A 72,089-nucleotide genomic window follows, 5' to 3' on the forward strand; every position below is an offset into this window, starting at 1 on the left:
TATTAAAAGACAGAGTGAGGGTCTTAATAAACATAGTGACACGGAATTATTGCCAGAAGCGTATCTCCCGATTCTTAACGCTCTCCCGCCTTGCTGATTCCCACCAAGGTTTCGTTCCCCTACCATACGCAGTCCCCTCCACATGTTCCTCTCGATAATGCTCTGACTCTCACATTTGACATCTGACCGAACACAGCCAAACATGGGTCTCTCGAGGAGCGTTTCTACGGTTGAAGGTACTTAAGAATTGAGTGTATACGTTGAATTCAACTTCAAATTAGATATTTCATTTCACTTCTAAGGATAAGGATTTTCAACCTCAGTCCCTCCTTACCAACGCAATGTGTGGACAAATTAGAGACGTATTCTTTCTCGATCGACTCAGGGAAGGCTCGTATTAATAACCAGACACGATGTTACGTCGACGAGCCGTTATCGGACGTGAGACGACAATTGTAAGGACGATGTAAGCGAATGGCGTTTGAATTGTTGTAAGGGGATTTATAATCTGATTTTGTAAGCGAAGGGCGTTTTTATTACTGTAGGGGGGTATGTTTTAAATTTTAACGACTATTTATTTATTACACTGAAGAAGGCCACAGTTATGGCCGAAACGTTTGTGTCATTTTTCGAAATATATATACACGATAGCATAAACATCCTGCTGGTTCGCAAGCCCTTTGTTTGATTATTGTTATTCTAAGCGAACACTATATACTAATTTGTTCATACTTTATAATTTGAACTGAAAATAATATAATCATATATGAACTTATATAGTCATATAAGATTATATATGATCAGATTAGAATATTGCATCTCAAAGTATCCGATAGATGGCATTCGATGGGATCTGTTTCTCGTACTTAAAATTTGACAAACAGTGTTATAAGAACGGTATCAAAAGACACGACACTGTCTTGCACTATGGAGCGGTACAATTTTTTTATCAGTTGTATCGTGGAGTCCACTCTTATAATAAAGTGGCACACTTAAAAAATAACATTTGAAAATATATAACAATTTTATGAAACTTATTTAACCCTCAGGGTACGGACTATAAAAAAGTTACGTTCCGTACGGACATGGGTTAGCCTAACCCGGCGACTTTGATTGACTGTATATCGGGCTGTAATTTGTCAATTGAAACAATTTTTTTTTTGATCGGAAATTTTCTCAAAAATACAATGGCGTTGATAGATTTATTACATTATTTGTTTAAACAAAGATACATTTGAAAATCCACCATTCACTTCTTTTGAAATGGCGCTACTTTCAAAATTCGCTCGGGTTACGCTAACCCAGTCCGTACCCTGAGGGTTAAATATATATGTCCTTATCTTATATAATCATATATGACAATATAAGCTCTTATCAGGCCAAAATTCATATATGAGCATATAAATCGGTTCTTATATGAGCATGTAAGACATTATAAGGAATATTTTTTATATGTTCTTATATAATCTTACATAATCATATATGACCATATAAGTTCTTATCAGGCCAAAATTCATATATGAGCATATAAGATCGCTTCTTATATGAGCATATAAGACATTATAAGAGATTTTTTTCCCGGGAATTTAGAAACTATTGTCATTCCGGTACTCGTCGGTTTTGCGAACAGTGTACAAATAAATAAAGTGCATAATAATTTCAAATAATTTCTATCGAAGTTGAGTAAAGTATGGAAGAGCCGTTTCCACATGCGACGTACCTGAGCGCGCAAAATATCTACAAGCAAATTGAAACTTTAAATCTTTCCCGTTCAAACACAGTAGCAACCGCGACATTTTGTCATTAGGATTTTTGTCTCTAAATGATCTCAGGAATGTGCCATTAACAGGTAATACGGTAAGTCTAGTACAACTGTATAGAAATCTTACAAAATATGCAAGATATAATATTGGCAAACTATTTCATCAGAAATGTATTGCTGTTGTGTTAGTTTACGGGAAATGAAAAAATATGACGGATTAATGCAAAAGTCAATGTCCACTTTAGATTGCATATAGATTGCATCTATATGCGACCTGCTTTAGAAAGATAAAGAAAGCGAGAAAGAGAGAAAAAGAAAAAGATATACAAGCAAATAAGCATAAAACGAGTGCATTCGTAGCAGGTGTCAAGTTTTTTGCTCCACCATAAAGTTATAACTTGCTTTTTTCAAAATGACTGATTTCTGAGTTATTGAAATGTAAACTATTAAAATCTATATTTCAGTACAAGAAATTTAAAACACACAAATCATAATTTAGAATTGCACCTATATAACCGACACTGAAATATAGGTACTTTACTTTTTTTCTTGAATATCATTCGGAAATAAGTAATTTTGACCCGGTAGATTTAGGTATAGGTTAATCTTCGGTAGCTCTAGTGTTAAAAAATCGAATTTAAATCATTCAAGGAATCTACAAATAAAATATAATTTGCTAAATTATGATATTAAATTAAATTACAACCTGTATGGATAATTAATTGCAAGTTGCATCTTGATTCTTGTCTTATACTGTTTATTGATTTTGGTGAAGTCGATTAAGTATTGATTGAGTTTGTTCTCAATATACTGAACATCAAGATACTCAAAGGGACCATCCAACCAAATTTTATGATCTCTCTGCCATTGATAGCCGCGATAAATGAGGATGTAAAATGGTAAGATATGTTCTCTCAATTCCTTGATACGCGGATATAAGGTTAGTGGAAACTGAAACAGTGTTTCTTCGGCATTTATCCACTTGGCTTTTTCTCCCATCCATTCTAATTGTCGAATCATCTTCCGCATATCCTCTATGTATTCCTTTATACGCTTGGCATCATCCATGTCGTTCATTATAATTAATCTAAAAATTATTATAGCTTGGTCAAGCAATTTGTTCATTTTTATATATAAACATATTCTTATAATAAAAAAAAACTTTTTCAACCAAATATTCATATAATTAATATTTCTGTATATTAATCATTTCTATTCAAAATTACTTCTAAATAGTAATTTAATAAATAAAAATGGTAAATCTGAAGAATAGTGGCCTCCTCACCGATTTCGTTGAACTTAGGCTTAATCGACGCGTTTTTGCACAAAACGACCGAATCTGGCAGAAAAAAGTGTCGCTCTGCCCCGCGAAGCGAGATATTAACAGTTAAAGTTGACAGGAATCAGGTTATGATTCCTGTCATACCGACGAGCTGTAGCGACTACGAACATGCCCTGCAGCCATATGCGCATGCTCAGTGGCCGCACGCGCATGCAGGCCATGCAGCAGATCACGTGACAACTGTTTGGTTGGTAAGTCAGAAGTGTGACATAATTCAAAATGATATTCTTTTGTTTTATCTTAAGTTATCGTGTCAAAATGCAGCTGCACGAGTTTTTGGCAGTGACTCACGATAAAGACAAATTAATAAATTATTTAATAGAACATAATGTGATAAGCAACGAAATATATTCGTTTGCTTCGTCTATTTCGACGATTATATTGGGCCCTCCAAGTTTCGTTGAGTTCTTTTCGGCCCAATATATGCAAACCTATTATAACAAATCAACATAACAAATTCTATAAATATATATCTATTGAACATATATTCATTGTATTAAGTATATTAAATTATACTTACTTCTCGGCAAAAAGAAATCCAGTCAACAACCGAGTGCTGAGAAAGTTGTAACTCTGTGCACATAAACATAAGTCTCGGAGGTCTTAACATAATAAAATATGCAGTCATCCTGCATATTGTTTCCAGGCTTAATTTAGATTTGCTGAACCATGTATCAAATCTAACACTTCCTCTAAATGTGCATTGTTTCTTCACATATTTTTTATGTTTATTTTTCTCATATAATACTTTCCGACAACGAAATGAGAAATTATCTCTGTTTAACTTTAATTTATTATTGCACTTCGGATAATGTATTTTGTTACTTATCACATTATGTTCTATTAAATAATTTATTAATTTGTCTATCATAAATTATGTTAATATTATTGCATCCCTACTCGTCAATATATCCTATATAATATATCAAAGTATATGCGTGGGCGGATGGGCTTCGCCTCCCTGGACCCCCCCCCCCCCATGATCGGTGTGAGTAAACCTAGAAGTGTGAGCGGGGGGGGGGGGGGCTTGGCCTCCTCACTGATTTTAGGACACGCCTTCGGTGTATAGATTAGTGACGCGCTTTAAAAGTATTTAAGTGTTTAAAGCGCGTCACTAACCTAAGCAGGGCACACATGTGTGTGCCCTGCTTTAACGAAAATCACAACTTCTATAAAGCAGAGCATACACACGTGTGTGTGTGCCCTGCTTTAACGGAAATCACAACTTCTATAAAGCAGGGCATACACACGTGTGTGTGTGCCCTGCTTTAACGAAAATCACAACTTCTATAAAGCAGGGCATACACACGTGTGTGTGTGCCTTGCTTTAACGAAAATCACAACTTCTATAAAGCAGGGCATACACACGTGTGTGTGTGTGTGTGTGTGCCCAGTACATGCGTGGGCGGGGAAATTTTGCTCCCCTGCACTCCCCTCCCCATGCATGTACTTTATAATTTCGCTTTACAACTTAGCATGTACTTTAAGTTGTAAAGCGAGTTCCACGCTTTCAACCACGGGGGGTGCGGGGGGGGCCGAAGGCCCCCCCTCGCACCGCCTCGCCTGTGTGTGTGTGTGTGTGTCCACGCGAAACGAGGTGCCACATGGGTTCATGACGCGCTTTACAACTTAAAGTACATGCTAAGTTGTAAAGCGAAATTATAAAGTACATGCATGGAAAGGGGGGTGCAGGGGAGCAAAATCCCTTCGTCCACGCATGTACTTAAACGAGCTTGTAAAGCGCGTCATGAACCCATGTGGCACCTCGTTTCGCGTGGACACACACACACACACACACACACACACAGACGAGGCGGTGCGAGGGGGGGGGGCCTTCGGCCCCCTCCGCACCCCCCCGTGGATGAAAGCGTGGAACTCGCTTTACAACTTAAAGTACATGCTAAGTTGTAAAGCGAAATTATAAAGTACATGCATGGAGAGGGGGATTAAACAGTTAAATACTTTTAAAGCGCGTCAACTAACCTATGTAGGTTAGTGACGCGCTTTAAAAGTATTTAACTGTTTAAACACTTAAGGTGGAGCCCCCCCCCCCGCCTATTTATGTACTGTTTATACACATGTGTATAATAGTTTATAAAACTAAACAAACTCCCAGCGTGATACCTAACTGCTTGAATTAAGACGCTTGATTATTCCGCATGATTGACCACTCATCATATTTAAAATTGGCGCAGTTTTGCATGCGCGTGCGGCCACTGAGCATGCGCATATGGCTGCAGGGCATGTTCGTAGTCGCTACAGCTCGTCGGTATGACAGGAATCATAACCTGATTCCTGTCAACTTTAACTGTTAATATCTCGCTTCGCGGGGCAGAGCGACACTTTTTTCTGCCAGATTCGGTCGTTTTGTGCAAAAACGCGTCGATTAAGCCTAAGTTCAACGAAATCGGTGAGGAGGCCACTATTCTTCAGATTTACCATAAAAATTAATATTTGCTCATTTAATAAACAGATTTCTTTATTTATACCAAATAAATTAGTAATTTATATTAAATTAAGTAATTTATCTATTCTTTTATAATTTTTGCTTTCTCACAGAAGAAGCTTTGTTTTCGTGAAAAAAATTTTTTTTAGTTTGCCAATGTGTTCAGAATGTTCTAAAACGTCGAAAAATCACATTCTTACAAAATGTCCGTGTGTGCGTGTGCGTGTGCGTGTGCGTGTGCGTGTGCGTGTGCGTGTGCGTGTGCGTGTGCGTGTGCGTGTGCGTGTGCGTGTGCGTGTGCGTGTGCGTGTGCGTGTGCGTGTGCGTGTGCGTGTGCGTGTGCGTGTGCGTGTGCGTGTGCGTGTGCGTGTGCGTGTGCGTGTGCGTGTGCGTGTGCGTGTGCGTGCGTGTGCGTGTGCGCGCGCGCGCGGATTTAATGTCCGTGGTTGCTGTAACTTCCGCAAATTTTGAGACATCGGGCTAAATTTTTTTTTAATTGATAGAGTATGATTAAAGGAAGGTTGGTGTTGAATTTGACTATGATCGGTAAAGGGGTTCTTTCTTTATAAAATTTTAAATTTTTTGAGAAATGTCCGTGGTTGCTCTAACTTCCGCCAATTTTATCGGGCTATTTATAATTCTATTATATTCTTCAGTATTTTTTACCCCTATTTTATATATAATTCTGTAAGATTTGGTAAATTAGACCCAGCTTTATATGCAATTAAAGGTCCATATGCAAAGTCCACATATTGACCATGTAGCCTGAACTCCCAAAGTCAACATCAATTTGCGTCGATTGTAAAACCCCACTTGTGCTACTAACAATAAGCTAACTCTCTATCAATTCATAAAAAGATTAAATTAAAAATTAAAAAAAAGTGTGCAAATTAGAAACTTGCACATTGCTTCTTCATTATTACAGATCGCTAACGTTGCTCCTATTTTATTTCGCTTATAAAGCTTCCTCTATGAGGAAGCCAAACTAATAAATACTAATAATTAGGCAATAATAAAGTACAAGCTTCCTCAGAAAAGGAGCTTTGTGAACGAAATAAAAGAGGAGCAATGGTAGCGATCTGTAATAATGAGGAAAAAATGTGCAAGTTTTAGCGACATCATCATCATCCCCGGGAAAAAAAGATTATATATAATTTATGACGGCGACGATGTCCCCTCGGTCTCGCCGGCCGAGAAGGAGCGCGCCGTCAATTCACTAAATATTTTAGAAAATCGGTAATAGTATTATTGAAACAGACTGGTAGCTCGACCAGGCATGTCCTTAAGCTTATGGGCGCCAGGCGCGAATGCTCGCACCACGTTACACTAAATCCGAACGCTAAATATCTCAGGCGTGAATTCCTTGTGACTTTAGATCGCTGTTAGATCTCGGAGGGGTGGAAGAGGGGGCGCAGCGCAATTAGCACACACAAATAATAAGAATAACAAATATAATGTATTTGAAAGAAAAGGTTACTTCAGAATAAATCGGTAGAGTAAGTTACTTCAGAATGAATTGGTGAATTACAAGTCGCCTCTCAAATATAATAATTGATTGCCGCGAATTACACGGACCCAATGTACCAGACGCGATTACACGAACGCAACACACAAGACCTACGCGCGACGACTTCCCAACAGCCATACGTTCCCAGTTGGTAGTCCCGAAATGACTATCCGCAACGTCTCGCAAATGGTCCCGTAATGGCTAGACGCGGCGTCCCGCGAAAAGCCCCGTAATAACCCCCGTTCTGCGACAATACTGCCCGTTAGCGCGAAGGACGCAATTACACACAACGCGATTACACAAAACGCTATTACACCAAACGCGATCACGCGAAACGCTAATACACGAACAAATACTACAACGGATTACGCGGTGACTGTCGGCCGCGTGCGATTCTTCGGACAGGGCGATCACGTATTACTCTGCCGGCCGGGCCCTCCGCCAGTATTCCACTCGATAATTACTTACTCGGTAACATGCTTCCCGCGACTCTACGCGACTCTCGGAAGGGCCCCGGCCGCCAGAAGTATCTTACTTGTACCCAGACGTTGCTAACGAGATGCTCGAGTGGCCTTACAAATTCCGCAAGCTCGGCAGCCGGTCCTCCCGGGATGTCGTCTCTCGCCACGCCGACACGACAGTGACGATCCTCTGGCCCGGCGCCGCGGCGGGACCACGCTGGGCCCGCGCGCCTGCGCGCCGTGCTTGCAAGCCCGACCGCCGGTATGCCCTCTGCGAGGGCAGCGCTCGACTTTCCGCCCCTGTCGGCGCCCTTCTTGATTGCTTCGCCCGCCGGCGGTATTTTCGAAGATGTCGGGTCCGGCTGTCCAGGCCGCGACTTCCGAGCCGGTGTCGACTGCCAGGCTGGCCAGGCCAAGGCAAATCGACCGGCGGCAATGCCCCGTGGCGAGTTCCTCTGGTGGGCTTATCCCGGCGTCGTTGGCTGATGCGTCCGCCCCGCGAAACGCTCCAAGCCGAATCGCCAAAGGGCTCAAACGTGACCCGCCCGCCGGCCAACTCCTCCGAAGAACGCCTCCTGTAATTCCCGCGGCGCGACTAAAGTCGTTACAATCTTTCCCGGCCATCTACTCGGCATCTGAAATTCTCGTAAAAGAAATATAATTTCTACCGAATTCTGACGCTGTCGCCCCGTCCCGCTCCGGCGGAGGCGACATCCCGGACGTTCCCCTCGGTCGAGCTACCGTCTGGACAGGGGACGTGACTATGTCACGTCACAAATTATATATAAATATATATGATTATATATGAATTTTGTCTCTATATGATTATATATAATTATATATGAACATATATAATATATAATATATAATGAATATATATTATATAATCATATAGGGTTACATATACTTCCATATAAATCTTATATGGATCCATATATGGATCCATATATAATTTCATATAAAGGACCAAATTTCATATATAATCATATATAATCATATATATTTATATATAATATATATAATTATATATAATCTTTTTTCCCCGGGTCATCATCATCGGCAGGGCGATGCTACGCGTGTAATGGGTCTTATTTTATATATTCATGCGAAAAGTTTTTAAAACTTCTAATTCAGGAGCGTATTAACGAGGTAAAACGATTAAATTTATGTTTCAACTGTTTAAGGAATAATCATCGTGCAAAAACTTGTAAGGCGGGCTCCTGCAGACTGTGCTCGGGAAGGCATAACACTGTGTCATAAAGAAGGTGAAAAACCTGCTGTTGGAGATACGACCGCGCTTACGCACACGATTGTCTCGAGACATACGCTTGATTCCCTTCGAGCGCTCTCGCCGAGCGTCGGGCCCTGTCGGTTCTCGAGCGGCCGCCGGTTACCGCGCGCACCGCACTCCCCTACCAGCGTTCTACCGTGTACGTGTCGTGAATTTTAGCTCTCGCTGTGACTTCGACGTAATAAACAGACGTTTTTCGAAATTGAGAGGAAAAATTATTTCTCGACCACACCTGCGAAGCAATCGTACCGTGGACAAAGTGGTGGCAACAGCCTAGCGTCACAGGACGCAACAAGCACAAGCAAACATTGGTCCTTCGAGCCGGATTCCGGCAGATTTCCGCCATTACGTCGAGGAACGACCGAGAAGTTGTCGCACAAGGCAAGTCAATCACACGACACGGATAGACGGGGGTGCAGGCTTCCACTGGGGAAGGCTTGCTGCACGATCTGGCACGCCACGAAACCGCGCACAGATACGAGCACGGATTTCGAGCATCCACGAGAGAAACTACGCGAGTCGTCAAGGCATCCACGAGAGAGACGACGCGAGTCGTCAAAGCATCCACGAGAGACGACGCAAGCTGCCGAGACATCCACGAGACGACGCGAGCTGCCGAGGTATCCACGAGAGAGACGACGCGAGCCGCCGAGGTATCCACGAGAGAGACGACGCGACTCGCCGAGGCATCCACGAGAGAGAGACGGAGGCGTAGTGTTACGCAGCGACCCCGCCATTGTTCCCGCGCAACGCCGCGATATATCGGCGTGCATTTGCGAGGTAAGGGAAGCTATTCACTATCGGTGCCAACTAGTCCCTTTTACATTATTTTGTCGCGTCGCATTTAGTAGTACCGCGTCATGTCAAACGAGGATATCGCCGTGCTCAAGAAGCGGCGCTCCACGATTCAAGGTTCGTGCACACGCCTAAAGACGTTCGTCGAGTCAGTTCCCGCCGCCGCCATAACACCGGCCATGACGGCACAGCTTCAAAAGCGCCTAGCTAAGCTCGATCGGTATTGGTCGGATTACGAGTCTGTTCAAACAAGCATAGAATTACTAGACGAGAGCGAATCGAATCATCGCGCGGGATTCGAAGACGCTTACTATTTGCTAGCGGGGCGGATGCGCGAGTTATTAACTATTAATACAACGCGTCAAGCGATTACCCCATCCCCCGCGGGTTCGCGAGCGTCTAATACGTCGGAATCTTCTTCGCAAATACGGTTGCCCAAGATAAATCTGCCTAACTTTTCCGGTAACTACGAGGAATGGTTTCCGTTTTTCGACACATTTCAGTCCCTTATTCGCACGAACGATTTACTAGATGACATACAAAGGCTTCAGTATTTGCGCGCATCTCTATCGGGCGACGCGAAAAATATTATCAGCTCGCTGGAAATTTCCGCGGTTAATTACGGTGTCGCCTGGGGCTTACTTAAGGAGCGCTACGACAATAAACGTGTGATCACTCAGAGCCACATCAAGGCTATTATGGAGTTGCCTTCCATGTCGCGAGAAAGCGCGTGCGAATTAAGACAGATCGCCGATGGCGCGGCTAGACATGTACATGCCCTTCAGGCTTTGAAACGTCCGACTTCTCATTGGGACGACTTACTTGTTCATATTTTGAGCAGCAAACTTGATTCCGTCACAATGCGGGAATGGCAAAACTCACTAACGGCAAACGAGTTGCTGAACTTCAAACAGTTTCTAGACTTTATAATACATCACAGTCAAATGTTAGAATCCACCGGGAAATCAAGCGTCCCATCGTCCAAGAGCAATTCGCGAGTATCTCCTGGCGCGAAACGTCAAGCCGCTTGTGTCGCGTCGGTCAAATTAAAATGCAGCATTGTGGCGAGGAGCATTCAATTTATTATTGCCAAAAATTCCTAGCACTCGCGATTCCACAAAGAATTGCCGAGATTCGCAAGGCCAAGATTTGCATGAATTGTCTACGATCAACCTCTCACATTGCGAGTAAATGCAGTTCCGGAAATTGCAAGGTGTGCAAAATGAAGCATAATACGTTGCTTCATCTCACCGGTGATGCACCACAATCCCAGGCCAAGGAGGAAAAACCGCAACAGACAACAACGTCGCCAAGCTCGCCTGCGACCGTGGTTACACATTCGACTTCACGGAGCGACGAATGCGTTCTACTTGCTACCGCGATCGTGCACGCGTATGATCGCGAAAGTTCGCGCATGCCATGTCGCGTATTGCTCGATTGCGGTTCACAAGCAAACTTCATCTCGAAGAAATTTTTGGACACGCTTAACCTCCAGACGCGGTCATCTAATATCTCGATTTCTGGCATCAATAACACGACCACAAGATCCTCGTTAATAACGCAAGTCCGTTTGCAATCTCGCATTAATACATTCGCTACCACACTCGATTGCATTGTTACTAACAGAGTAACCGACAAACTACCAGCATTCACACTGAAACGAAGTGCCTTCGAGCTTCCCCGCAATATCGTCTTAGCCGACCCTCAGTTCAACACACCAGCTGATGTTGATATATTGATAGGTGCAGAGCTTTTCTGGCAAGTCCTTTGCGTCGGTCAAGTCAAGACGTCGACAAACCACCCAACACTGCAAAAGACCAGATTCGGATAGATCCTCGCGGGACGCCTCGGTCAACCCCCGAAAGCTATCAAGCGTATTCAATCTTTCCACGCGTCAGTAACCAACGCTCAGCTGAACGAGCAGTTGAGTCGCTTCTGGGCTATAGAAACGATCGAGGGCCCAGACAACTTCACCGCAGACGAAGCCCGCTGCGAGCAGCACTTCCAAGATAACACAACACGAACCGCACAAGGCAGATATACCGTAAAGCTCCCGTTCAAGGAACAAGTCATCGAGAAGCTCGGAGACACGAAGGATATAGCGCTGAAAAGATTACGTGGACTAGAAAAAAGGCTTGCGCGTGACCCCAATTTGAGAGCCCAATACAATCAATTTTTGGACGAGTACCTGGCCTTAGGGCATATGAAGCAAGTGGAGGAGACACGGGTCAGGATGACAAAGAATCCTTCTATTTGCCACACCATGCTGTATTCAAGACCACGGCAGGTGTACCCAAAATTCGGGTTGTCTTCGACGCTTCGTGCAAAAGCACCTCTGGTATCTCACTCAACGATGCTCTCCGGACGGGCCCAGTCGTACAGCAAGATCTTCTATCGATACTCACGCGATTTCGAATGTTCCGTTACGTACTCACGGCAGATATAATCAAAATGTATCGCCAAATACGAGTCCATCCTTCTCAAACGCGCTACCAACGAATTATGTGGCGTGACAGTCCAGACACCGAGGTGAAGACGTACGAGCTCACTACCGTCACGTACGGCACGTCATCGGCTTATACTTAGCAACGAGATGCCTTAAGCATTTAGCTGAACTCCGTCATGACAAATATCCAGCGGGTTCGATCAGAGTGCAAAGGGATATTTACATGGACGACCTACTCACAGGGGCGGATTCCATAACCGAAGCCAGAGAGGCACGCGATGAAGTCATTGCATTATTGCGAGAGGGAGGTTTCGAGTTAAGCAAATGGTTGTCCAGTTGCCCGGAACTATTAGATCATATGCTCGATTCAAGCAACGACGTGATGACTATAAACGAAGGCAGAAGTTCTTCCATACTAGGCATTCATTGGAATCAGGCGCAAGATCGATTCTACCTGTCGTACAAACCATTAGAGGCACAAGCCGTTGTCTCCAAACGCACTATTTTATCAGAGATATCAAGTCTCTTCGACCCATTGGGACTTCTTGGACCCATCATCGTGTTAACGAAGCTGATTATGCAAGATCTCTGGCAGTCGGACATCCATTGGGACGAATCAATTCCCCCGGACGTAGACACGCGATGAAAAAAATTTAAGGACCAATTGCCTCTCGTTAACAACCTCAGCGTACCCCGTTGCGTCAAATATAGTACGGATCCCAGATCCGTACAGTTACACGGATTTTGTGACGCGAGCGAACGAGCCTACGGCGCTTGCGTGTACATACGCACGCGAGTGGGAACCAACGAATTCCGCTCTGAACTCTTGTGTTCCAAGTCGCGCGTCGCACCAATTAAGAGCGTCTCACTACCGAGACTCGAGTTGGCGGCAGCCCTTCTGTTGTCACAACTAGTTAGCAAAGTCAAGACGGCAATCGGCTTAACTGACATACCTACCTTTCTGTGGTCCGATTCCACAATAGCTCTCAACTGGATCTCATCACCATCCCGAAGGTGGACCGTTTTCGTAGCCAATCGAGTTGGCGAGATACAACGTACCTCAGATATTGACAGTTGGCGTCACATTTCATCAGCCAGCAATCCAGCTGACATTATCTCAAGAGGGCTCGAACCACACGATCTATTGAACTCATCGTTGTGGTGGCACGGACCCGAGTTATTGGCTTCAAACGAGGAACATTGGCCCAACAGCAGCTTCAAGCATCTAGAAAGCGCCCCAGAACGAAGAGGCCCTACTGCAGCCGTCGCCGCTATAGAAACATCCATTCCCGAGGAACTGATTCTTAGATATTCCGATTTAAATAAAGTCTGCACGGCCTGGATGCTGCTGGAGATTATGTCCATCTTCGATTGTTGTCTCTGCTTATTATCGATGTAACTAAACCCTTTTCAATTTCTGCACCTCTCGTTACGCTATCTATTGTATTCTATATTTTCATTTTATCATGCCGTTGTATTTCATACATTTTAAATGTCTTCTGCATCCTACATTAGGTCTACTGCAATTTTGAGAGATAGTTGATAAAATATTGTATTCCTTTAATTCACGCACAAAATATATATCTTGCGAAATATTATTTACTCTAATAAATGTAGGAATATAAATGAAAAAAAATAAATAAATGTATCTAATAAATGTATTATTCCTACTTGGAATAATACTTTGATTTCACTTTTTTTTCATGCTGTTATATTTATTTTTTGTGTTTTTTAAATAATATTACTTGTTCTAATAAATATACTTGGAATAATACTTTAATTTCACTTTTTTTCATGCCATTATATATATATTTTTTGTGTTTTTTAAGTAAATATTTTCTTTATTTTTCTAATATTCATAAAATTATTTTGCGTGAAACATACTTGGCGTTTTTTTTTACATTTTTAATGTCTTTTTTTAGTGGATTGAATTTTTAACCTCCAAATACGACTCAGAGTGGATTTTGGGGCTCAGTAGAATGTATTTTGGAGTTGCAAATCGTTCGTGGTGCTATAATGAAAATATATTTACCGATCATATGCAAAAAAAACTTAGATAAAATAACCAAAAATCCAGAAATCGACGAAAAATAGGCACTTTTATATAAAAAGTAGGGTTTTCTCGTTGAGTTATGACTGATTTCATGCTCAAAAACATATGAGACGTATCGGAATGTATCAAATATTGACAACATATATCTAAAAGTAATATATTATGTTTATTTTAGAGTCAGTTAAGGCACTATCAATCATTTGAGGACTATAAAAGGCCCAAAAGTGGCTAAAAATAGGGTTTTTCGCATTTTTGAGTACGGCCCACCATTCCGAAAAATCTGAAAAAATTCTAATACATGTAGAACACTAAAATATACAATTTTCTAGAGTAATTAGACCTGCAACTATCAAAGAAATTAGAAAAAAATTGATTCAAATATTTATTTTATTTTTTTAGGTTAGGTATTCAACGCGCCTAAAGCTAAAAAAAATTGTGTGCTAAGTACTTTTTATAAGCTATATTCTCAAATTTTTTCAAAATTTTTAACATAAAGGAACCGGAGAAAAAAAATAATTTTTGAAAAAAGCGGTTTTTTGGTGCCACTAGGAAAAGGAGGGGGGATGAATGGTCGGAAAAATCGTAGAAAATTCTTTTTTTAGTGTAGGGGAGACCGGGGCTAAAAGGTCAACGGGGTTGAAGCGTCAAATCAAATATCTCGGAACCTGTATATTGTGTGAACTCGCTATTAACATTGTAAACGCTGCTTATGGTACCCATGTGACCAACGGAGTTTCGGCAGGTTACCTGCCGTATTATGATTTTTACGAGGACAAACGTGTTTTCGGAAGGTGAAAGTTACATTTTCTGCGCGTGGAAATTTTGTAATATCTGCAATAATATTTGCTCTCCAAATCTCGAGGTACGTGATTATAAAGAGTAATGCATGCTGAACACGAATCCAGTGTAGTTTTTTCATTATCGTTGATGTCTAATATTTCGTGGGCGATCAAACCTGAAACTTGTGTTTGGGGCTAATCGGTCAGTAAGCAGTCCAGATGCATTTCCAAGGCATTTCCAGGCTCATTGCATATGGAATATGGATGAGACGGGAATTACAACCGTTCAGACACCGAATAGAGTCATCGGACGTCGAGGAGTGAAACAAGCCGGGCGAGTGACTTCTGCGGAAAGAGGAACCCTCGTAACTATTTTTTAATAATGTTTCGCATAAAAATTTTAAATAAATTTTTATATTTTTCTCTTAAAAAACAATTATTAAAATGTATCCTATCATTTTTCAGGATTAGATGTACGTATATGTATTGAAAATGCAGTGTGACGTTTAAACCCCGGCATTTTTGAGATTTCAATTTTTCCACCGTTGTCGTTTTTGCTCTATACCGGTTAAACAAAGCGACGTAGACAAAAATTTCCTATATAAATTTTGTAGCTAAAGGTTCACTCTTTACAGTGGTATACCACATTTAACTAAAATTATTTATTTTGTTGTTAAAAATCGGCACCAAAAAAAAACTGACCTTTTAGCCCCGGTCTCCCCTACTTATGCAAATCCAAAGTCATTTTTCCGTTTCAATAACAGTGGCATTTTGCCTATCTTACCGTGGGGTACCCTTTAATTTAAAGGTAGAGTCAATTCAAGAAGGGGTAACGAGAATAAACAATTTCGAGTGCACGGTTAATCAGGGTTGTCGAGTTGTCATTTATTCGCGCGTAACAAGTCATAGTTTGAATCCGTTCTGTTTGATTGTTCCGAAAATTACAAAAGAGTTGCCGTCTGCTCGCATTGATGTTAGCAATCTTTCCATAGCGGATTCATTGAAGTTGGCCGATCCTCGATATTACCAACCCGATCGAATAGACATGCTTCTCGGTAGTGAGTTTTTCTTAAATTTGTTAAAGCCTGCGAAAATTGAAATTGGTCCGAATATGCCGACTTTACAAGACACGAAACTCGGTTGGATAATATCAGGTCCTATTCAATCCCAGTACGTTTCGATTGAACAATTATTCTGTTTGCTTAACAACTCAAGATGCGTTAAGTAATTTAATAGAAAAATTTTGGGAGGTAGAGGAGTATCCTAGTCATAAGATAATAAAATTGTCAAGTGAGGAACAGGCATGTGAAAGAGTATTTAAGGAAACGCGTACTCGAAATGAAACCGGCAGGTTCATAGTCCGATTACCATTCCATGAGAATAAAGAGAAACTCGGTAAATCGCGAGCAATTGCAGAAAAACGATTACTACAATTAGAGCGGAAATTCAAGGGTAATAGATATTTTGAGAAATTATATAAAGAATGTATGCAAAAATACATAGATCTAAAGCACATGACTGTTCTTCCAACGAGCTCGAACGAAGCCGAGAAGGGTGTTTATTTACCGCATCACGGAGTGCTCCGAAAGTCGGCTGTCACGACGAAGTTGCGTGTTGTTTTTAATGCCTCTTCCAAAACAAGTTCGGGTCTATCATTGAATGACAATACCTACGTTAATGGTAGGAGCCACGTCACAACAGTCAATCGTTAACATCGTGATACAGTTTCGGATCCATCCGGTCGTTTTGACGGCCGACTTGAGAAAAATGTATAGACAAATTTCGGTGCACGATGATGATCGACATTATCAGAAAATGTTATGGCGTTCTTCTCCTGACGAGCCATTGCGAGAGTATTAATTGAATACGGTAACTTATGGGCAATCGAGTGCTCCGTTTTTAGCTATAAGAAGTATTGAAGAATTAGCAAATGAGGGAAAGGATCGATTTCCGTGTGCGTCGCAGATCTTACTGCAAGATCGATATGTAGACGATATTTTAACAGAAGTAAAGAATGTCACTGAGGCAAAGATGCTAATTAATGAGTTAACAGAATTATTAAAATTAGGTCAATTTGAGTTGCACAAGTGGCGTTCGAATCATGCGAGCGTATTATTTGGGGCGAATAGCTTAGGCGACTTTCAAACGATTAGCGATGATCGCGATGTTGCGAAAACTCTCGGACTGCGTTGGTTGCCAAAGAGTGACATGTTTCAATTTGAGTTAGAAATCGTGCGTAATTCGAAGACGAAGGGAGAGGTGTTGGCGTCAATTTCTAAGTTATTCGATTCGTTAGGATTAGCGAGTCCGACAGTGATTAGAGCTAAACTTATTATGCAGCGTACATGGCAATTAAAGCTGGGGTTGGACGAGGATCTGCCAACAGATTTGCAACAAGTATGGCTAGAATACATTCAAGACTTAGCAGAAATTCATACTATTCAATTTTCGAGACAGGTGATAGGTTGTCGAGAACCGCGTCTTATTAATTTACATGCATTTTGCGATGCCTCTGAATGGGCTTACGGCGCGTGCGTGTACATACAGGCGGTAGACAATTTAAATAGAGGCGTATCCCGAATTCCGATTGTTATATGCTAAGTCACGTGTGGCTCCGATAAGCGGAGCAACGATCCCTAGATTGGAACTTTGCGGAGCGGTATTGGTTGATTTGATCCGAGATGTTCGCGATTCATTGAGTATCAAAATTAGCAATACATACGCATGGTGCGATGCGAAGATCGTGCTGGCCTGGATTGCGGGTGATGCTAGTCGTCAAAAGACGTTTGTTTCAAACAGAATTAGCAAAATACAATCAATTTTGCCGGGAAATCATTGGAATCATGTTGTAAGTAAGGAGAATCCGGCTGATTTAATTTTGCGGGGTACTAGCTTGACTCTTCTAAAATCGAATTTGTTATGGTGGTCGGGGCCGTCGTGGCTTCCCGGATTTGTCGACACTTCGAGACATCAATCACAGAAGTATAAACTACAATAGATGAACAAGAGATAAAAGTAATGAAATCGGAAGAAAGAGACGAGAGACGACTTTTTATTACCCGAGACGGGTCCGAGTCGGTAATCAACATGATCTTATGCAGGTTTTCATCTATAACAAAAATTGAAAGGGTACTGGCATAGTGTTACCGGTTCATTGAAAATTGTAGACTTAAGTCATCGGATCGGAGCTTGGGGCGAGTATCCGTAAACGAAATACAACTGTCGCGATTGAGATTGATAAAACACGTTCAGAGGAAATTCTTTAAAAAAGAATGGCAGGACATATCTAAGAACGGTCAGGTCGAAGCAAGTAGCGCGTTAGCCAGTATAAGTCCATTCGTAGACTAAGACGGAGTCCTCAGGGTGGGCGGCAGATTGCAAAAATTATTATTGACTTATGCGAAGAAGTACCCTATTTTGCTGCCTGCTAAATGTCGATCCACGATCTATTTATTTGAAAGAGAACATGCTCCCACATGCGGGCCCACAGGCTTTACTTTTTTCAATTCGAGAAAGGTATTGGCCTTTAAATGGTCGCAATATCAGTGGTAGTTCGTGAATGTATCACATGTTTCAAAAACAATCCGAAACCATTGACACAAATGGGATCGTTGTCTTTAGAGAGATTGAAATGCCAACGAGTGTTTTCTGTCATAGGCATCGATTACGCTGGGCCGATTATTGCAAATTAAGATAAGTAGAGGCAGAGGACGAAAGACTGATGAATCTTACATCGCACTATTTATATGTTTCTCGACGAAGGCTATTTAGTACAGGGACATTAGGATTTTTCTGCGGAATAATTCGCATGTAGCTAAATTTTTGCATGGACCTTTATTTCGTCGTTAAAAACAATATGTGAAAAGTCCCCATCGATGTGACCCCTGCTAAAAATTTTACAGAGGGTCAAAGGTAAAAAAAAACAGTTTTTCGCGAATATTTCTTTATTCATTAGTCCTACGGCAAAAACAGTTATCACAAAATTTGTAGCTTTTAAAATTTTCTACAAAAAATGTTCTATAAATTTTTTTTGTACAAACCATACTTTTCACGTAATAAATTTTGCAAGGTATACGCTGCGCGGTAAATTTACGGAGCGCGCTGACAGACGTCAAATAAATTGAAGCGTCGCACGCGCGCACAAAAAATGTCATATTTTTTGAACGAATCATCGTACAGAAATGATCAAAGAATCGTTGAAAAGCAGAAACTTTCAGCTTTTTAATGCAATTTGGTTCGTTATTCTATGATAATTTTTGAAAATTCTACGATGGTTTAAACAAATTGTTACATGCATTTTTTGCCTTTTTTCATAAAATCAGCCACAAGTAGGTTCCAAATTGTTTAAAAAAAAAAAACACCAGCAGGATATTACAGTATATACTTCATACTTTGACCTTACCAGAGGAAAAAAATTATAAAAATTTTTTGCTTTAAAATCAAGCTATTGACATTTTCAGTAATTTTTAAAATTTTTGATGAAACATTAAAATTAAAATCGTCATTACTTGGCGAAAAATTGCGCTAGAAAATTTTTTAAAAAAGCAATTGAAAGCTTGGAATGTTTACTTTTAGGTCCTACATCGCAATAATCCGTCATTTTTTTGAATTTTTATTTATTTATGTAAATATGCGAGTTGTCGTCAAAAATCCTGTTTAAACAAAGGACTATATATTTACTTATAGTAGTTTTGTATAAAAATTTACGTTTCTCAGAGATAATGCACTGTTTTCCACACCACCTCGGAAGTACAGTGCTAAGCGCGTTTTTTTTACGTGATGTCCCCATTAGGTCTAATCCACATTTGAGAGGAATAAAACAAATCAATTTCCATGGTTTCCGCCAAGAAATTTCCGCCAATTCGTCTTCGTAGCTGACATAGCATTTTTCGATTGTATTAGGTGCTGCGTTAAGGCAAGCCTGGCCATGGCAATGTTCACATACTGCTGAACATTTTAAACCCATTTTTCTGCAGCCACAGTTGAATCCGCAATTTTTCGAGCAGTTGAAAAAAATGGAGTTTAACAGAGTGTCCGAAGCAGGTGGTAGCAAAGATGGAATCGACTTTTTTTTTTAACAATTTGGAACCTACTTGTGGCTGATTTTATGAAAAAAGGCAAAAAATGCGTGTAACATTTTGTTTAAACTATTGTAGAATTTTCAAAAATTATCGTAGAATAACGAGCCAAATTGCATTAAAAAGCTGAAAGTTTCAGCTTTTCAACGATTCTTTGATCATTTCTGTACGACAATTCGTTCAAAAGATGTGACATTTTTTGTGCGCGCGTGCGACGCTTCAATTTATTTGACGTCTGTCAGCGCGCTCCGTAAATTTACCGCGCAGCGTATATCTTGCAAAATTTATTACGTGAAAAGTATTCCTTGTACGAAAAAAACTTATAGAACATTTTTTTGTAGAGAATTTTATAAGCTACAAATTTTGTAATAACTATTTTTGCCGTAGGACTAATGAATAAAGAGATATTCGCAAAAAACTGTTTTTCTTTACCTTTGACCCTCTGTAAAATTTTTAGCAGGGGTTACATCGATGGGGACTTTTCACATATTGTTTTTAACGACGAAATAAAGGTCCATGCAAAAATTTAGCTACATGCGAATTATTCCGCAGATTTGACATTTTTTTGTTTATTTTCCCTGTACTAATTCATTTGGAGGCGGTTAGTCAGCTGTCAGCGGACGCCTTCTTAGCTGCGTTGCATCGGTTCGCGGGTGCCCGCAAAAAATTTACAGTGATAACCCGACGAACTTTGTAGGCGCAAAGCAAGAGCTCGCGGAATTGTATAAGGAGATACAAACCACATTTGGTGAATCTATCGACGAATACTGCGCGTCAAATAACATTTAATGGAGTTTTATTCCACCTCATGCTCCCCATAGGGGCGGCCTTTGGGAAGCAGGTGTAAAGTCTTGTAAGTATCACCTAAAGCGAGTAATTGGTGAAACGATGCTTACGTTTGAGGAACTTAACACGGTTCTGATTCAGATTGAAGCATGCCTAAATTCGAGACCGTTGTGTCAGTTGCCATCGGGTCCAAATGAATTGCAACCGTTAACGCCTGCACACTTTTTAATAGGTGAGCCACTTACAAATTTACCGGATGTCGATTTTACCGAGAGTTCTATTAATAGACTAAGCCAATGGCAGCTACTTCAACGTTTAACACAACATTTTTGGAAACGATGGAGTGTTGAATATCTCACATCGCTCCAAGGAAATTGTAAATGGACAGCTAAAAAAAATTGAATGTCAACGACATAGTTCTAATTTGTAACGAAAATGCGCCCCCATTATAATAGAGAACGGGCAAGGTCATTGAGCTGCATCCAGGCGTAGATAATAAGGTGCGCGTCGTAACACTAAAAACACAAAATACTGTAATTAAGCGACCAATCACGAAATTATGTAAATTACCTATGGATGACAGAACCGAAAATTAATTATAATTATCTGTGATTAATTGGCGGGATGTTGGCGAGAATATCGTTAAATTAATTTGTGTATAAGCCCGCCGGTTGACGAGTATATTTATTTCTGTAACCTATCGAATTTGAACTATATCGGTGGAACGAATATGTACCAGACAGTCGTCAGCCTTCGACGTGACAAGATGGCCGAAAGAGAGCGTGATCCTTTGTAATATAATAGATTAAATTATTTGAGTACATTTGAACGAGTTATTACATCAATTCCGTACAATTTGTTTCTTGTCTTTGCAAGGATTTTTATTAATGAAACGAACGAATCCTAGTATATGAGCTTTACCGCTAATGTCAGTGGACTCGTCAATTTGTGAAGCAAAATATCGTTTGGAGAATTTAACGGCAACTGTTTTTTTAATATCATCTGACATATTTTTAATTCTATTTTTTATTTTATCGTTCGAATGAGGAATTTTCATAATTTCCTTTTTTGCTTCATCGCCAAACATAATTTTACTATTTCACAACATGATGGTAATATAAGAGATTCTGCTATAGTATGTGGTTTTAACTTTAGGTACAGCAATTAATTCAGCCTTACATGACGCAAGTTGTGCCTTATATAACAATTTTTAAGGCGGGGCAATAAATTCAGGCAAATCTTTACACTTAAACTACTTTTTGTTGCACGACAATGTTGTACTACAGTATAAGTAAGAACAGTAAGTACACTCTAGAGTCCCTCTAATCAGAGTCTAGCCAATTCAGGAAAGAGGAAGAGAAAGCGATATACATTCATATATACATTCATATCGCTTTCTCTTTCTCTCTTATATCTCTTTCTCTTTCTGTTCTTTGGTTTTGCAAAAAAATGGCGAATCAAAAGTTGCTGACTCTATAGTATACTCCGTCAAGAAGTTGGAAATAAATATGGCGATTTACACAACTAATAACATGGCGATTGTCATGGTAACTGAAGCTGGATGCACAATGAAAAATACAAGCAACAGGAACAGGGAATTATTCCCTTACACTTGACACAAGACACTGCCGTTGTCTCTTAATACATTACCATATGATTGTTATATATAAAATAATTACTATTATATTATTATTGTTGTGTTTGTCTTTAATAATCATCTTTTATAATGATAAAGTACGAAGAAAATATATAGTACCTATATATGTACCTATGTATGTACCTATATATGTACCTATGGATATATTGATCAGGTAGGTAGCTAATGGTTAGCACAGGTGGCACAGCGCGCATGCCTCTATTTTTCGATTTGTCCATATTTCAGAATATAAATTTCTTACAATTAGACAATGTAAATTTGACATAAAACCTCTCATTTAAAAAAATTTTCTTAGATTACAAAAAGTGCATAATGGAAGTATGTTAATAATTATAACATTTTGAATAAATCTAAAAGTATCATTATAAAGTACTTTTAAAACCATTGCATTTTCATTAAAAAAATTTGTTTAATCTTTTGTAGTCTCAACAATATTTGCTCCAAAAGAAAAAAATTGAATCTTTTCAAAGAATGTTTTACTTTTTCTTGAAAATACACAGGGTAGACAAAATAAAGCGCAACAAATTTTTATCTCCAAAAATAGGTTCTAGAGAAAAATGTTTTGCTTTATTTTGTCTACCCTGTATATGGGCATATATAAAAAATGCATCCCCTGTGCGTGCGTGCGTGTGTGCGTGCTGATCTAAATTTTAACATATTATAAACTCATTAAAATTTGAAAGAGATACTTTATATGTCTCCTTGTAAGATATTCATTAAATATGTATACCTTTATTTATTTTATTGTAAATAGAAAACTTAATTCAATAAAAAGCTCTAATTCTATAGGTATCCATATAAATAATTATGTGATATACACATACCTAGGGAACATTTCTTCAACGCATACATTTAAGATAACAACTTCCTCTTGAAGTTTTTCTTCCAACTCGAACTTCATTTGCTCATATAACGTGGAGCTACGCTCCAACACCGGCTTGATACGTTTTAACCATTGAATTGTTGTATTGTACAATTCGATATGATGCCTACTCAGAGTAGTCATTTCGATTAACGAACTCATCATACGAACCGAAAGAATTATTTTGTCTTGCAGTTCCATCATTAATGTAGACGTCACTGTCAACATATATTGACCTGCATAGATGCGATTATCAATAGTTAATTTTTTTGAAATAAAAAATAATACAATTAAAAATGTTATCTTTTGCGCCTTTAAAATCAAGCAATTGTTTTATAACTTTCAAAAATTAGTTTCTGAAGAAAAACTTGTACAAGACTTGAGAATATTATAGAAAAATACATTATGATTTCTTATTTTTGTTAAAAGAGTAAAATTTGTATCGCATAATTGTTAAATACTTTATTGAAATTGCCAGTCGTGCTTATATTCTCATTTGAATTTATTTATATTCTCTATGTATATTCTTATTTATATTCCTATGACAAAGCGATGTAGTGTATTCTATGTATGGTTTATTGCTTATCCCCGCAGGGCTTACAAGGCGTTTTGTGGGGAAACGGTCCCAAACCCCTTACATCCATTCCTCTCTTCCATTATACCCGACCTGGCCTTGTGCGACCTACATCCTGTTTCCTCCCTTCCCTTCTCGGCGTAGTCCACTCTTCTCCCCGTTACTCTCATCTCTCTTCCCCTTCTGCTACCTCCCTTCTCCCCTAAGCTCCCCTTCACTCCCCTCCCTCTCCCATTCTCCCCCTACTTTTCCATCACCCCCCTTATATCTCTCTCCACACATCCTTTACCTCATCCCACCTCCATTTCCTTCCCTCTATCCATATCCTCCTATTGCTTATGTTTACCCTTCTCCCCTTTCTTTCTTTCCTCCCTGGCCATCTTTACTATCCTCTACTTCGCCCTTCTCTCCTCCATTGTTAAGTCCTCGTCCACCCCGATATCCCATCTTCTTTTAATCTTCCAACTCCCTTCTAATAACTTGTCCTTATCCCTTTCTTCTACCACTTCTACCACAAGCACAACCTTTCCCTTCTCCCCTCTCCTTTCCGTTATTCCCCTCACCTTCAAACTCCTTCCTAGTACCCTTTCTGCTATAATCTCCATCATTTTCCTTCTTTCGTCCGCGTCCTTACCCTCTGTCCCTCTCCACACCGTTTTTCCTTTTATTCCCTCCCTTCTCTTATCCCCTTTATTCCCACTCCTCCTCTTTCTCTCTCTTCACTTTCTCTTATCTTTCTGCCATCTCTCTCTCTCTCTCTCTCTCTCTCTCTCTCTCTCTCTCTCTCTCTCTCTCTCTCTCTCTCTCCTCTCTCTCTCTCTCTCTCTCTCTCTCTCTCTCTCTCTCTCTCTCTCTCTCTCTCTCTCTCTCTCTCTCTCTCTCTCTCTCTCTCTCTCTCTCTCTCTCTCTCTCTCTCTCTCTCTCTCTCTCTCTCCCCCCCCCCCTCCCTTAGTCTTCTCACTTCTTCTTCCCTCTTCTCTAACAGCCCCCATCTCTCTCTTCTGCTTCCCCCAACCAGTCACTCCCGCCTCCCCTCTCCCTTCACCCTCTTCTTCCTTTCTCTCCCCTATCCTCCTCCTCCACTTTCCCCTCATCCCTTCTGTCCCTTTCCCCCGTCTCCACCTCTTCCTCGCGCCACAACCCCTTCCCTCTCGCTACTCCTTCCTTTTTCCGTCCCACTTTGCTTCCTAACTTCCTTTCTACCTCTCTGTCTACCCAATCTCTTAACCTCTCTCTTAATCCTCCTCCATCCCACCCCCTCCCCCCTCTTATGCTCCTCCTCTACATCTCTCCTTTTATCTCGCTCCTCTGTGTCGTTCTCCCCGCCAACCTCCTCCCCCTCCCCCTCTTCTTCTCCTGTCCTCCGCCTCAGCTCCTTTTCCTCGTTCTCTGTCCAGTCCCTCCACTGTCTCTCACTTCCTTCTTCCTCTCCGCCTTTCCCTTTCCCTTCTTCTTCTCTGCTTCTCCTGCTCGTGTTCTCCTCTTCTTCCCTCCTCTTCCGCTCTTCCTCTCACAGCTCCTTTATCCTCTACAGCTTGTCTCCTATCCTCCTCAGCTGCTCCAACATTTCTCTCCATTCACCCTCCCTTCCCCTTCTTCCCGCCATCTTTCTCACACCTCTCCTTCTCTCCTATCCGCTCTTCTTCCTTCCCAAAACTCACTCTGTCCTCTGTCCTCCCTTCGTGCGACGGCCGAACCCTGCTCACACCTTGTCTGCCTTCTCTTTCCTACAAACAAGATACAACTTAGCTCACGCTGCACAAAACTTCCTCCTTCCCCTTTTCTGTCACGTCTTCTTCCTTTGCCTTTTCGCTCTTCTACTTACTTTGCTCTTCCTTATCCTTCCCTAAGCCTGCCTCTATCACTCTCCCTTTCACCTCTGATTTTACTGCCTTCCTTGCTTCCAATTTACGCTACGCACTCTTCGCAATCTCACTCGCCGCTTGCTCACAGGATCCATGTGCTGTCTCCTTGCCTCGATCGCCACTCTCCGTCGACGAATCGACAAATCGATCTACCAATATATCGATCTATCGCACACTTCAACTCGCTGCCTTTCTCTATCCTTACACCCGCAGCGCCGCCGGGAACTATTCACTCTATACCGACTCTCTCGTCCAGCCAGTCTTCCGTGGCACGTTGCCTCGCTGCGCCCGTTCTTCCCCCTCCAGGTGCCTTCGCCTCCGCTACGCTTTATCAAGGCGGGTTCTTCCCCTTTCCTCCCTCTTCTTCGTTCCTCTTCCCCCTTTCCACTCTTTCTTACTCTTACCTCTTCCTCTCCCTCCGTCTCATCACTCAGCCTTTTTTCCTAACCTCTCTCTGCTCCGTCCTTTTCACACGCCGATTTCTGCTCTTTCCTTTCCTCCTCAGCCTCTTCTCCACTTCCTCGCTTTTCACTAACTCTTCTCTACACGCACCTTTCTTCCTTTGCCTCCACCTCCTCTTACACCTCCTCTTACCCTCCTCTTTTAGCCTTTTCTCACCCTTCACCTGCTCCACCTGTTCCCCCGACGAGGCCACCGAGGGAACTCCCAAAGCGATGTAGTGTTGTTTTCGTTAATTTGAACCTAACGTCCGACCTTTACAAAGCGATTCGATTATGTATATAAGAGCGTGTCTTCCGCTGTCGTCGGTTACTTCGCGTCTCACTTTTAAACCAGTTAATATTAAATTGTAAAAAAGATACAGTCTATAGTCAGCATAATAAATAGATTATCGTGAAAGAAGTTTGTTTTATTTAAACGAGAAAACCACGATATAACGCATTCGAGTATCATCGGATAAGCGGCAGGACACAGCGGAACAAGGCTGGAAGCTCTTGATAAGTTGCAGGGCAGGAGGACACGGCGGAACAAGGCTGGCAGTCCCTCCACCCACGCGAAGGCCTGTGATGGACGCAGGAAGTTCGAGAAATCATATCGATTGGGCGTAAGGTCGAGAGGGCTCAACAAAGGTTAGTCTCCAAATTGGCATTTAAATTGCATCCGTCTTAGTTATCCTTTTTATTAGTCCCATACGCTTGCTCTCATTTACAACATGAATGACGACGAAAGAATTCAAACATTGAAGAAGAAATGATCGAGTATAAAGGCCACGTGTACGCGTTGCAATATCTACTTCAATTCGTTCACCATTACAAGCGAGAACATTGTACAAGCTAAAATTCAGCTATAGAAAAACTTAACAAAAACTGGTTGAAATATAACAAAGTGCTCACGGAATTAGAATTATTAATAAAAACTGAATTCGCTGATAGAGAATTCTTCGGGAACGATTACTTTGCCTTGAGTAGCAAGATTAATTTAATTATCGACAATGCGAGAACATCCGTTCAAGCAATGTCATCGAGAAGTGCTTCTCCGGCATTTACAAATAATAATAATAATAATAATAATAATAATAATAATAATAATAATAATAATAATAATAATAATAATAATATCCGATTGCCGAAGATAACGCCCCAGGTAGAACACAATATCATAATAAGATCATGACATCAAGTAGAAGTCATTTTAGAAAAAATCATTATGACGTCATTCGATACACTTTTTATGATGATTTTGCGATAAATTCTTGATATAACAATGATTTTTAAGTGATTTTGCTTCCTCATAGAGGAAGCTTTGTTTTCGTAAATTCGTATATGAACTTTTGATTGCGTATAAAGTTGGTTCTAATCAACCAAATTTAAAAGAATTATATATAAAATAGGGGTAGAAGAAACCAAAGAAAAGATTGTTTTTTGAGTTTTTAATGTCAATATGTTCAGAATGTTTTAAAACGTCGAAATATTGCATTAAAAAAAATGTCGGTATGTGTGTATGTCTGTGCCAAATTTACAGAAATTTCTATAACTCCAAAACTGATCAGTTTACCGAAATTTCTATAACTCCAGAACTAATTAACCAAATCTTAACGAATTATATATGAAATAGGGGTAGAAAAGACTGAAGAATATAATAGAATTAATAAATTTTGTTAATAATAAAGGGGTTACCGATTTCTGTTAAAAAAACAGCCAAACTTACTAAAATTTCTATAACTTAAGAATTGATTAATTATATTTTTCAGTCTTTTCTACCCCAATTTCATATATAATTCTTTAAGATTTGGTTGATTAGATTCAGCTTTATATGCGGTTAAAGGTCCATAATTTTGATTGCTTCCTCTATGAGGAAGCCAAAATAAATAAATATAAATAACTATGGCTTAAAATAGAGGAAGCAATGCAGGTTTCTACTTGCTTACTTAAAAAATATGAGGAAGCAATGTACAAGTTTCTACTTGCACCCTGTTTATTTTCTTATTTTAACTATATGTATGTAGAAAAGGAAATCACGATTACATCAAAATGGCGTCTAAATGATGTCAAAATGATGAGAAAATGATCAAATCATGATTAAAAAGTGAGTTTTTGTAATCATTTCTTATTCCTCTTGACATCATTTTGGTGTTATCGTGATTGAATGCATTGAGTAAAACATTTACTTTGCAACTTAAAAGTTTTCTTCGCTGAGATAAAACTATTTCTTTAAATCTAAAAGTATAATCCAATCTCAGCAAAAAAATCTTCCAAAACAGATGCAAAATAAACGTTCTTCTGAACGTGACCATTTATATTATCTGAAATGTACATAATTTATTAGTAAAAGACGTCAAAAAGGTGAAAAAGAAAGCATAAAATTGGATATTATACACTATAGATATAATTGCATCTTAAAAATTTCACTTGACAAAAAAAAATTCTTATCAATATATATAAGTAAATATTTATATACATTAAGGGAGACCGGGGGCAAAATCGTCACTATTTTTTCGGTGCCGATTTTTAACAACAAAACAAATAATTTTAGTAAAATCTGGTATACCGTTGTAAAGAGTGAACCCTTGGCTACAAAATTTATAAGGGCATTTTTGGTCTACGTCGCTTTGTTCAACCGGTATAGAGTAAAAACGACAAAGGTGCAAAAATTGAAATGTCAAAATTGCCGGGGCGGAGTCGTCACTCCATTCTCGGACTGGATTTTAAATGAAAATTCATAATTCCGATTATGAAAAATGATAGGATACATTTTATTAATTATTTTTTAATAGAGAAATGGAAACATTAATTAATAACACGATGGCGGAAAATAATTACAAGAAAAGCGCACGTACTTATGTACCCCACGCTCGCACGAAATGCACTGTTTCTCGTCAGCTCTGTTCTCTGTCATCTCTGAGCACACGCAGCACATATTATTCAAGTCCTCGTCGGAATCCGACCACTGCTGCTTCCTTGACTTTAATTTTCGCCCGAAGCCTCCATGATAACGTACGGCCACGTAATCCAAGTGTGCTATTTCATCATTATTCTTCTTCAGCCAGTCGTTCAACGTAGTTCTCAGGACGCCAAATTGTTTTGCGGCTACTTTTGTCTTAATTTTGTCTTACTTTGTCTTAATTTTATTTTTTTTTTCACCGCAAGAACTGTCTTCCTAAGTTGCTTCTTGTCGACGGGAGTCGTTTTGCGAGGGTAATGCGTACCATTTTGTTGCAATTGAGAAATACAATGACGCATTTGCAACGAAAAATAGAGTAAAACCACCGGGATAAAGTCGTCACAGTGACAAGTCCGCCCCAGTGGATTGGTGACGACTTTGCCCCAGACACAGATTTTAAGTTTGATCGCTCATGAAATATTAGAAATCAACGAAAATGAAAAAAACTTCACTGGATTCGTGTTCAGCATGCATTACTCTTCAGAATCACTTATCTCGAGATTTGGAAAGAAAATAATATTTAAAATATTAAAAATTTTCGACGCGCAAGAAATTTCACTTTTGACCTCCGAAAACACGTTTGCCTTAATAAAAATCACAACATGGCGTATAATCTCACTAAACTTCATTGGTCACATGGGCACCATAAGTAGCGTTTACAATATTAATGACGAGTTCACACAACATATAGATTTCGAGATAATTGTAGTGACGACTCCGCCCCGGTGACGACTTTGCACCGGTCTCCCCTACTGTATCACAAAACAGTATCACAAAGAATAGTCTTATAATAGTAAACTACAAATTATGACAAAACTAAAAGGAACTTTACTTTTTAGGAAATATATTCCTACACTGGCCTAGTTGACACCGATGTTTTGATACGCGTATCAAATAGTATATTTGAGCTGATCAACCAATAATCAAGCTCTAATTCACTAGTTATTTACTATTTAATACGCGTATCAAGTGATCAGTGCAAACTAGGCCACTATAATCTATAGATATAATTGTATGTTAAAAATTGCATTTGACAAAATAACATTCTTATCAATACAGAAGTAAATACGTATGATCACAAAATAGTATCACAAAAAAATAGTCTTATAATAATGAACCGTAAATTATTGACAAAACAAAAACGAACTTATTTTTTAGAAAATATTATTTTATACTGATGTAACGATGCACCCCCAAATATGCATCGTTCCGGTATAACATCCCGCCGAGACCGCCCGGCCGACCATCCGCCGGGCGAGGAACGGGCACGGTGTGCCCACCGTATTTTAAAGCATTAATCGTAGCGGTAGCAAGCCCGCGAACGGACTTGCCGCGGCAACCGCCTCGACGCGCCGAGCGGTGCCGACCGCGACCGAAGACCGCCGAACGCGATCGCGGCGTCGGGACGCCGTATTTTCCGACCGTTCCGCCGCACCATCCCGGCGCTCGCGATCGCCGTCGCTACCCCCGCCACTGCGTAACACCACCGCGCCGGGTATAAAAGACGAGCGTTTTTAACGCTAAGCGCGATTTTCCGATCAACGCTCCGACCGACCGTACCGATCCTGAATTCCCGCATCTCTCTAGCAAGTCAGAACGAGGGTAGAGCGCCTCCGGCATTCTCTGTCTTCGCCGAGCGATTCTCGGGAGACGACAAGCTTTCTTCCACACCGCGCCCGCAAGTCAGGACGAGGGTAGAGCGCCTCCGGCATTCTCTGTCTTCGCCGAGTGATTCTCGATCGACGGCCGGCTTTCTTCCACCGCGCACCCGCTAGTCAGAACGAAGGTAGAGCGCCTCCGGCCCTCTCTGTCTTCGCCGAGCAATTCTCGTTAGACGACCGGCGTTCCTACACCACGCACCCGCTAGTCAGGACGAAGGTAGAGAGCCTCCGGCCTACTCTATCTTCACCGAGCGCTTCTCGGTACCCGACCGGCTTCCCTGCACACGGAGTTATCCGAACGGGGGCAGAGCGCTTCTCTGCCTCCACCGAGCGCTTCTCACCGGATACTCCTGCCGCCTAACGCACCGAATTGCAGCGATCTCGCCGCCGCATCCGCGCCCGCGCGCCCCGCGCCTTACCTCGCGCCACCCGTCATACGCCGATCGCCCGTTACGATCGCCAGCCACGTGCAGTTCCGCGCGCACCGTGTGCGCCCCGACTCTGCGTCCTGCGCTCGCCGCACCATTGTACATACCGCGACTGTTACACTGTGTTCTCAATCCGTTGTAAATATCGCGACCGTTCATTATAGAATAAACTCTGTCACGTTATATACACTTCATTTTGCCGAACCTCACCGCGCGTCCTTTCCTCCGCACCTCCTTCGAACCCAGCCCAGCCGCGAGCTAGATCCGCGTTTCGAACGAAGGTTGTTTTACTACTTATCAATTGGAGGGGTTAATTCCATAAAATAGCTACAAGCCCAAATAATGAATAATTTAAAAAAAAAGTGTATTAATGTGGGACGAAATAAGTATAAAGGCTATACTTCAATATAATTCAAAAGATGATCTTATAGAAGAATATTAAGATTTAGGAGAGCTTGGTAGGACAAGTAAAATTGCTAAATATACTCTTTGTTTTATGTTACGAGGTTTAAAATTTTCATGGAAGCAACCTGTAGCTTACTTTATTTCACATACAAATATTCATCTTATAACTAAAGTAATAAAAGCAGTTTTGAACTCAGGATTGTGATATTGAGAAGCATGGTATGGATCAAGGAACCACAAATCAAAAAGCAATTTCATTCCTAAATATTTCAGAGAAACGTCCATATTTTGAGTCGAATGGACATAAAATCTTTTTTAATTATGATGTACCACATCTTATTAAAAGTGTCCGGAACAATCTCTTAAAACAAGATTTTATTATTGAAGGAGAAATTATTTCTTGGAATGTTATACGTAAACTTCGACAAGTTGAACGAAATTGTGTGTGTAGAGCAGCTCCAAAATTAACCAACCGCCATGTGAGTCCAAACAATTTTAAACGCATGTCCATTAGTTTAGCTACTCAAGTTTTTAGTGCATCTGTATTAGCCGCATTAAATACAGACCAAATGACAGGTGACTTAAAACATTCTGCTTATACAGCAACAGCAAATTTTATCCAAAAAATGAATGACCTCTTTGATTGTCTGAATAGCCATCAGGCGTACGACTCAAACCCTTATAAACGTGCGTTATCACAGAAGCAACCACAAATTGAAAGTTTTTTAAGGCAATGTTATTCCTAGTTATATAAGTGGAATAGAGTTTCGGGTAGTTTGCCTCCTTGTTTTACAGGACTTATTGTTAGATTAAGTATTAATAGCATCCTGATGCTTTGGGAACATATGCGCAAAGAAGATCAAGAGACACGGTAGTGTCTCGCGCCAAGTATACGCGGAGCGAGACCGACCGTGACTCTTTTACGCGACGCGACGGGTTGCGAGTACTCGAGATGTTGAGATCTCGATAACGAGTGAACGGATCAAGTTCTAATTAGGCTTGATCGATAGCTTGGGGTCGATTGGGGGGGGGGGGGTATCTCCTATAATATTTTCCGCTACGTGCCCTACGAGCGGAGATATTGCGACGCAAAGTCGAAATGTGAAAATTTTATTTTAAGATACTTCTACTAACGCTCTCATGTGCCATGCCATCATTTCATTGGCTGGAGTCGCGTCCTTTTCACTTTTTCGACGCCAGGGCGGTGCTAGTATCGCCAGTTTCGATATGCACATATGTATACGTGTGTGTACTGCGCGAGTGCAGATAGTGCGTTTCAGCGCGCTGTCACACATCAGTAAACCTATCTCGAGAGATACGGTAGTACGCGCGGAGCGAGACCGACCGTGACTCTTTACGCGACGCGACGATTAATTCAAGGTAATTGTTTTATGTAATTATCCTATAATTATCTTATTCTATATATTACTGTTACTTATTTTACTGTTTACTACGTTTACGTGAGTGTTTACATACAGGTTAACCTATATATATTGACGGCAGGGAGCTGATACTGAGATCAAGGAGCCTGTTCACACGAGGCGTTTCTGCCGCGCGATTGCGGCCGCGCGTTAACGTTTGCACGAGCCGCACGCTGTCGCGAGGTAAGGTGCGACAACGCGCGCATACGCGCGTACGCGAAACGGCAGTAACACCGTAATCGTGCCGGCGATATACTGAATTTGAATTGCTTCGTGCTTATCTGGAGATTTCGTATCCCTACATCGTGTTACCACCGCTGCCGGAAAAGAAGGTTCTCTACGCTTGGCAGAAAGTGACGACTGACACGTTCGATTCCGACTTCGTTGATCGCAGAAGAGCTGGACTCGAGGTACGTTTCCGATTTGCAATTATAACAGTATCGTGCGATGAATGTTGTACTAACCTCGGAGCATCCTTGTTCACCGCTACGGGATCGACGTAAAGTTTTAGCGGATTTTAATCTTCCGAATTAGCGTCGCAACAATATTAGTCTTCCATTATCTATTGCCTCACAACTTTTCGATTTTAATGTTTTGTAGCTGTATAGTTATTTGTACACAATCGTGATATTAATATACATCAGATTGTTCATGTTTTTGTGCTGTTACAGTTCTATGATTTAGAGGAACTGTTTCGTAACGGTAACCCCGTGCCAGATACAAATTACATATTCCTGGGAGATTTTGTCGATCGGGGCTACTATAGCTTAGAAACGTTTACTCGTCTGCTCACACTTAAAGCTAAATGGTCCGACAGGATAACGTTACTACGCGGTAATCACGAATCTAGACAAATCACGCACGTTTATGGATTTTACGGTAATTGGTCTCTTCATTTTCTGTTCTAGATGAATGCCAAAACAAGTATGGCAATGCTAATGCGTGGAAGTACTGTTGTAGGGTATTTGACTTGCTCACAGTTGCTGCCGTGAGTATTTGTATAAAAGATTTTTTTAAAAATTGTAACTTCACTTTTGATTACGCTCGAATAAAATTCTGTTTTAGTTAATTGATGAACAGGTTCTTTGTGTACACGGTGGATTGTCTCCAGCTATTAGAACACTAGATCAAATTAGAACGATTGAAAGGAATCAAGAGATTCCACACAAAGGTATTAATTGTATAAAGTGATATGTCATTGCAAAAGTTACATAATAATAAAAGTTACATGACTGGATATTTACTGTTATTGTACAATAATAATAAAATATCGTTGCTTAATTGCCATATTACAGGTGCTTTCTGTGATTTGGTCTGGTCCAATCCAGAAGATGTAGAAACATGGACAGTAAGTCCGCGTGGTGCAGGCTGGCTGTTTGGCAGCAAAGTGACTTACATGTTCATGGAAGTAAATGATCTTAAACTCATCTGTAGGGCGCACCAATTAGTTCAGGAAGGTATGTCTTTGCTCAAATATTTCTGTCGCAGATTTTTTTAAATATCTCGGAAGTATGTATTGATGACGCATATTTTTATCATGCAGGTTATAGGTACATGTTTAATGACAAACTCGTCACAGTGTGGTCGGCCCCAAATTATTGTTATCGATGTGGTAACATAGCTAGTATCATGCAGTTCACGACAGTGGATCAGAGATCACCCGTGCTGTTCCAGGCAGTGCCTGATTCCGAGAGAGTAATCCCACCTCTAACGCCCACTCCGTACTTTTTGTGATCTATCTTAGTGGCTCATCTGTACGGATGCGGAAGAGAAATGTCTGTGTCTAGACTCTACGGAATTACATGATTTGATTGGCCGGATCCAGGCTGGTACCATGACGGACCCACACATTCATGAGAATATATCACTGATTATATACATATTACTCTAGAAAATTTTGATTCCCTTAAAAGAAATTATTTGATGCGTTCTACGATCAAAGTACGATACTTAGAGAGGACTGAATTGTCGTGTGATTGATCTTATTCAGGGAATGTTCTTTAGATTTTTTAAGAACTTTATCAGGTTTTACATGTTGTAAAGTTAATTACGTGTGTGTGTGTGTGTGTGTGTGTGTGTGTGTGTGTGTGTGTGTGTGTGTGTGTGTGTGTGTGTGTGTGTGTGTGTGTGTGTGTGTGTGTGTGTGTGTGTGCGCGCGCGTGTTGTAAAACTAACTTTTATATATCTACATAGTATCTGCCATTGCATCAGCCTGATTTTTGTAGCTCGAGAAAAAAAAAGAAAACGATATTTTGCATCAGAGCAAATGTGAACATTCTGTGGTCTAGACGCTTTTGCTGTCTACTATGTACATTCTGTAGAGCATTCATATCTCAGAGCAGCATTCTGGACTTTAATGTTCAAAAGACTAAGAGCTTTTAAATAATTTATGAGCGCGAATAACGCAAATAGTCCAGTGCTGTGTGTGAATATAAAAAGAAAAGAAAAGAAAAGAAATATTACGTTTAAACATTCCGGCAAAAAGTACACTCTCTGAGTACAGTGAATGCTTCTCTGACATTACAATCGTTGTGCGTAGAATTCAGGTTTATTAAAGCGTGAGCATATAGTACTGTTAAGGTCTTCCTGAACATATAAATGATCTGTTGCTGGTACTGTTAGGTACTGTGTGTGCTGCGGGCCGTTCTTTTTTCTTCTAAATGCGCAATCGGTGTTCTTAGCAAGAATCGTAAATTCGGCTCTTTTTCGCCGAAGTACAAATAGCGTGTAGCAGTAGCCAAAGTTTTCCTGCTTAGGTAGGGAAATCCGATAGCAGGATCGTTATAGCATCTGTAGAGAGTTGTCTTATTATTTTTATGCACATGACATTTTTTTACGCTTAATTTTAAGAAATTTCGAGCTCAAATATTGTCTTTAAACTACCTTGACACACATTGATGTTCTTTTCAAGAAAGATATCCACCGTTCGTTCGTCACACACACACACACACACACACACACACACACACACACACACACACACACACACACACACACACACACACACACGAACACACACACTTCTCTCTTCTATATTATATATATATATATATATATATATATATTGTACATATATATAGATATACATTCTATATATTCTATATTCTATATATATATATACATATATATCTATATATATTGTACATATATATCTATATATATATATATATATATATATATATATATATATGTACAAAGCAATATTTTCAAATACTATTGCATCCTCCGAATCTTTGTACAATTTCCAATATCGTATGCCAAATCGCTGTCGTATTGAATAATCGTAATTAGCTAATTGTCATAAGTTCATTAATGTAGGGAGCAACTTGAAAAGAAAAAAAACCGAGACCCTTAGCAATGTGCCTCTAAATTAATATAATGATACGATATTGATATGACATAATTATAATGGAAATGCACCGGCCATTGCGTATCATAAGCCTGAATTCTGACCATCGATTTTTGCTAGCTCACGATAATTCCTAACCGATTACAGACCCGACAAATACGGCATTGGCATTGTGGCACAGGCTGTCAAGTTGAGACTACTCTATTTTGAATTTTGTGATATAGACCGAAAGAGGCGTGTGCAATGGTCATGTCGATGTTTATAACGACTCTCCTTGTCGCACCATTCGAAGAGGTGTTTTGCGAAGACCCGTTATTCCAAAAAATGTAATAAACTTTTGAACAGTGCCTTCAGAACTATAACACGACGGTTTACTAGAAGTATAAATGCTTTCTTACTGACAGATAATAATCGATAGATGAACTAATATAAGGACGAAGAATCATACAAATATCAGAGCTTAACGGAGAATGTGTATGAGGAAATTTTTTATCATCTTTTCTTTTTATTCTATTTCATAAGCCTTCCGCTATTGTTTTGGAACGAGCCTTTGCTTTTTCGCGAAACTTTTCTACGATATTTACGTTTTACGATTTTACTACCTTTTAGGTATACTCTTACAATTTTACATCACGCGCGCGTGGTATATTCTCTATTTGTACTACATTTATTATAACGTACAATTACAATTGCGCGATACTTTACGCGAATAATGTATTACATTAGGTAGAGAGGAGCTCATCTCTAGAACGAATCGGGACACGGAGCTTGCGTTACAAACTCGACTCGCTACATTTGCAGCCTCCGAGTCGTGAAACGGTTTCGCAACGACGGAAACGCCCTACGTGCGGTACGGATATCATTAGAAATCCTTAAAAAAAAAGAAAAGAAGTATTAGCCTTTGTATCTATTGGGGTGTTCGCGGCGTTTCGTTTACCGGAATGCCTCTGTCTGTGATCGCTTTAATCTTATCGAAGTGTCCAAGCGCTTGCGGCGACTCGATATTAATAATCGGTAAGCTCGCGAGAGAGAGAACAAATAAAGACAATTTGCAAGATAAAAATAAAATAACGAAGACTAATTTAGCTTAATGTGCTCCGTGCGGGAGCTTGATTTTAATATTACTCAGCTAAGCTTGCAGCGTATCAGCAAAAATTGGCCTTTTGCCATTGTATCAAAAGTTACGTGATAAAGTTTACATGTTTCATTAGATGATGTGAGCCAAACTTTGAATCGAGTTAAACAAATATGAATTATATAATTGTACTAAAATATAGTTCGTAGAAATGCATATAAGACTTAATTCAAGGTTGGATTCGGTAATATAAATGCAATTTAATAGAGAATACATGTATCTTTTCATATTCATATTTATTGTATTTTTCAGTCGCTCGATCGACCAACAAACAGACGGGCCGGTTGTTGGGACTGTCCCGCACGACAGACGTTGACAATCGTAGCAACAAATATTAATACAAATACACGCGTTATATCTTCTATCTATACTGTCTGCCTCTGCCTCTGCCTCGTCTACCCCAATGGTAATTTGCAGACTATAATCTGTACAAAAAGGTCATAAACCTTTCTTCTTGTCGTCGTATCCCCGCGGCTCTGCCTCTTGGTCTTCGAACTGTAAAATAATATGTATATTGTATAAGAAATTTTGTGATTAAATACATATAATATGAATTAAATATATATAACGAGAAAATATTTATTAATTTCGATTAAGATGGTATATATATGTTTGTTATTGCAATAAATGTTACCACATGCCTCAGTGGTCGAATTGGGACGACGCCTGCACGGATAGCGGGAGGTTCTAGGTTCAAACCCTGGTTGGGGTAATATTTTTCGCAATAAATTCTAAATAAATTAACATTCTTTAGCTAGCCAATCGTAGTCGAAATTAATAAATATTTTCTCGTTAGTCAAATTATTGGCGGAATATACAATTACTTTCTCTTAAATATATATAAAATATTAATAAACATATTACCTTGTCTATTATCTTCGGCATTGAAATGAGCAGCGGCATGATCGGCGACGACGGGACCCGCAACGACGGAATTGACGGTGCCAGAATCGGCGACGACGCGGACGGGACGATCGGCGACGACGGGACGGTTGCCTTATATAGACGCGCGCGCTATTTAACTTTAATATTTCACTGTTACTATTACACTATTAACCACACAACTGTCAAAATATGCCATGACAGCCGGTCATGAAGTAAGCACAAGAGAACCAATCCGCATTGCTGAAAAGCGACAATAATATTTCGATAGATTCGAGTATGGATGACATGCCCTTTTTAGAAGAGGATGCGTAACACTACAAAATGCATGATATCAGTACAAAATTACCTTTTTCAAAAAAGGTAAAAAAAGGGCGCCAAGTACACGCGTGGTTGTTACCTCGGAAAAAAACCAAGTGGTAGTATCATTAATTTTAAATGCAAAAATAAATAAAATCTATTCTAACCTAGATAATAGTAGCTTTAATTTTTCTTAACAAAATTATTAAAAACAGAAGTTGTTTTTGTTCGACCCAACTGGCCTAATAATTAATATATTTAAACTCACAACGTTTCGAAAAATTATCTCACAAAATTGTCTCACAAAAATTGTCTCACAAAATTGTCTCACAAGAATTGTCTCACAAAATTATTAAATTACAAAATTGTTACTTTATTCAATCCAAGTGATATCTACCTCGAAAAAACCTAAATAACAAGTGGTATCTTAAAAAAAAAAATATGTGAAATTTTTTAATACTGCGCCAATTACAAAGAGAGAATATATACATATATTCAATTCAAATAATCCCAATCAGCAGACAATATTTTTTAAATGTTTTTTAAATATTTTTTTTCAGTATTTATACATTGTTACAGTTTATTGTACAAATAATATTTATTTAATGTTTATTAAACGTTTATTTTACATTAATTATTAATTTCAAATAATAATTTAGAAAAAATATTTATTTAACGTTTATTGATTAATATTTATGTCACATTAATTATTCGTTTGCAATAATCATTTTAAAAAACATTTATTTCACATTTATTCAACATTATTTTAATATTTATTTTACATTATTTAATCATTTAAAATAATGATTTAGAAAAAATATTTATTTAACGTTTATTTAATATTTATGTCACATTAATTATTCGTTTGCAATAATAATTTTTAAAAACATTAATTTCACATTTATTTAACATTAATTTAATATTTATTTTGCATTAATTATTCATTTAAAATAATGGCTTAAAAATAAAAATACCATTATTATATACGTTATAACATGCGCTAATAAATTCTAACGGTTATTATTTGTACGATTAATTGTGTGATTATTTGTGAGAAATTTTATATGCAAATTTCTTGCGAATGCTTGAGCGAGTTGGACGGAGTCTACAAATTAAATGCGCAAGTCTCAGAGTCGCAGGAACGGTCGTAAGACAGAAATTGACCAATCACAGTCGAACGCTTTTAACTGTTATATTAATTGGTCAATTTCTTTCTTATGACCGTTTCTGCGACTCTGAGACTTGCATCAAACCGCTCAGTAGCAATCGAATGTGATTGGTTCTTACTTTTAGAACCAACAAATCAACGTAGTGTGTGTTGATAAGACGACAACTCAGCAGTCGTTCTGCTGAATTATTGTAGACCCCGCATTTAATTACGGCTCCTATTATACTGCACACAGGACTACACGATAACACAATAAAGTGACAAAGCGGTGACCAACCACCGTTTTCATTTTTCCGAATCGAAGTATTAGGCTGCTTTCGAAAACGTCACCCGAGTGCACACGAGTATACTTTCTTCTCTTTCTAACTCACTGAGTTAGAAGGAAAAGGAAGTATACCCGTCTGTAATATTTTCGAACGCAGCCTTAATAGCGTATGTCGGTTCGGCGCGCTTGATTGGTCGCTTGAGTTGCGACAACGTGCGACGTGCTTATGTTCTGTGGACGTGACATGTTTGCGCGTGTCGGGCAGTCGGTGACTTATGGCATTATTCCGCGTAGCCGCAGCGGGCACGGACCAGTTCGGACATGTTTTGTCCGGAAGGAAAATTTTTTTAAAGTATTGCGACTGTTACTGTCGGCATTGTGTTATCATTATCAGTACCGTGTATCGACGCCTTTCGAGGCCTACAACTTTTTTTACGACGCCGTTAGCGGCTTATACGACGAGTGGTTCGCCCTGGCCATTATTTGAGCAGTATTGCTTTCCGGCCATAATTAAAAGAAGAAGAAGAAGAAGGTGACTTATGGCGGAGCATGCGGATGTGTAGCAACCATAGCAACTTCGTTCTTCGTTCCCATTATTTGTGTGCCGGTAGGTTTGTGATATAACAAAAGTAGTTAGTATAGGCCGATTCCACCCCGGGGGCAATGAGGGGGGTGAGGGAGGGGGGTATCGGGTTTCGCGGGGGGTGAGGGGGAGGGGGAGGGGACGGGGTATCGGGTTACACAAGGGTATCGGGTTTCGCGGGGGGTGAGGGGAGGGGGAGGGGCGGGGTATCGGGTTACACAAGGGTATCAGATTACGAGGGGGGTGAGGGGGAGGGGGTATCGGGTTACACAAGGGTATCGGGTTTCGCGGGGGGTGAGGGGGAGGGGGAGGGGCGGGGTATCGGGTTACACAAGGGTATCAGATTACGAGGGGGGTGAGGGGGAGGGGGGTATCGGGTTACACAAGGGTATCGGATTACGAGGGGGTGAGGGGGAGGGGGGTGACCTTGACATACCACCGGGATGACTCACCGGGACGAATCACCGGGATGACTCACCCGCGTTCGAGTTCGCGTTTGAGTTCGCGTCGCGCCGCGGGTCCGCGCGGGGGGGTCCGCGTCGCGCCGCGTCGCGCCGCGGGTCCGCGCAGGGGGGGTCCGCGTCGCGCCGCGGGTCCGCGCGGGAGGGGTCCGCGTCGCGCCGCGGGTCCGCGCGGGAGGGGTCCGCGTCGCGCCGCGTATATATCTACCTTCTATCAGCATTGTAGATAGCAAATCATATATTTACACGCCGAGGGAAATCCTACCTTAGCAGGGCGGCGAATCTCTACAAACTCGCTACGCGGTTCGCGTAGACAATCAGCGCCTCGTCCACGAGGAGAGATCGGTCCCCCGTCAGGCGGAAGAGGTCTTCCCGCGCGCGGCCAGGCGCGGATATCGTGCCAAAAAACGGAAGCCGGGGCGCGGGAGGAGCGCCTTCAAACGTCTCTATAGCGTCTTCAAACTGGGGAGCATCGGGCCCCCCCAAAATTTCACTGTCTTCTATGTCTTTAGGTATAAAAGGTTCGCGCGGAGACATCACAAAATCACAGAACACGTCCGAACACGCGTTCGTACACAAAAAAAACTCGTAAAAAAACACGTGTACCACTTTGCGCTGACTCGATGCGACTGAATTCAATGACGGTTGCAGAACGGAGAAGTCGCTAGAGAAAAAAATATAATGGCGGTGTATAAAACTGATAGCAATACGTCTCGCATTACACCTGCGAGCGTAGACGTCCACTGGAGCATCGACGCCTCGCTTCTATGTTATGATATGCGATATTTGATTGTAAAATTCAAGCAGCCGGAGTTTTGGCGGACGTCGCATATACGGCTCGAATAGAAATGCGCGCGAAGAAATTATAGTATGATTTATACTTAAAAAAAACAATCTATCTACGCAGTACGTAAAAGACAAAGGAAGAAATGACGTCATCGGGACGATGATCTACCCGATAACGCATCGAACCTGTCGGAACATGTTCGTCGTAAACAACATTTTTCTAGAAAAAGGGGGTGTTATCGCGCGTAGACTAAACAATTTCGCGCTATTTTTTTTACGACGCAGTACGCGAGACAAAGGAAAAGATCTTTCAAAAATCAGTTGGAGCGAGAGAGATAGCAAAGGGTATATAACGAGGGATGAAGCGCGTCGAGCCGCAGTAGTGAGATTTTAGAACTATACATTGATCGAAAAGTAACGCGGTTTCTTCGTTAATTTATGATCGAACATTATCATGTGCAAGTGCTCTGTAAAAGAGATTCTTTTATCGCTCAGTCGCAAAGATGTTCGTCCTGCTGTCGAGACCGTCGGACATTCGCGATTTTAGCGCCGAACAGTTGCAATTCGTGCCGAAAGCCGTTCTATTGCAAATGTGCGGTGATCACATTCACTACGTGTGGGAAAAACTTCCAGAGCATATAAAGGTGGATTTGGAGGTTCAGACCTATCGTCGCTGTGACGAACATTGGAATCAACCGTGGCAGCAAACGCACATCGATGGTCCCGCTCCGATGATTAAGGATTGCAGCGAATGTCAACGAAAATAAAAACATTAGCTTTCGCGACGTAAACATTTTTCTATTTTTTCTCATAACAGTGAGCAAGAAGAAATGACGCTTGACAATAATCGCTCGTGGTTACCGGTCTATAAGAGTGAAATCGATAAAAGCAAAGACTTTTCATACTATTGCGGCCGTTTTTACTATGGTGACCATTTAATAGATGATATAGCCAATGCTTTGCGTGAAGAAGATCAAGGAGGAAAATCGACGGATGTGCAACGAATATCATTGGTGCAGTTTGTTCGCGATCGAGAACTCGGGATACGCGGAACCGATAAACGCATCGTTAGACATGGAGTTGTTATTGATACCGAGAGTCCTTATGACTGGAAGTCTAACATAAGACGGAAAATATACATACAGGTGCGAAACGAGGAAAAAGAAGATGAAGATCGTCTAGTTCCTGGTGGTTTTCTTAACATTAAACCTGACTTTAAGTTGGAGTATGAGGAATATCGCTATTGGGCGACTACAGTTATTCATGGGATAAGAAGACGCTTTGACGATCTGCTCATTCAAATTCACACAGGCACTGGGAAGTGCGTCGAAGTGGTGGCGAGGTACAATCTGTGTCTGCAACGCTATTACCGTTTCGTCGATAATAAGATATACGGTCCTAATAATGCATTGATTCAAAGAACTCTTGAACGTGAACTTATTGATTCTGATAATTGGCACTGTGATGTCCCTTTCTTCAGTCTTTATGAATATATGTTGGAACACTATCAGGTTCAATATGCCTTTCGATATTGTCCAGCGTGTCATCGATACGTGTGCAAGTGCCCCTTCGAAGAGTGTGACGTAATCGACAATTCTACAATATGGAATGTGCGTCGACTTCGTGGTGATGAACAATCTGAATCTGATGAACAACCTGAATCTGAATAGATAAAAAACATGGATCAATTCGAGCAAATCGAACGCGATCTGTTGGAGCTGTCCGACCAAGTCGCTACCTTGAGTGAATATTTCACATGGGCGCTGCAATGCGCGGAATTCGTCGAGCAGCTCGAAGAAGGCTGTCGTGCCAAACGTCCGCGGCTCTCAATCGGGCGGAGGCAAAAGTTGGTTGCTAGAATCGCGCGACTCGAGGGTGCGAAGACGCGATTGGAAAAACAATTTATCCGTAGCGGTGGTGATTATGCAAATGCCGGTAACAGTGGCGACACGCGCGCGACAGAACTCGTATGGCGAGAAATCGATGCCGCGTTCGAATCGCGGATAATGACCGGTGCGATAATTAATACAGACCATGTAGAACCGCGACAGTTTTTGGAAGACGCCTGCAGCGTAGTGTGTAAGCGAGTGCGAGACATTATAAAGAACATAACTGTGTCAAAGTGAACACCTTGTTCAACGGGGAATTTGTGGGGGGTGATAAACGTGCCAATAAGAGTTTTAATACAAATAACAAAGAACTCTGTAGTACATCACACTTGCGCGAGTGGTACGAGCGGCACGTTATCGAGCCCACATTAGCGAAACTCGAGGAGTTCCAGGAACGCGACAGTGGGTGGGCGTTGACGCAAATCCTCAATTTGACGGTGAACGTCAACAGATACAATCCTTTGCGCGCGGGGTGTCACTTGAAATTGCCTCAAGACATTAAAACGAAGAATGCCGTGATCAATGTGCTGTCTATAGACAATGCGTGTTTTGCGTGGTCAGTGGTAGCCGCCTTGAATCCAGCCGAAAGACATTTAGAACGGGAATCATCATACCCGCATTATTCAACGGTATTGAATGTACAAGACATTGAGTTCCCAATGACATTGAGTCAAATTAAAAAGTTCGAACGGCTCAACAATATATCCGTCAATGTCTATACCATCGAGGGACAGAAGACGTCAACCGTTCTTCCAATACGGCTTACCGACCGCACGAGTAAGAAACACGTGAATCTGTTGTACGTGCAGGATCCACGAGACAACAATATTGGACATTTTGCGTGGATTAAGCATATATCCCGCCTCGTAAGCTCACAAATTAATAAACATGGACACACAAAGTACATTTGTGATCGGTAAGTGTCTATACTTTTTTAAAATAATATATAGAATATTTTATATTTTGTATATAAAAAAATTTATAATATGTGTTATCTTTTTTGCAGATGTCTTCACTATTTTAGTTCGAGCGACAAGTTGCAGTCTCACACTGTGGACTGCCGAGAGGTAAACAAATGCGCAATCCGACTACCGAGCGAGGACAACAAGTGGCTGAGCTTCAAGAACCACAGCAGGAAAGAGCAACTTCCCTTCGTGGTGTACGCCGATCTGGAGTGCGTGCTGCAGAAGACACAACCGGAGACGGAACACGCGTCATACGTCTATCAACATCATCGGGTATGTAGTATAGCATACTACGTACAGTGCTCGTACGACAAAACGTTATCAGCGTATCGATTTCGTCGCGATAATGACTGCGTCGCGTGGTTCGTCGAGGAACTCAAAGGATTGGCGCATCGCGTAAAGAATATCTTGTCAGACAATGTATGCATGGTAGACCTAACGCGAGACGAGTGGGAGACATTTCGCAGCGTGGCGCGAATGATGATAATCGTGTACGCGATCATTGCCACCTAACTGGGCGTTACAGAGGTCCGACACACTCGACGTGCAATTTGAATTATAAGGATTCTCATTTCATCCCAGTAATATTCCACAATCTGTCGGGCTATGACGCACACTTTATTATCAAGGAGATAGCTGCCGCGTTCGAAGGCTCGATCGATGTACTGCCTATAACAAAGGAAAAGTACATCTCATTCACGAAGCATGTGAAAGACACAGCCGACAGATCAGATTCGCGCAGCGACATAAAATTATTTATCGACTCGTATAAATTTCTGAGCGCGAGTCTCGCAAAATTGGCATCCTTCCTCGACAAGGATAAATTAAAAATTATACGTTCAAAATTTTCCGCGTTATCCGACGACGATTTCAAATTATTGACGCGAAAAGGTGTCTTTCCATACGAATACGTGGACAGCGTCGAAAAGCTGGAGGATACGTGTTTACCGCCGCGCGATTCATTTTACAGTTCCTTGACCGGTGAAACCGTATCCGAGAGCGATTACGCGCACGCCGCGAACGTATGGCAGCGATTCTCCGTTCGAACCTTGGGCGAATACAGCGATCTGTACCTGAAAACCGATGTATTGCTGTTGGCCGACGTGTTTGAAAATTTCCGCGACAGCTGCGTCGCGAGTTACGGACTTGATCCCGCGTACTACTACACTTTACCAGGTTTTACGTGGGACGCCATGTTGAAACATACCTGTATCAATTTCGAACTGCTGACCGACATTGACATGGTTATGTTTATCGAACGTGGTATTCGCGGCGGTCTGAGTCAATGTTCTGGCAGATACGCGCAGGTCAACAACAAATATATGCAGTCGTACGATCCATTGAAACCGTCGTCTTACCTAATGTACTTCGATGTAAATAACCTGTACGGCTGGGCGATGTGTCGGCCATTGCCCTACGCGAAGTTTCAATGGGTCAAAGACGTGTCGAATTTCGACTTTAACGCGATCGCTTTGGATTCGCCTACGGGCTATATTCTCGAGGTCGACCTAGAGTATCCACAGGATAAACACGACGCGCACACTGACCTACCGTTCTGTCCGATGCGCGATAAACCGCCCGGCAAACGGCAGGCTGCACGATAAGGAGCGTTACGTTATTCATTATCGCAATCTACAGCAGTGCACGCGCCACGGCCTTCGCGTCACAAAAATACATCGCGTATTGCAATTCGCTCAATCTGCGTGGCTCCGCGCTTACATCGAACTCAATACAAAATTTAGAACACAGGCCAAAAATAAGTTCGAAAAAAATTTATATAAATTAATGAATAACGCGGTTTTCGGAAAAACGATGGAGAATGTACGCAATCACGTCGATGTAAAGTTACTGACGAAGTGGGACGGACGATACGGCGCGGAGGCAATGATCGCGCGACCGAATTTCCACAGCAGGAGCGTGTTTTCCGAAAATCTGGTAGCCGTCGAACTGCGCAAACTCGAGGTGAAATTCGACAAACCGATCTACGTCGGCATGTGCATCCTCGACCTGTCGAAGGTGTGCCTATACGAATTTCACCACGAGTACATGTCTCCTCTGTACCGCGACTCGTGTAGAATCATGTATACCGACACGGACAGTTTGATTTATCATATCAAGTGCGACGACGCGTATGAGACGATGAAACATGATATAGTCAGGTTCGACACGAGTGACTACGCGGTAGATAACGCTTATGGTATGCCTCTCGTAAATAAAAAAGTGCCGGGTCTGATGAAGGACGAAAACAACGGCGTGATCATGACCGAATTCGTTGGACTTAGGGCTAAAATGTACGCCTTGCGAGTCGATGGCAAAAAAGACTGTAAAAAAGCAAAAGGTGTCAAAAGCAACGTTATCGCGCGCACCATCACGTTCGACGACTACACGCGGTGTCTGAACGATGAGATCGAAATGACTCGACCGCAGTCGTGCATACGATCGAAAATGCACGAAGTGTACACTATCACCGAGACGAAAATCGCTCTGAGTCCGTACGACGATAAGCGATATATCGTGCCGGATTCGACAGATACGTTGCCGTGGGGACATTATCGCATACCTTTATATGATAAGGAACAGTGAAGATTCATGTATGTAATGTATGTATGTATGTATGTATATATGTATGTATGTAATGTATGCAATATATGTAATAAAATGTATGTACGTATGTACATATGAATATATGTATGTAATGTATGTAGTAGTATAACACGACAAATGTATGTAACGTAATATAATATGTAATGTAATGTACTAGTAATGTACTAGTTCATACTAGTATTCATATGTATGTATATATATGTACATATGTACATATCTAGCGAAACCACTGCCAAGGGAACGGGCTTGGAAAAATTAGCGGGGAAAGAAGACCCTGTTGAGCTTGACTCTAGTCTGGCACTGTAAGGAGACATGAGAGGTGTAGCATAAGTGGGAGATGGCAACATCGCCGGTGAAATACCACTACTTTCATCGTTTCCTTACTTACTCGGTTAGGCGGAGCGCGTGCCCCGAGGGCTTCGTGCCCCGGCGGTCACGGTGTTCTAGAGCCAAGCGTGTCAGAGTGGCGTGAGATATGATCGCTAGATATGTATATATGTATGTATATATATGTATGTACGTATATGTATAATGGAAGGAATATTAATCACGTATATTTTTATATTTTATATTATAAAACATTTATTCAATAAAAAATTTTTTATACAATATTTCCATTTATTACTTCCCTAAACATTTTGTTCCTAAAGTACGGCATGTCATCATGCGTGAACGTTATCTTCCTGCTTGCACAGACGTATTCGGCGAACATGCAAGAGAATACACCACAATCGCTGCTGTTCGTCTGTTGCGGAATATTCTTGGCGGAATAAAATGTCCAATCACTCATATCATAAAGTTGTTTCTTTTTGTCAAGACTCTCATCTTGTAAATATAGTTTTAGCGCAGCCAGACATTTCGGATTATCACTGCCCATACTGTCGTAATAAACAATTGTTTTATCGCGGAAATCTACTATTGACATACACCAGTGCACGTTCAAATGTATAGGGATAATAATGAGATCCTGCGCAAAGATGTCCACCTTCCTGGTCCATCGTTTCAGAGACGAGTGACCGCTCGACAGAAGTTTTGGGTAAAAGAATGTATTCATCGCGTGTACTTTCGGATATTTGTTCGAAGATGTACCTCTGGCGATCAGCAGATTCATATAAAAGTTAATCACTTCGTCGTTGAGCCAATTTAAGTCGACCAGCGTGTGAAGATCCTTTTGCGTGAGCTTCAGACCGAAGCCTTCCACCACCATCTCCATACTGCGATTTTGTCAAAGTCTTTGACAAAAAAATATGATGTCATAAAAATTATGATGTCATAAAAATTATACCACATCACATTCCAATAATTTTAATTAATAATTTGCAAATTTACCAGATGAATTGCTGCACAGATGAATCGCTGCACCATAGATTGTTAACTGTTTCGATCGCTGCATACAGATTTTAACTGTTTCGATCGCTGCACACAGATTTTAAATGTCTCAATCAATGCACAGATGTATCACCGAGGTGTTTAAGCTCTCAAATCATACTACTGTAGCTTGATGCATCCCTCGTTTGTGACGTGACATAGTCACGTCCCCTGTCCAGACGGTAACTCGACCGAGGGGAAAGTCCGGGATGTCGCCTCCGCCGGAGCGGGGCGGGGCGACAGCGTAGAAATCGGTAGAATTTATTGTTTTTGCGAGAATTTCAGATGCCGAGTGGATGGCCGGGAAAGCTTGTAACGACTTTAGTCGCGCCGTGGGAATTACGGGAGGCGTTCTTTGGAGGAGTTGGCCGGCGGGCGGGTCACGTTTGGGACCTTTGCCGGTTATGCTTGGAGCGTTTCGCGGGGCGAACGCATCAGCCAACGACGCCGAGATAAGCCCAGAGGAACTCGCCACGGGGCATTGCCGCCGGTCGATTTGCCTTGGCCTGGCCAGCCTAGCAGTCGAAACCGGCTCGGAAGTCGCGGCCTGGACAGCCGGACCCAACATCGTCGAAAATGCCGCCGACGGGCGAAGCAATCAGGAAGGGCGCCGACAGCGGAGGGCATACCGGCGGTCGGGCTTGCAAGCACGGCGCGCAGGCGCGCGGGCCCAGCGTGATCCCGCCGGGCCAGAGGATCGTCTGGATCGTTACTGTCGTGTCGGCGTGGCGAGAGACAACATCCCGGAAGGACCGGCTGCCGAGCTTGCGGAATTTGTAAGGCCACTACTCGAGCATCTCGTAAACCACGTCTGGGTACAAGTAAGATACGCCTGGCGGTCGGGGCCCCTCCGAGAGTCGCGTAGAATCGCGGAAAGCATGTGTTGTCGTCTTGTTCCGCGTTAAAAGAGTCACACGTGTACAAGGGCGAACTCGTCGTGTACGGCGTTAAGGTATCGTTCCGCGTTAGAGTATCTCGTTCTGCGTTAATGACCGCGTAAGTAATTATCGAGGGAAATACTGGCGGAGGGCCCGGCCGGCAGAGTAATACGTGAACGCCTTGCCCGAAGAATCGCACGCGGCCGACAGTCGCCGTGTAGTTCGTGGTTCGTTCCAACGACGACGACGATCGTATGTCGGTCGCGAATATCGCGCGAGAGGAGACCGTTCGCGCGAACGGCTACGAAGACGAGGTCGCGGAGTACCCGATAGTGCTCCGCGCAAATTACAATACGATGAAGAGCGAGTTCAAGTGCGCTTTCAGAGTGAACTTTAACAAACCGAACAACGTCGGATCGCTACTGGGATTCTCGTCGACGCGTGTATTGCAGCCGGGACAGTGGCATGAATCGGACGCACCGATTAATATTATCAATGTAAACATTATCCGCGTGGAGTGTAACGTGACCGCGGGTGCGTACAGCAACGGTAAACGCGTTCATACGATACACGAGTTTTCACCGAGCGTACCACCGGGATATAAGATATCGGAAACGCCGGCGCAGATCATTTACCTGCCGATCATCGCGCGGAGCGTTACTGATCTAACGATACGCGTCGCTGATCAAGACGGACGATTGCTCGATTTTCGCGGAGAAGAGATCACCGTCAGATTGCACGTACGACGGCGAGAGCGATAACGCGCCAGTGTATGCGTAAGCGTGAGTGTGCGCGCGACATATGAGATGCTAGTGTTGAACGACTCGGAGCACGCGACAGATAACAACAATAATATCTTTACGGCTGCGCCGATCGACGATATCGTCAAGTCGACATTCGGCGGTGTTAAACAAGCGACGAGAAAGAAGCTCAACGCGTTGAACGTTAAATTTTTACAATCTCTGGGATTCGCGGTACAAAACATCTGAACGATGACTGAAATTCTCAACATCGGAGGCGAGGTCTTCGACGATCGCATCGTCAAGATCGAGACTCACACGTACAACCCGTACGCCAACACAACGTTTGACTATAGCGACGAGATACGAATACCCATACAACAGCAGGATCTGTATACGTTGCCGTGCGAAAATGTTCTCTACGTCGAAGGAACATTGACGGTGACCAGAGCAGCCGGCCAAGTCGATAACGTGGTACTGGGGACTAATTGCGTTGCGTTCATGTTCGACGAGATTCGATACGAGCTCGACGGTATGGAGATTGATTGCTGCAGAAACGTAGGAATAACCAGCACGCTCAAGAACTACGTTACGGTATCGTCCGACAGAAGCGTGATCTTGAGAAACGCTGGCTGGGAGCCACAGAATAACCCGAATGGATATTTCAATTTCTGCGTACCGCTCAACACGTTACTGGAATTTTGCGAGGATTACAAACGCGTGGTGATCAATGCTCGTCACGAATTGATCTTGATACGATCGCAACGACAACAATTCCCTGGTGGGAAGTCTCGCGTTGGAGCCCACCATCAAAATACTCAAGATACAATGGCGAATGCCTCACGTGGTATTGAACAAGATCAACAAGCTGTCGATGTTGCGCGCCTTGGAAAACGGACGATATCTAAGTATGGGTTTCCGTTCGTGGGATCTGTACGAGTATCCCCTGTTGCAGAACACGACCAAGCACTCGTGGGCCATTAAGACCGCGACTCAGCTCGAGAAACCGCGATACGTCGTCTTCGCTCTGCAGACGAGTCGGAAGAACGTCATGTCCGCCGACACAAGTCGATTCGACGATTGCAACTTGACCAACGTAAAACTCTATCTAAACTCAGAAGTTTATCCGTACGACAACTTGAATTTGGATTTTGGTAAACACAGATGGGCGATTCTGTACGATATGTACGCGCGTTTCTGCAAGGGCTACTACGGATACGAATATCTCGAGCCGAGTCTCACCGTTTCGACTTTTCTACGTAACGGCCCGTTTGTGATCATCGATTGCTCTCGCCAAAACGAATCCGTCAAAAACGCCACCGTGGATGTCAGAATAGAATTCGATTGCATGGAGAACGTACCGCCGAATACCTCCGCTTACTGTCTCATCATACACGACCGCGTAATTGAGTACAACCCGTTGACGAACGTGGTGCGCAGAATAGTCTGAGCGTTCGCGGCAACGTCGACGTGAATATTTTCTCTCTCTCTTTCTCTTTCCATCAGTCTCCGATACAATTATTAAGAGGGGTAAGGGAGGGGGGAAGTATAAATCAGAGTGTCGCGAGACGGTTTGCAGAGTTGCGCGTCATTCCTCTCGATTGACGCATCGACGAGAGATATATATATATATAAAGAAATCTCGTCATGTCCGTACCAACGTTCGTGGACCTGCAAGGATTCCTCGTCGGGATGAAATTTGTCGTGAAGGAGGTGGCGGTGCTGAGAAAAGGCTGCGTTCTGTCGCATCACATCTTTAATTACCCCATGCCGTGGAATCTCCTCACAAAATCCGATAAATCGTGTGCTACCTGGTTGATTCGCAATCACCATGGATTACGATGGGAAGACGGAAACGTGCCGTACAGCATGGTGAAACGCCTGATTACATCGGCCGTGCTTGGTGTAGAAGAAGAAGACGATGATGAGAAAGAAGACGATGACGATGAGATGCCGACTCTCGTGTACGTCAAGGGATGTCAGAAACGAGAATGGCTGGTGGATCTGCTGGAGAATTATGCGCGAAAAAACCTAATCGTCGAGACTCTGGATGCGCATTACGAAGATATCGAATCTTTGAATAAACTAGATGACACCAATACTATGCGATGCAGAAAACATGTCAAGAATTGCGCGTTACAAAATGTAATAAAACTATTTAACTAGTGGTCGCGCGCGACGCCATAAGAACTTGCAATATTTTTTTAAAAATAAATTATATATAACTTTTTATAATGTTTTTATTTCTTACTCCCCCTCTCCCATCATCACCGTTAGAGTACGCTTTACTTCCCCCTCTCCTAATAAAAAAATCCACTGCGCAGTTCTATAAACATTAATTTCCCCTCTCCCTTTCCCCCACCACATCATTACTTTTGTAATGTCGGTGTTGCCGCGTATACTCGATTAATTTTACATGATCAGTCTTGTCGCGATCGCTTGTACTGACGGTCACAACTTCTCAGAGAGCCGAGAAGAAAAATGTTCTCCTTTGAAGGATGCAGCAGCAGCAGCAGCAACAGCAACAACGATGCAAAACGCGTGAATGCCGTGAATTATTACGTGCCGATTCATGACGTTGAAACTCAAACGTATGAGAAGAAATGTAATAGGTAAGTTTCTTTTAAGAAAAAAATAGAGCCTCCCCCAGTTTTTATATCTTTGCAAATTGTAATACTTGCAAAAAACTAATTTTATTTCTTTTATACAGCATTTCGGGGGACCGTCGCGCGGTACGTATACTCGGCAGACGATACGCGCTGACAGCTACGGGATACAAATTCCTCGAAATTGGCATCAACGTTGGCCCACCGAGTTACGTGGAGATCGCCGTGGGAGATCATCGAGGAAAGGAACTGCTGTTATCTCTCGAAACGTGGAAGGCACTTTACGAGCAACGGCGAAACATTCAGAATTTCTTTCGCAACAACTACAAAGATGTCCATAGTTTTATAAATGTTGGACCGCTAACGGTGAGAGTTTGTACATCGGTTAATAACGTCAAACTCATACGTCTAGAATCTGTAAACGTACGCTTGATGATGACCGAATCGACGTTGCATCGTATGTTCGATCTCGATCGGTGCATCGATGCGAGATTCGATCGTTTGGTCAGAATACTTGCGACAGTCGATGCAAAGTTTGCGCAGTTCTCCGATATCGCGTCCACCGTGACGGATCCCAAGGAAGCGTCAAATGTAATATACGCTAGCGATGCGTTCAATACGAATCAGCTCATCGATTGTGAGCTCGCTGCTTTAATTTTTTAGTACTTAAGATATATCATGTAAAAGAAGAGTTAAATAAACAGGCTTTTTTTACACTTAAATGAACGATGTAATTTCTTTGCATGCATGTCCATCCCTACCTAAATTTTATCATCGTCCCGATGACGTCATTTCTTCCTTTGTCTTTTACGTACTGCGTAGATTTGTCTTTTACGTACTGCGTAGATAGATTGTTCAGTCTACGCGATAACCACCCCCCTTTTCCCAGAAAAATGTTGTTTACGACGAACATGTTCCGACAGGTTCGACGCGTTATCGGGTCGATCATCGTCCCGATGACGTCATTTCTTCCTTTGTCTTTTACGTACTGAGTAGATTGTTTTACGTACTGCGTAGATAGATTGTTTAGTCTACGCGATAACACCCCCCTTTTCCCAGAAAAATGTTGTTTACGACGAACATGTTCCGACAGGTTCGACGCGTCATCGACGAGACACGCTCCTACGCAGTGCGCTATCGAGTTAGTCTTACCCATTGTGCGCCTCCTAGCGGCGTCGTTGCGAACGTACCCCCTGCGAACGTATCCCCGCGGCGCGACCGCGCACCCCCACGCGGACCCCACGCGGACCCGCGGCGCGGCGCGGGGCGCACCCGCGGTGCGACGCCGACCCTCCCGCGCGGACCCGCGACGCGACGCGGACCCCCCGCGCGGACCCGAGGCGCGACCGCGAACTCGAACGCGAACTCGAACGCGGGTGAGTCATCCCGGTGGTATGTCAAGGTCACCCCCCTCCCCCTCACCCCCTCGTAATCCGATACCCTTGTGTAACCCGATACTTCCCTCCCCCTCACCCCCTCGTAATCCGATACCCTTGTGTAACCCGATACCCCCCCTCACCCTAACCCCCGCGAAATCCGATACCCTTGTGTAACCCGATACCCCGCCCCCTCCCCCTCCCCCTCACCCCCCGCTAAACCCGATACCACCCCCTCCCTCACCCCCCTCATTGCCCCCGGGGTGGAATCGGCCTATACTAACTACTAATAAAGTTCTAAAGTTTAATTCTAACATCATTATTGCCCTCCCGCAAAGACTTCTTGCATAACTATTAAATTTCTTACAGCAACGTATGTACCGTTGAATGCACATGGTGAGCCGCGGAATACCGCGGAATTAAACGACGACTCGATCGCCGACCCACGTTATTTGACAATCAATTTAATGTGTGATATTACTTTTCTGATTCAATTTAAGAGCTGTGTTGAGACTGATAGTAACCGCGTACAGTTAGAAGAATTAGAAAATATATTTAAAAATCACACATGAAACATTATTTCAGCATAAAGGTCTTGCTATGACCGTCTATGGACCTTGCTCGATTTTCAATTGCGTTATACAAACAGCGGTATTGTCAATACTTTAAAATACAAGTAAATTTTTTTTCTTTCTTATATGTATTTTATTTTGTACTGCAAATGTTTATTTTGTTATACATTATGTATACAATGTGTACAATATGTACAAAAAATAATATTTAGTAATAAAAAATCAAATATAACACAAATTTTTAAAATTATTAAAAAACCTTTCAATGTAAACGTTTCCCAAATATTAAAAAAACATTTTTTTAAATGTTAAAACAAACGTTTATTAAACGTTAAAATAATATTTTTCTAAACGTTAAAATAATATTTTTTAAACGTTAAAATAATATTATTTTAAACGTTAAAATAAATGTTTTTTTAATGAAAAAAAGGGAACTTATCCCATTATTTTTAACGTTTTTAAAAATGTTTGAAAAATGTTTTTTAAATGTTTTTTAAAAACATTCTTTAAATATTATTTTGCTGATTGGGAAGGAGCATCGAGCCGTAACAAGGTGTAAGTGTTAATATATTGAATAAAGTTGCAATTACAGACGTTTCGGTTCACATCGAACCATCCTCAGTGTCTAATTAACGCAATTAGTTACATAATAAAAATTAGCGCTCGCATATATTAAATTCTTAAAAAAAAGGTAAAGAAAGGCGCCAAGTACACGTATAGTAGTGTATATGTTGTTACCTCGAAAAAAAAGAAAGTGGTAGTATTATACTTCGAAAAAACCTAAGTAACAAGTGGTAGACGTACTCTTTGTATCTCGAAAAATTTCGAAAAAATCTAAGCAGTAGTATCTTTATTTCCAAAAAATTATAACCCAAGTGATACTGTTACGTCCAACCCCGGGATTAATGGATAAAAAAAATCTGGGAAGCGAAGGAATGGCTAACCAGGGGGGTCGGGGTAAGGAAGGACGCAACTCGAAGCTTAAGAATAGTGCTCGCAGGTACGCGCTCTGCGGCGCGTGGCGCGAGCCCGAACGCAGTTTTATGACTCAGGAAGGGTCAACGTTTGTAGGGACGCTAAGACGCCTTCCGTGAGCGGTGCGATCGTCGGTCCTCTTTTGAGTCAAGGAATTTAATCCTTTTAACTCGGGATCGGACCTCGTGCGATTTCGAGAGGAATAATGGTACTGAGATTGAGGTCTTATTTAAAATAAAAAGAACATTTAATTAAATTTTATAGACAAATTAAACATTTATTACACAATATAACAATACGTGTTGCTGAGATTGATGGGGTGAACATTACAATAACATAATGGTTGTACCGACATTGGTAGAGAATCAGGTATTGAGATGAGCCGGAGTGTATGTTATTCGAGTGTGTGAGTGTATATGGGTACTTGAAATTTAAGTCGACATTTAAGAACTAAATATAAAGAAAAGGTTGGGGAGTGAAAACAGAGGGACAAGAATTTTATGGAAAAAAAAAAGAGATGATTGTTAATCTAGGGTGACTATTTCGGGAGGGTTAGGTTCATCGATGTCGATGGTGGAGGCGGTCGAGGGGGTCGGGGATGGTACCCTGTGTTCGACCGGAGGAGGGGTATTGGGTCTAACGGGGAGTATGCGGAAAGGGCGGACGCGGCAAACGGGGCGATAAGGTGCGGGAACGAGGCGAGAGGGTAGGACAACGCGACGGGGTGGGGCAACGGGGCGATTCTCCCGTGATGAGCAACAGGGCTCCTCCGTAAACGCTGGTGGAGGCGGTGGAATGGCGAGATGCGGAGGACCGGGGTTATCTTGTTCCTGGGGAAATTCCGATCCTTGGGTTTCGACCTCCTTTCGCGCCCGCTTATGTTGACGACGTCTTTCGTGTCTCGCGGCGTTTCGCGACTTCTCATGGGTGGGACCGGCCGAATCCACTACAAGTTAGCGGATTGTTAATTATTAAAATCCGCCAACTGGGGGGAAGTCACCTCAGGTTTTGGAGATCCAAGGAGTGGCTCGAGTCTACCAACGAGTCAACTAACTCAACCAATATACCTCTAGTCCACCGACGAGTCAGCTAACTCAAAGCAATATACCTCGGTCCACCGACGAGTCAGCTAACTCAAAGCAATATACTTCGGTCCACCGACGAGTCAGCTAACTCAAGGCAACATACCTTGGTCCACCGACGGGTCAGCTAACTCAAAGCAATACCTCGGTCCACCGACGGGTCAGCTAACTCAAAGCAATATACCTCGGTCCACCGACGAGTCAGCTAACTCAAAGTAAAGACTATGGCGGATCTACCGATAAATCGGGTAATTCGGATAGTTGAAGGTTATAACTGAGAGACTTCCCTAACCCGTGAATATGTAAACGAAGGGGAGCCGATATATATACGTGTGTGTGTGTACAGGACTTACTTTTTGATGAAACAGGTGTATGGGTATCTCTGTCGGGGCTGGTGCTGACCGCAGGTCTCGCCGGGTCGGTAAGATGGATGGTGGCACTTAGCGCGCACAGACTTTACTCGCGATCCTTTAGGGTGGCAACAACAGAAAATTGTTTTCAATATAACGAAACTAGAATGAGTATACGGACTCAGGACTGAACTGTCTCGTGCCGGATCGGAAGTGCCTGTAAGTGCTTAAAGTCGCGATTTTTATAGGAAAGTTCCAAGGGTGGAAAGGGTGGATTTCCTTGTGGGAGGTGTCTGGTTTTCGTTTTGGGACTTTTGGTTGGTGGGATTCTTCTAATTTTTATCTAGAGGGTTTTCTATTGGGCGAGACGTTTCTCACCCAAGAGCCAGATCTTAAGTTTTCGCCTATCCTAGAAAGCTAGAGACGGTTATCGATTTTTCCGGTTTTCCATTGGTGAGTCCCCTCGTAAGACCCCCACCGTCCTATCGGGGGTGCAACTCATCGCTTCTCCCAGTGTCGCATGACGCATTTGTTTTCGACTATTGCCGATTTTCCTTTTATTAGGGGTCCTTATTTATCTCGCGACCCTGTTCCTATGTTAACAGACGATCCATACCTCTCGATCTTAAGTGCAAACAGAAACTTCCACCATGTGTATTTTAGAACACGTGTTAGGCTTTGTTTCTGTTTGTCGGAAACATCGTACGAGCAAACCTCGCTCGATGCAATAAAGATTTTTACCAATTTTATCTGCGACTAAGGCCCTTTTCGCGCGTCATGTCGCCGGGTGGGCCAGACAACTGATAGAATTCGTCTGGGAGGTCGCTTTTAGTTCCTCAACCAAATAGGCAGTTTGATCGTAAAAAAAAAAAGGAATGCGAGGAGATCAAACCTCGCTTGCCGATCGATAACCGTCTGCGCTTAGTTTACTTATCTTAAACCTAGGGCTATCTTAGGTACCTAAGAATTCTCGCGAAAAAGGGGAATCGTGGAGTCTGCAGGACGTAACAATACACATCACAAAATTATGTTACCTTATCAAAGAAGAGTCGCGCTTCAAGTGATCTATTACAATTACAAAAAAGAAATGATATCTCTTTAAATTACAGCGCCAATTACAAAGAGATATATTGCCTCAAAAAATAATTGTTGCACTACTTTGAAAAATCTTTACATGGTGTCAATTAGAAAAAGAATGTATGATAACAATTTTATAAGATTAAAAAATTTTATTTAAATTTAACAAGGGAATACAAAATATTTAAATACAAAGTTTACATGTGTATTTTCTAGTGGTCACAAAGAATTACAGAGGAACAGTACAAAATAAAAATATTTTATTAAAATATTTAATCCAACGAGGGAATACAAGGTATTTAAATACAAAGTTTATATATGTATTTTTCAATAGAATAAAAGATTTAATCACAAAGAATTACAGAGGTAACAGTACAAAATAAAAATATTTTATTAAAATACATAAATTTTTCTTGTAAAAAAACTTGGCGCTGCTAGACCTCGAAATTTTAAATAAATAAATAAACTTAGGACGAAATTGGACAATTCGTTGAATCTAAGTTTATCAGATTTTATCTTTCTTCCTATTTTTATCCGACACTGTATACTTGTCATAACTTTTCGTTGGATCAAAAGGTTCCCATCTACTCGCTGGAAAAATGTGTTTGTTCCTCTCGTACCATGATCTAATGAGAAATAACATAAAAGAGAATTATACAAAGTATTCTTTTAATGATAAATACCTAAGTAAAATTTTTCCGGCATGTGATTCCTCGGTTTCGACAGAAGCATCGTGCATAACACGAATATCATCGTGAACGTCAAATGTGAACAGAGGTTCGCTTTTTCCTCGTGCCTAATTGCAATATTACATACATTAAAATAACATGCCAACATTGTGATATTGCTTCATAAGTTTTATCATTTAGTATCTTTACCTTAGTTACAATAAAATCGTAAAACGTATAATGGTGCGGTAATATAAGAAAGATCCTTCTTGACATACATTAACTGATCTGCCATTACTGTTTTAAGCTCGCTGAATTCACGCTTCAAAACTTCTAAACATCTCTGAAGAAGCTGATAGATAGAATTACCTGTATGTGAAAATTTAATTTATGCAGTAAAACATTATATATCACGCCAATGTTACTCCAAAAGTGACAATGGAGTATTTTAATAACTTAAAAATTCTCTAAATTACTGAGACATTCACCTTTCTTCATTATAACACTCCGACGATAGCCAGATCCATCCCAATAACTGAATGTGATCTCAATTTCTTCTTCCTTCAACGCGTTCTGCTTTCTAGCCCATTCTTGCCTCAATTCTTCCTTAAGTTTATTTTCCTCCTCCTCCCTTTCCCTATCTGGCAAGAAACTTGTATCTACATCTGGATTTTTCTTAATCTTCTTAATCGCAAGGCCATCAGATTGCTCATTTTCTGACTGCGGGGATTTTTCGGCATTGTCTTCGTCCAGATTAAAAGACAAAGCTTGAATCTGTCTCATCTGTTTGTTCTTTTCTTTTCCTGCTCTTTTTCACGTTCCTTGTATCAAAGCATGATATGTATAACTAGATGACATTCAGAGCACTGGGCGAAAATCACATAACATTCAGAGCACTGGGCAGAAATCACACATATATATATATATATATATATATATATATATATATATATATATATATATATATTCACGGCAAACCGCATATATAACATCGTGTTATTTTTATTACATGTAGGAAAATTATTTCATATCAATAGACGTTAAACTTGCATACATATGGAGCTTTCCAGCAAGTGACACAAGCCGACACAAACGTCGTTCTATCTTTCTTTTTTGGCAATGAGTAACAAAGACAAAACGATACCTGTGTCGACTTGTGTCGGTTGCTGGAAAGCTCCCATAAGTGAATCTCGCGTTTTATGTAAAATTTTGTAAGAAATCGGTAATCTAACCTATACTACGTTTACGCGAACGTTACTTAATTCTGTAGTAACTTACGAACGATACGATAATTCCTCCGCATAAACGGGAGATTTTATAGTAACTACGATGAGATATCGTTCGTATAAGTTACTACAGAAGTAAATACTCACGTAAACGTAAACTATTATAATTCCTGTCACATGCACTTAGTCGCGTAAAAGAGTCACGGTGCGGTTTTGCTTCGCGTCGTATAATAATAAAATAATTACATGTAAATAAAACAATTACCTTAAATCAGAAAAAATATTAACGTCGCGTCGCGTAAAGAGTCACGATCGGTCTCACTCCGCGCGTATTTGACGTGGGACACTACCGTGTTATAGGTTAACTGACTGTGTGACAGCGCGCTGAGCGCACTATCTGCACTGCGCGCAGTACACACACGTATACATCGAAACTGGCGATACTAGCAGCACCGCCAGTGTCGAAAAAGTGAAAGTGACGCGACTCCAGCCAATGACATGAGAGATGAGAGACGGTCGACGTATCTTACGTATCTTACGTATCTTACGTATCTTAATTAAAAATTTTCACATTTGGACTTTGCGTCGCTATATCTCCGCTCGTAGGGCACGTAGCGGAAATATTATAAGAAAACCCCCCCCCCCTAATTCGACCCCAAGCTATCGATCAAGCCTACTTAGAACTTGATCCGTTCACTCGTTATCGAGATCTCAACATCTCGAGTACTCGCAACCCGTTGCGTCGCGTAAAAGAGTCACGGTCGGTCTCGCTCCGCGTGTACTTGGCGCGAGACACTACCGTGTCTCTTGATTTAAACAAATAATAAACCGCAGAAGACGACTTTCGTAGGATTGTAGTACGCATGGCTGTAATTAAATTAAAAATTCGTTACGGCGTGTTGTAAACGATGGTTATAATGTAATACGTACAATTTAATGTTCTGTGGTGAGAAACCTCGCGGGGTCGGCATTATCGATAGCTTGGATGGTGTGTATCTTTTGTGCAAAAATAACAAACAACTCGGTGGCTTACGAACGAAACCGTATATATAGCAGTGGCAGGGGAAGGAAGGGGAAAGGGAAGATGGTAGTGGGAGCCAAAACCTAAGGAGGGAACAGGTTCGAGGTTTAAGGAGGATAACCAGCGACCTAAGAGACTTACTGGTGAGATGGAAGAGGAGGGCATTCATTTCGGAACAGGAATACAGGGCCCTACTCACAACAGACGGTGTTTTTCCTAGAGCGTACGGGTTACCAAAGATACATAAACCGGGGTGTCCTTTCTGAGAGTTATAGTCTCATCGATTAACAGTCCACTGTACACGTTAGCTTCATTTTTGCATAATATCATTTATAACAATATCACGTTTCCTAACACACACTTAAAAAATAGCTTTCAGCTTGTGAATGATTTGAGAGACATCACATTAGAATCAAATTACAAACTGATTTCGTTGGATGTCTATCCAGACAAATTTGCATCGCGCATAAACATAAGCGTAAGAAATTGATTGGTTCATATATATGTGCAAAAGGAAATAGACCAATCCATCTCTTTATGCATATGCTTATGCACCTATGCAAGTTTGTCTGGATTAACCTTAAAAAAGCAGCGCCAAGTTTTTTACAAGAAAAATTTATTTATTTTATTTTAATTAAATATTTTTATTTTATAATGTTACCTCTTTAATTCTTTGTGATTAAAATGATTCTTTGTAATATTATAATTTTATCAAGGAGAATTAAAACTACTACCACTTGGGTTGATAGAAAGATCCTCAGGAATACAAAGATACATACCACTTGGGTTGAGTTAGGTACCCTGCTAAAAATGACCAATTGAATCCGATTAAAAATTTTGAATCCGAATGAATCTGGATTCTTGATCCGGAAATCACGGATTTATAACTATTACACCGACTGAAAACGATTGAAACGGATTGGTATTCAAGGATGTAATTTCAATCGGATTCTATCGATTTGAATCGTTATGATTTTATAAATGATTACACTGATTGAAAACGATTGAAACGGATTGGTATTCAACGATGTAATTTCAATCGGTTCCTATCGGTTTGAATCGTTATGATTTCGTAACGATTACACCGATCGAAACCGATTGAAACGGATTCGTAATCAATTAACGATGTAATTTCAATCGGTTCCTATCGGTTTGAATCGTCATGATTTCATAACGATTATACCGATTGGAAACGATTGAAACGGATTCGTACTCAAGGATGTAATTTCACTCGTTTTTTATCGGTTTGAATCGGTCTTAGTCAATCGTTTAAATCGTTATGATTTTATGAACCCCGAAATCACGAAATTATAATGATTTATACGGATTGACTGACCGATTCAAACTGATAGAATCCGTGAATTCCGGATATATAAACAGGATTATTTATTACTTTATTATAATTCCATTCTTTGTATACTACAAATTTATTACAATGTGCAGTATTTATTTAAATGAAAACATTTTACAGTTTTGCAAATATAGAACTCATGACTTTACCAAAAGGAAATCCTGTAGTAAGAACTCTATTACGTAAAAATTATGTGTTGTATACAATTTTAATGATTAAGGCGGATTTAATCCGATTCACATAGCTACTTTAATTACCCGATTTAAATGGATTAAGCGCAGATACGATTGAAACCGATTGAGTCGGATTCAGATGAATCCGGAAATATCGCATTAAATCCGATTCCGGTGTTGTATTAAAATTTCACGATTGATGCGGATTCAATAGGAATCATGTGGTCATTTTATTTACCCGCTTAAAATGGATTGGCATTAATACGATTGAAACCGATTCAGTTGGATTCAGATGAATCCGGAAATATCGCATTAAATTCAATTCCGGTGTTGTATTAAAACTTTACGATTGATGCGGATTCAATACGATTCGTGTGGTCACTTTATTCACCCGATTAAAATGAATTGGCATTAATACGATTGAAACCGATAACGGCGGATTCAGATCAATCCGGAAATGCCGAATTAAAAACGATTCCGATTGATTTGTTATTAAAACCGATTCACTTCCAATCAGGCATCCGATTAACCGGATTGAAAACGCATTCATTCCGATTCAATTTCACCAAATTTAATGCGGAACCAATCGGATTCAATCGGTCATTTTCAGCAGGGTAACACAATTTTGTTTTATTTTTTAAGAGTAGTTGCACTACAATTATTTTTCAAAGCAATATATATATTCTCTTTGTAGTTGGCGTAATTTAAAGATTTCATATATTTTTTTGAAATAACATTTCACTTAGGTTGAGTTAGGTAACGCAATTTTGTGATATAATTTTGTTAAGGAGAAATAAGGCTACTACCACTTAGGTTATTGGTACGTATCACTTGGATTGAGTGTGGTAACGCAATTTTGTGATATAATAATAATTTTGTTAAGGTATATATATATCACTTGGATTGAGTTTGGTAACGCAATTTCGTGATATAATAATAATTTTGTTAAGGTATATATGTCGCAGCCCTTTTGCGAAATCAGCCTTTTTGCAAAAAGGCTAGCCTGTTTGCAAAAAGCCGCCTTTTTGCGAAAGCATTCATTAGCTCTCAATAAGACTGACACACTTTAGACTTTTTGCAAAAAGCCTAACTAGCACCAGCCTCATTGGTTAATGATGCACGTTCTGCAATGTGGCTAACAAGACGTCTAGCCTTTTTGCATGCAGCCTAAAATCTCGTCCGATTGACGAAATATTGTTTTGGTAATTATACAGTTTAGGGGCCTCACCTCAAATCTCGATGAAATTATGCTCAATCGACGCGTTTTTGTACGAAACGAAAGAATCTGGCAGAAAAAAGTGTCGCTCTGCCCCGCGACGCGAGATATTAAACGTTAAAGTTGACAGGAATCAGGTTATAATTCCTGTCATACCGACGCCATGTAGCAACACTGAACGTGCTCTGCGGCCATATGCGCATGCTCAGTGACCGCACGCGCATGCTCAGTGGCCGCACGCGCATGCAAAAGTGCGCCAATTTTAAATATGATGACTATTGACTGGTCAATTGTGCGGAATAACCAAGCGTCTTGATTCAAGCAGTTAGGTATCACGCTGGGAGTTTGTTTAGTTTTATTATGCGGGGGAAGGGGTTCCGCCGCAGGCTACTTCTATGTAAAAATCACAACTTCTATAAAGCAGGGCATATACACACGTGTGTGTGCCCTGCTTTAACGAAAATCACAACTTCTATAAAGCAGGGCATACACACGGGTGTGTGTGTGTGTGCCCAGTACATGCGTGGGCGGGGAAATTTTGCTCCCCTGCACCCTCCTCCCCATGCATGTACTTTATAATTTCGCTTTACAACTTAGCATGTACTTTAAGTTGTAAAGCGAGTTCCACGCTTTCAACCACGGGGGGGTGCGGGGGGGACCGCCTCGTCTGTGTGTGTGTGTGTGTGTCCACGCGAAACGAGGTGCCACATGGGTTCATGACGCGCTTTACAACTTAAAATACATGCTAAGTTGTAAAGCGAAATTATAAAGTACATGCATGGAAAGGGGGGTGCAGGGGAGCAAAATCCCTTCGCCCACGCATGTACTTAAACGAGCTTGTAAAGCGCGTCATGAACCCATGTGGCACCTCGTTTCGCGTGGACACACACACACACACACACACACACACACACACACAGACGAGGCGGTGCGAGGGGGGGCCTTCGGCCCCCCCCGCACTTCCCGTGGTTGAAAGCGTGGAACTCGCTTTACAACTTAAAGTACATGCTAAGTTGTAAAGCAAAATTATAAAGCACATGCATGGAGGGGTGCAGGGGGGCTTACATGCGTAAGCGCACGTGAGCGGGAGGGCTATGTCAAACTAGTATAGCAAACGTAGCAGCGCCTTCGTCAATCAGACTAGGGATTTTAGGCTGTATGCAAAAAGGCTAGACGTCTTGTTAGCCACATTGCAGAACGTGCATCATTAACCAATGAGGCTGGTGCTAGTTAGGCTTTTTGCAAAAAGTCTAAAGTGTGTCAGTCTTATTGAGAACTAATGAATGATTTCGCAAAAAGGCGGCTTTTTGCAAACAGCCTAGCCTTTTTGCAAAAAGGCTGATTTCGCAAAAAGCCTGCGACATATATATATACTAGCTAGTTACCCGGGCTTCGCCCCGGAGGACATATGTAATAAGACACGCAAATAGTCTCTCTCTCTCTCTCTCTCTCTCTCTCTCTCTCTCTCTCTCTCTCTCTCTCTCTCTCTCTCTCTCTCTCTCTCTCTCTCTCTCTCTCTCTCTCTCTTCGATTATTTCCCGAAAAATTGGAAAAATTTGAAAAACCGGTTTCCAGAAAATCGGTAACAAAAAACTATACACATAGTGGCACTCCCCGGAAAATTCTAGCCCTATTTCATATACTTTTGGTAAAAATTCGGTTCAGGGGTTTGGGCTGGACGTTGATGAGTCAATCAGTCAGTTAGGACATTTGTCTTCTATATAAAAAAACCGGTTTCCAGGTTTAAACACCGTTTATCATACAAATTTATACAAAAACATTTTTATGGCCACATGTTAGACTCATCTTTCATTCTTTATTTAAATTTAAGATCAAGGTTTCCTATCCAGTAAACTTAAAGGAATATTTAGTAAAAATTTATGCTGAAAAGATCAGAGGATAGAAATAATCGCGAATAAGTTTAAGTTGATAATAAATTTAAATTGAAAATATGTATTAATATAGATTTTTGCTTGTACGGCTTATCGCGCCGTGAATATGATGCGTATATGTGGTAAGTGGTACGACGTAGTAAACGTTGATCGAGAATGTGTTTTATCACGTTAAGCAGATTTTGGATTCTTGCGCGTAAAATTGAAGCATGGTACTTTACGTTTGAAGTGCAGTAAAGTTCCAAGGAAGATAGTATTTTTCCTCTGTATTTTTCCTACGCGATATAATTTTTAGCACTCTGTAATTTTTCGACACAGTATAATTCGTCATTTCATCCTCTTTACACGAATAAAAACTTTATAATTAGAATAATAAAGTTCCTACAAAAAAATTTAACTAAAAATTTCGTATTTATGTATGTTTAATTAACGAATAACTAAACTTCTTTAGTATTATTTTACAAATGTTAATTGATGCTATTTAACATACAATTACTACACTGAGAAAAAAATATTTAGTTCAAAGAAAATATTTATTTAGATTGCTGCCAATAGCTTATTTACTTATTGTTAATATAATATACATATTTCTTTAGAATTAGATATTTTTACTTAATTTAAATAAAAATATTTAATTCTAAATAAATATGTGTATTATATTAAGTAAATATGCTATTGGCAGCAATCTAAATAAATATTTTTTTAGATCTAAATATTTTTTTCTCCGCAATATAATTAACATTCAATTAATATTTATAATTCCATATTTTTACTTAAAATTATATATATATATAAAACGACATAAATATCGATTTATCTGGCTTAATACATTTGAGTTTCTAATTTGTGACTTTCTAATCACATAATTTATCTATCGCTATAAATTATTATTATAAATTACTTACTTACTAAAATTATTTATACCGATTCGTACCGACATTACCGTCAGTGTTAAAAAACCGACCTCTCGTACCATTCGCGGTGCAGCTGGTTGTCACACAAATGGACGAGGTCAGGGTAGCCATTTGTCTCTAATACCGAGAAAGAAACATCGGGTCACTCAGCGTTTTCTGTCGCACCGGGTGACCTACTGTTCCTTTCTCGGAGTCGAGACAAAACGCGCCGCGATTACGACGGATACATTATTTATCCACATTCTTCTCTCTTTTACCACCGCAAATCTGTTGCCGAGATATCCTATTCCTCCCGCGCCGTCATCCTACGCGCGCAATATCATTTCGAAGGATTTTATTTTTAGCCGCCATCGATCATGCAATTTTTCTTTTTTTTTGCTTTGGCAAGAAAGGCCGGCCGACGATAGAGTGTCTATCGATCACCGCGCGGGGTGATTGATCGACGCATGTTGGCTTTATTGCACAGCAGCCGCAAACGTATAAAAATTTGTCGAAAGTAAGACACACTCCAGAAGTGAAGTATATCACGTATATCACGCGTCGTTCCTTCGGATGTTATAGATGGTAGAAAGGGAAAAGTCGAAAGTGTTATTTTTGCTCTTCAGCAGAGAGAGCAGAGTGCAGAAGCTAAGTAATAATCACGAATATGATTGCTATGTACTCTCAGTCACTTTCAGATCCATCGAGTTACATCCTATCGCTGCAAGTCGATAATTCGTCGGTTTTATTTTTAATTTTCCGACTTATTATTTTAAGTTCTAGTCGTTTCGTCTTTAAATATATCATATTAATAACGACACGACAAAGAGAGCTGGCTCATTTTCATTATCTTTTAGTTATTTCTTAACTCTTTTATCTCCTCCTCTGATATAATCTTTTTTATTATTTAACAAATTAACAGATTATATATGTACAAAGTGTCACAAACTGGTCGAACTCGTACATTTTTTTCTCATACATCTCTTCCTGTGCTCTTCTTTCGCGTTCCTGGTAGCTGCGAGTCCGGTTCTCGCGGTTGTAGGAAGGTATTCCTTTCTCTCCGTAATAAAACCGCGTGGCAGTGAACCAGTTTACTTCTGGGTTTAACGTGACAAATGGACTATGACGTTAAAGATCCCGATCTGTCTTCGTCCTTTCTAGCATAATTACCTACTATCGCGGCAACCGATACATAATCTTTCACTTGCTCGTTCGACTAACGTCATCAAAGATATTATCGGGTAATAGTTCCATTACAAATATACATAATAGATCGTGAAAATATTAATTTAAAAGATGGAATGGTGTAGAATAATAAATGAAACGATGCAGAATTGTGAAAGACAAAGAATTAATTGATTTTGTAATTATAATTGATATTAAATATAGAAAATAAAAGTACATTTAATAGTAAATAATTGTCGAACACGTAATTTTTAGGATTTTTGCTTTGCAGAGGAAGGAAAGAATATCTTCGACTCCCGATGTCCAAACAGACACCGCCGGAGTCATCGACCCGGCACGGCAATGTTATGCAAAATGCGGTTAGTTAATAATGCAGCTCTTGGTGCGCCTTGGTTCGATTACTTAATATTATCGTAATATAATTATGAGAAATCTCGTTGAGTTCTTTGCCATGAAGCGGATGAAATGTTTACTTTGTACACCATAATCTTTATTCTTTTTAAGACATCGATGAAGGAGCAATAATGATAATAGCTGCAGATTATTGACCGATTCAAAGAAAAATTAGAAGTAATATGGAGATAATGGCATAATTGAGGTATATACAAGAAAACAATGATAGAAAAATAATATAAAAAAGATCTATCCTACATAAAATAATTATGATCTCCTGATAAGATGAAAATGAATAGTATTGCCATATGTACTTTTAATTTGTATTCATCATTAATGCGAGACACGTGTAACAAATGAGACGTTAATGATTCTTCGGATGTATATTTTTCGCAGAAATCAATATCCCGATTGCAACTTTAAAATTCGAATTAATCGCGACGAGTATTTATTTAAGTGTATCGTGACTACAGATAATTTTGTATATATTATATATACAATATAAAAACATATACATATTATAAATATATATTTGCACGTATATAATTAATTCGATCAGTTTAAATTGAAATATTAAAGTTACAGTTATCTATGTTATAAATAATAAAGAAAAAGATAAGAAATAGAAAGAAATGCACAAAGAACTACAAAATGCTTTTCTTGCATCTAATATTTATATATGTAATCGTATCTAATAAGTCGCTCGTCTAAGTGAATCATCTAATCATAATACGATCATAAATTGATTATGTGATAAATTTCCTAAATGCTCACATTAATGTCCGATTAAATCGTAGATTTATTTATTATTTGAATTTTTGATAGCATTCCGCACGCGATAAACTGTTCCGACAGTAAGATAAATTGTACTTGATATACTTTGACTTGTGATTTATCGATTGCCCGACATTATTCTACCATCAATAACAAAATTGCTATTGATTTTATTTGCTTCTCTCATAATTGACATTGTAAAACAATTCGAGATAATAGGATAATAAAGGTACCCTCTCAGAAAGACTTTCTCTGATGATAACGAGACAAAAAATATTCTAGACATATTTAATCCTGTCACAACTTCATGCAGTATAAAAATAAAACAATATTAAGATTAAATGAATAATTCTTATTCTCCCCTCTCTCTCTCTCTCTCTCTCTCTCTCTCTCTCTCTCTCTCTCTCTCTCTCTCTCTCTCTCTCTCTCTCTCTCTCTCTCTCTCTCTCTCTCTCTCTCTCTCTCTCGAATTAAGTAAGATATATATATTCTCTCTTTGTAATTGGCGCAGTATTAAAAGATTTCACATATTTTTTTTTTAAATAGATACCACTTGTTATTTAGGTTTTTTCGAGGTAGATATCACTTGGATTGAATAAAGTAACAATTTTGTAATTTAATAATTTTGTGAGACAATTTTTGTGAGACAATTTTGTGAGACAATTTTTGTGAGACAATTTTGTGAGATTTATTATACTTAATTACATGCCGCTTAAATCAGGATCCGTTAGAAAATTTGTTCGCTATCCTTCGAAGTCGTTCTGGACATAATAGTAATCCATCTGTAATGGAGTTTCGCAGAAATTTACAATATGCCATGACAGTTTTGATTAAGCTTCCTATTGGAACCAACTGCGAATTAGGCGATACGAATTCATTACTGTTGACTATTCCGAATCAGAATGAAATTCAGAATGGAAATCAGAACAATGACAATGCATTTAATATTGAAAGAAATATTGAAACGTGGGTTTACAGCGAAGATATGACAAGATTGGAATCGGCAAATTCAAACGTTCAAGATAATTACATTGAAAATAAACCTATTTCTTTTTTATCGACTTTAGAAGATTGTTCAATTAAGAACTGAAGAATGTAATAGAATTAGAAAAATTGTTAATAATAAAAGGGTTTCCGATTTCTGTTTAAAAAAATGTATGTGATTGCTCTAATTTCCGCAAATTTTGACATATCAAGCTGAATTTTTTTTATGGATAATTCTTATGGATAATTTTTCGTTATTGATTTTGGAACCGGTTTCCAAAAAATCGGTTGTTGCAAAATTATAATACAACTTCGACCGCAGTTCAGGATGTTTTCGAAACTAATATGAATCTACACGAAAGACTTTCTGAGTCTTTGAGAATATTAGGAGTAGATGTTTCTACTCCTATAGCAAATCGTGACAATACTGATTCTCTTTCATCGAATTTTACTGCATGTTTAGACTTAATGAAGTACAAAAAATGCATCTGGAAAATATTATAGCTTTGGATAAATCAGATCGCGAGAAGTACACATTATGTGTAAATTTATTGATGAGTTGATTTCTCTACCTTATCAACACAAGTAAAATGTACATTTATAAGTTTTGTTAATCTATCCAGTGACCAATAAAATTCACTCATGAAAACTTACATTCTATCGTTTAAGCTTTCAGCAGTTTTTTTTTCATAAATTAAAGAGAACATTGAATTCGTTGATTAGATATTCTTCAAATTTTCATTATTCTTCACTCCATACATCTTATTGTTTGGTACAATTGCGTAAGAAAATATGTTGTATTTTAACACTGTTTGTGTAATTGTTGTATGTCTGTATGTAATAAAATAAACGAATTTCATTGCTTTATAATTCCATACATAACTTAAAATGAGTTTTCCTCTTTGATAATAATAAAATAAATGAATGTCAAAACGAATGTTGTAATAATTATAATTAATAGTAATAATACTAGTAGCAGGAGGAGCTGTGAGTCGGCGCGTCGGATCGATCGATCGAACGATCGAGGCGAGTCGAGGGCTGTGGAGAGTAGGACGAGGGGCCGGCCGCGTGGACAGGAAAGAGAGAGAGACAGAGAGAGGGTGAGAAAGCGAAGGAGGAGAGAACGAGTAAGGAGAGGAGGTGCCGAGCGCGCGTGAGCTGAGAGATCGGCCACCGCAGGGCAAGAAGACGGAGAGAGGTGGCCACAGAAGGAGGTGGAGGGAAGAGAGAAGGAAGAGAGCGAGAAGTCAAGGAGCCTGAGGGAGAGAGTGAAGAGGCTGGAGGAGGAGAGGGAGCAAAGAGAGAGAAGAAAGAGGAATGTGGTCTGGAGGGGGCTAGACGGGAGGGACGCAGAAGAAAGGAGGGGTATGATGGAAAAGGTGGCAGAGAAGGTGCTAGGTAGAGTGACGAGAATTAGAAGGGTCTGGGAAAGAAGTGGGGATGGAGGGAGAGAGGTGCTGATAGTGGAGTTGGAGGATGAGAAGGAGAGAGCGGAGCGGTTAGGAAGGTATGGGGTATTTAGGCAGAGGGGGGGATAGGGGTGGACGAGGACCTGTCCATGGAGGAGAGAAAGACGAGGTGGCGCAGCGGAGAAGAAGGCAGGAGGATGAAGAGAAGGCGGCAGAGGGGAGAGCGGTGAGATGGAGGAGTCGGAGAGCCTGATGAGGGTGCTGAGCACAATTGCAGAGGAGTTAGGGAGGATCAGAAGGGTGCTAGAGAGAAGGGAAGGGGGGGCAGAAGGAGCGGGGAGTACAGGGGAGAGAGGGCTGGAGAGTGCGGGTGAAAGGAGCGAGCCGGGAAGCAAGACGGAGGAGGGAGAGAGTAGTGAGGCGGAGCGGTGGAAGGAGGAGATGAGAGAAGAAAGGTCGCAGGATGGAGAGGTGA

The 72,089-nt window shown here is 40.8% G+C and overlaps 3 protein-coding genes and 2 long non-coding RNA genes across 5 annotated transcripts; all 5 read left to right on the forward strand.

Moving 5' to 3' along the window:
* The first annotated feature begins 9,669 nt into the window (after positions 1 to 9,669).
* LOC139781381 (uncharacterized) lies at positions 9,670 to 12,696 on the forward strand. Its single transcript, XM_071720243.1, has 4 exons — positions 9,670 to 10,591; positions 10,708 to 11,346; positions 11,503 to 11,942; positions 12,121 to 12,696. Exons 1-4 carry the CDS (start codon positions 9,670 to 9,672, stop codon positions 12,694 to 12,696), a joined length of 2,577 nt encoding a protein of 858 aa, XP_071576344.1.
* Positions 12,697 to 32,904: 20,208 nt separating this feature from the next.
* LOC139781385 (uncharacterized) lies at positions 32,905 to 33,891 on the forward strand. Its single transcript, XR_011720518.1, has 3 exons — positions 32,905 to 32,977; positions 33,101 to 33,428; positions 33,690 to 33,891. It is a non-coding gene; the product is annotated as an uncharacterized lncRNA (long non-coding RNA).
* A 25-nt stretch (positions 33,892 to 33,916) lies between these two features.
* On the forward strand, positions 33,917 to 34,898 carry LOC139781382 (serine/threonine-protein phosphatase 6 catalytic subunit-like; the record flags this gene model as incomplete). The annotated part of the gene is made up of 4 exons (XM_071720244.1): positions 33,917 to 34,006; positions 34,084 to 34,189; positions 34,314 to 34,475; positions 34,562 to 34,898. Coding segments are annotated over 4 exons (549 nt in total), but the record flags the coding sequence as incomplete, so codon positions are not given.
* A 5,775-nt stretch (positions 34,899 to 40,673) lies between these two features.
* Positions 40,674 to 55,183, forward strand: LOC139781386 (uncharacterized). Its single transcript, XR_011720519.1, has 2 exons — positions 40,674 to 40,724; positions 54,743 to 55,183. It is a non-coding gene; the product is annotated as an uncharacterized lncRNA (long non-coding RNA).
* LOC139781387 (uncharacterized) lies at positions 52,039 to 53,660 on the forward strand. Its single transcript, XM_071720246.1, has 3 exons — positions 52,039 to 52,355; positions 52,857 to 53,003; positions 53,102 to 53,660. Exons 1-3 carry the CDS (start codon positions 52,039 to 52,041, stop codon positions 53,658 to 53,660), a joined length of 1,023 nt encoding a protein of 340 aa, XP_071576347.1.
* Positions 55,184 to 72,089: the final 16,906 nt, after the last annotated feature.

Source organism: Temnothorax nylanderi, unplaced genomic scaffold (assembly GCF_030848795.1).
Source record: "Temnothorax nylanderi isolate EJ_2023f unplaced genomic scaffold, tnyl_v1.0 TNYL_tig0333_pilon, whole genome shotgun sequence".
Taxonomy (NCBI): domain Eukaryota; kingdom Metazoa; phylum Arthropoda; class Insecta; order Hymenoptera; family Formicidae; genus Temnothorax; species Temnothorax nylanderi.

Excerpts from the sequence above, each read along its gene's own strand:
- LOC139781381 (XM_071720243.1), top strand. The coding sequence starts at position 9,670 with ATGTCAAACGAGGATATCGCCGTGCTCAAGAAGCGGCGCTCCACGATT. Across the intron at positions 10,592-10,707 it reads AAGCGTCCCATCGTCCAAGA|CACTCGCGATTCCACAAAGA; the intron begins GCAATTCGCGAG and ends AAAAATTCCTAG. Across the intron at positions 11,347-11,502 it reads TGATGTTGATATATTGATAG|TAACCAACGCTCAGCTGAAC; the intron begins GTGCAGAGCTTT and ends TCCACGCGTCAG.
- LOC139781387 (XM_071720246.1), top strand. The coding sequence starts at position 52,039 with ATGTCCGTACCAACGTTCGTGGACCTGCAAGGATTCCTCGTCGGGATG. Across the intron at positions 52,356-52,856 it reads GATGAGATGCCGACTCTCGT|AGAGCCGAGAAGAAAAATGT; the intron begins GTACGTCAAGGG and ends ACAACTTCTCAG. Across the intron at positions 53,004-53,101 it reads TATGAGAAGAAATGTAATAG|CATTTCGGGGGACCGTCGCG; the intron begins GTAAGTTTCTTT and ends TCTTTTATACAG.